Source organism: Hibiscus syriacus, unplaced genomic scaffold (genome assembly GCF_006381635.1).
Source record: "Hibiscus syriacus cultivar Baekdansim isolate YM2019G1 unplaced genomic scaffold, ASM638163v2 tig00111394_pilon, whole genome shotgun sequence".
NCBI classification, from domain to species: Eukaryota; Viridiplantae; Streptophyta; class Magnoliopsida; order Malvales; family Malvaceae; genus Hibiscus; species Hibiscus syriacus.
Genome location: NW_024063080.1, coordinates 609,313 through 667,515, shown reverse-complemented (window position 1 = coordinate 667,515; position 58,203 = coordinate 609,313). Strand labels below are relative to the sequence as shown.

The 58,203-nt window shown below is 34.8% G+C and overlaps 6 protein-coding genes and 3 pseudogenes across 9 annotated transcripts; 6 read left to right on the top strand and 3 right to left on the bottom strand.

The window, feature by feature from the left end:
- Window positions 1-6,534: 6,534 nt before the first annotated feature.
- On the top strand, window positions 6,535-8,961 carry LOC120160920 (EEF1A lysine methyltransferase 4-like). Its single transcript, XM_039171232.1, has 8 exons — window positions 6,535-6,801; window positions 7,090-7,203; window positions 7,284-7,352; window positions 7,469-7,488; window positions 7,571-7,623; window positions 7,760-7,790; window positions 7,892-7,973; window positions 8,540-8,961. Exons 1-8 carry the CDS (start codon window positions 6,615-6,617, stop codon window positions 8,740-8,742), a joined length of 759 nt encoding a protein of 252 aa, XP_039027163.1. The 5' UTR covers window positions 6,535-6,614; the 3' UTR covers window positions 8,743-8,961.
- A 623-nt stretch (window positions 8,962-9,584) lies between these two features.
- LOC120160963 lies at window positions 9,585-12,744 on the top strand (annotated as a pseudogene).
- A 341-nt stretch (window positions 12,745-13,085) lies between these two features.
- LOC120160905 (protein BPS1, chloroplastic-like) lies at window positions 13,086-14,018 on the bottom strand. The gene has a single exon (XM_039171221.1). It carries the CDS (start codon window positions 14,016-14,018, stop codon window positions 13,086-13,088), a length of 933 nt encoding a protein of 310 aa, XP_039027152.1.
- A 6,970-nt stretch (window positions 14,019-20,988) lies between these two features.
- LOC120160944 (serine carboxypeptidase-like 40) lies at window positions 20,989-33,934 on the top strand. Its single transcript, XM_039171251.1, has 8 exons — window positions 20,989-21,509; window positions 23,825-23,932; window positions 24,355-24,629; window positions 24,712-24,975; window positions 25,063-25,274; window positions 25,377-25,482; window positions 25,567-25,768; window positions 33,923-33,934. Exons 1-7 carry the CDS (start codon window positions 21,137-21,139, stop codon window positions 25,687-25,689), a joined length of 1,461 nt encoding a protein of 486 aa, XP_039027182.1. The 5' UTR covers window positions 20,989-21,136; the 3' UTR covers window positions 25,690-25,768; window positions 33,923-33,934.
- LOC120160948 lies at window positions 27,230-29,960 on the top strand (annotated as a pseudogene).
- LOC120160945 (putative disease resistance protein At3g14460) lies at window positions 30,286-32,995 on the top strand. Of its 2 annotated transcripts, XM_039171253.1 has the most exons (3): window positions 30,286-31,625; window positions 31,757-31,819; window positions 32,027-32,995. In XM_039171253.1, exon 1 carries the CDS (start codon window positions 30,318-30,320, stop codon window positions 31,446-31,448), a length of 1,131 nt encoding a protein of 376 aa, XP_039027184.1. In that variant the 5' UTR covers window positions 30,286-30,317; the 3' UTR covers window positions 31,449-31,625; window positions 31,757-31,819; window positions 32,027-32,995. The 2 variants fall into 2 exon arrangements, with proteins under 2 accessions (XP_039027184.1, XP_039027183.1); XM_039171252.1 differs by having other exon boundaries at window positions 31,757-32,995.
- Window positions 33,935-37,636: 3,702 nt separating the features above from the next.
- On the bottom strand, window positions 37,637-39,736 carry LOC120160943 (CTL-like protein DDB_G0274487). The gene is made up of 4 exons (XM_039171250.1): window positions 39,383-39,736; window positions 38,309-39,220; window positions 37,972-38,205; window positions 37,637-37,834 (listed from the first exon to the last, which is right to left on the bottom strand). Exons 1-4 carry the CDS (start codon window positions 39,719-39,721, stop codon window positions 37,658-37,660), a joined length of 1,662 nt encoding a protein of 553 aa, XP_039027181.1. The 5' UTR covers window positions 39,722-39,736; the 3' UTR covers window positions 37,637-37,657.
- An 8,157-nt stretch (window positions 39,737-47,893) lies between these two features.
- Window positions 47,894-52,229, top strand: LOC120160947 (50S ribosomal protein L1, chloroplastic-like). Of its 3 annotated transcripts, XR_005519461.1 has the most exons (8): window positions 47,995-48,342; window positions 48,626-48,805; window positions 48,909-48,963; window positions 51,110-51,237; window positions 51,359-51,442; window positions 51,577-51,702; window positions 51,829-52,086; window positions 52,130-52,229. XR_005519461.1 is itself a non-coding variant. In XM_039171254.1 (7 exons), the coding sequence occupies exons 1-7, from the start codon at window positions 47,995-47,997 to the stop codon at window positions 51,964-51,966; spliced, it is 1,059 nt and encodes a 352-aa protein (XP_039027185.1). In that variant the 5' UTR covers window positions 47,894-47,994; the 3' UTR covers window positions 51,967-51,970. The 3 variants fall into 3 exon arrangements, 2 of the variants coding, with proteins under 2 accessions (XP_039027185.1, XP_039027186.1); XM_039171254.1 differs by lacking the exon at window positions 52,130-52,229 and having other exon boundaries at window positions 47,894-48,342; window positions 51,829-51,970; XM_039171255.1 differs by lacking the exons at window positions 48,626-48,805; window positions 52,130-52,229 and having other exon boundaries at window positions 47,894-48,342; window positions 51,829-51,970.
- A 1,719-nt stretch (window positions 52,230-53,948) lies between these two features.
- LOC120160929 lies at window positions 53,949-57,986 on the bottom strand (annotated as a pseudogene).
- Between the last annotated feature and the right edge of the window lie 217 nt (window positions 57,987-58,203).

Below are 58,203 nucleotides of genomic sequence, written 5' to 3'. Positions count from 1 at the left end.
ATTAAACGCTCACATACTCATAGTATGATGAATATTCGAACTTTGAACGTTAAAAAATAACAACAATTCTTTTACCATTTGATATAATATATTTGACATGTTAATCTGTTGTGAAAGTAAAGAAAATAATAGAATTGCTGGAACTTGAATTGTATTTTTCATCTTACATTTACAAAGCATTGTGTGTTATTTATACAACAATAGTAACATAATAACTGAAGCTGTTAAGCCTAACAACCAGCTATGATGAGTTGGCACCTAAGATACTTCTAGAATATACTCAACATCCTCCGTGCTACTTCAACTCTCCAAGTTGTATACTCAACATTCTCCCAACTGCTTCAGTTCTTTAAATGACAATACTCCTAGCTTTTATCGAAAACCAGCAAAACGTTATTTTGTTAGAGCTTTAGTCAAGCCATCATCCACCTGATGTTCAGTGGCCACATAATGAACTCTCAACTTGTATGCTATAACTTTTTCTCTAACAAAATGCACATCAAGTTCAATATGCTTAGTCTTCGAATAATACACAGGATTTTCACTTATCGCGATTGCACTCGAATTATCGCACCAAATGACTGGCGAAGCATGCACTTGTGCTCCCATATATGTTATTAATGCATCCAGCCAGACAACATCTAACGTAACATCCGCTAAACTTCGATACTCGGCTTCAGTAGTGGACCTAGAAACAGTCTTATGTTTTCTTGAGCTCCATATAATCAAGTTTCCTCCTAGATACACGCAACACCCAAATATTGAGCGTCTATCATCTATATTGCCTCCCCAATCAGCATCTGCAAACGCTGTGAGTTGAAAATGGTTCATCACTCGGGGAAAACACCAGTCCATAGTCAAGAGTTATTCGAAGATAGCGTATAACCCGTTTTGTTGCAGCAAAGTGTTGTTCTCGTGGTGCATGCATGAATTGAGCCAGCTTATTTACACTAAACTCAATATCTGACCTTGTATGACAAGCATACAAAAGCGATTCTACTAGACTTCGATACTCGTTTGCATCATTCAACTCCTCACCTGACTCTTTGAAGAGCTTAAGAGAAGAAATCATAGGCGTTGGCGTTGAGCCAACTGTGTCCATTCGTTCCTTGGTTAACAACTCCATGATGTAATTATGTTAACTAAGAAAGATAGCATCTCCTACACGCTTAACCTCGATGCCAAGAAAAAAACTCAATTGACCAAGATCTTTTAAGTAAAATTTCTTACTTAGCAAGCCAACTACTTCCTCAATCTCATCATTCGAATAGCATGTGATGATTATGTCATCGACATAAACCAGCACATACAACACTCGCCCTTCTTCTTGCTTGATAAAGAGTGAGTTGTCCGCATTTGTACTTTTGAAACCAATGCTGATCACATAATTTCTCAACTTAGCAAACCAATTTCGTGGGGCTTGTCTAAGGCCATACAACGCCTTATGTAACTTGCAAACTAACCGAGAGCCATCTGGTGCTTCATTTTCAAAGCCCTGAGGTTGTTGCATGAAAAACATCCTCCTTAAGATCTCCATTTAAAAAGGCGTTATTCACATCTAATTGTCTCAGCTCCCACTTATTCTGAACAGCTAATGCACTTATGACATTGATGGTGGAGTATTTAACTATTGGACTGAACGTTTCTTGAAAATCATGTCCAGTTATTTGTGTAAACCCCTTGGTCACCAGCCTAGCCTTATACCGTTGCACAGACCCATCCGCATTCCTTTTAATTCGAAAAATCCACTTGCAACCGACTACTGAACGTCCTTTATGTAAGCTGACAAGGGACTAAGTATTATTTCTTTCTAATGCCTCATACTCTTCATTAACTGCTACATTCCACTAAGGTTATTGTAGAGCCTCATATATCGAACATGGCTCCTTTTCCACTTCTGCATGAACTATGGAATAAAGCTTTGGCTTGAATATTCCACACTTGCTCTTGGTCATCATTGGATGACCAGTAATAGGAGCAACCATTGATTGCTCTTCATCACAAACATTTTGCATCACTTCTTGTGACTCACTTTGAGTCAAGCTAGCACCATCAGATTGCTGATTTACAGTATATTCCTCAGCTGCATTTGAGTGCTCCTAAGAGGATTGGAAAAAGAACTGGAACTTGACATTTGTTGTTCCCTATGTTGAGACATAATGGCAGGTTCCACGTGCACATCATCTGATTCTTCTTGATTTTCGTGGGGCATTCCCACTTTTATGCATACTTTCCCTGCACTATCAACCACAGTCAGTTGCATGGATAACTTTGCAGCGTTTCGACCATCATTTTTAATAATAATAGCTTTCTTACCTGCAAAAGGAAAACATCGTTCATAAAAAATAACATGCCTCGATATAAAAATTCTTCCATCAGCTGCCACGCACTTATATCCCTTTTGTTGTGAACTATACCCAAGAAATGTGCATGGTTGTGATCGATATCTGAGTTTATGGTTTTGATATGGGCGAAGATGGGGAAAACACCTACACCTGAATACTTTCAATAACTAATAGTCTGATAACCTATCATACAACATCTAGAAGGGTGACTTTCCTTGCAAAACACGTGTGGGAAGCCGATTGATTAGATGAACTGCAGTGCTTACTGCATATGACCAGAATCTAAAAGGTAAGGAGGCTTGATCCATTAAGACAAACGTTGATTCAATAATATGGCGATGTTTCCTCTCAACTACCCCGTTCTGCTCGGATGTATGCGAGTAAGACAGCTGATGATGCACACCTAGCTTTGTTAACAAGGGAGATATGGAACGATACTCACCCCCAGTCTGTTTGTACTTCCTTAATTACTGCACTAAATTGAGTCTTGACTAGCTCATGAAACGACTGATAAACTTGTAAGGCCTGACTCTTTGTCTTTAATAAGTACACCCAACAATGCCTTGTGTAGGCATCGACAAAGGACACGTAATAATAAAAATTGTTTGAAACAATGTGAGAAGGAACCCATAAGTATGAAAAAATGAGCTGGAAGGGGCTGGTATAAACTGTAGAGGATTAATTGAAACGAATCTTATGGATCTTTCCCATTTTACATGCAACACACATATCACTACTGACTGTATTTTTATTAGTAGGAAAGACAATGCCAATGTTTTTACAAGCCTTTACAAGTGAAGCATGAGTTGGATGCCCAAGCCTCATGTGCCATAGGTTATAAGAATCTGTCATACCAACTGAAGTTTTATTGATTACATTTATTTCTAAACTAGCATCCGCATTATTTTGTTGATCCCCTATTGTAGCATCAAACTGATATAGTCCTCCATTCTCTTGTCCTTGTAGCATAACAACACCAGTCCCTTCATCTTTAACCAAGCATCTCTTCGCGTGAAACTCAAAATAGACATCATTGTCTCTAGCAAACTTTGAGACAAAGAGCAGGTTTTTAGTCACAGATGGAACATGAAGCAAATTATGAATGAACAAAGCTCGATTATTAGTATTGAGTATGCCAGTACCAGTTTTGCAAATATCTAACACTTGACCATTACCGACAACCAGCTTACCTGGGCCAGTATAATCCGAGCCATCTGCCACCTTGGAACCCTCAAGAGTTACATGATGCGTGGCTCCCGAGTCTACAACCCACCTATCTGAAGTTGGTGAGGCCATATGAACTTGCACATAAACATTCTTGTTGTTGCACGATAGACAACTATTAGCCACCTCACATGAATTAATATTCATAGCAGCAGATTCATCTTTGTGAGCCAATACTCCAGGAAAATTTTGGTCAAAGCGATGCCAGCACCTATCTACTGAGTGGCCAGTCTTTCCACATAACTGACATTGGAGCCTAGAGCGTCCATGACCACGGGCTCCTGATCGAGCACTAGACGTGCCACTCGAACTATGAGGTCGATTATACTGACTAGAACAATCGTGATATTATCTGTTGTTTTGCATGTGAACAACGTTTGCACTCATCGAGACTTGATTTTGAAGTTGAAAGCTCTTAAGCTGTGCCTTGGCATCAAATAGCACTGACTTCACTCCATCAAGAGAGAACGTCTCTTTGTTGGTCGTAATAACCGCCATAAACGGTTGATACTCAAACGACAAGCCATTCAATATGGTGGCTATTTGTTCAAGCTCAGAAACAGCACTGCCACACGCAGCTAATGAATCACAAACTTCTTTTATTTGAGTGAAATATGATCACATACTCTCCTCACCTTTATTAATCGACCTTAGCTTGCAATGAAGGCTCATCACAGTCGTTGTAGATCGATTGGCAAAGAACTTGAGCACAGTAGACCACACATCCGCAACTGTTTTTGCACCAACAAACTGAGACAGTATATGATCATTGATTGTAGAGAGCAGCCACGAGACTAAGGCGCTGTCCTGTGCCACAAAGACCTCGTACTCTTCATTGACACCAAGGCTGCCATCTCCAGATTGGATATGTGCTGGTGGAGGTTTAAGTTCCCCAGTGAGCAGTCGTTCCAATCGGTGACTCCTTACTGTTAAAAGAACTTGTTGTTTCCATAACAAAAAATTCATTTCATCGAGCATAATATTGACCTTATTGTTTGTAAACAATCGACTATTTCTCGATGGTTCTCCAAGATCAAAGCTGTGTGCAACATCATCAGCAGCCATGAAGGGTGCAAACTATGAAAGAAGGAAAGAAAAAGATTCTTCAGCAGCTACAAGAGAAGCAACGGAAACATGAAGCCTCCAAGATAAATGGCGAAAGATACCATGTTGTGAAAGTAAAGAAAATAACAAAATTGCTGGAACTTGAATTGTATTTTTCATCTTATATTTACAAAGCATTGTATGTTATTTATACAACAATAGTAACAGAATAACTGAAGCTGTTAAGCCTAACAACCATCTATGCTGAGTTGACACCTAAGATACTTTTAGAATATACTCAACATGATCTAAATAAAAATAATTAAATAATATTTTAAAATGAATATTAGTCAATTAATTTTTACGAGTTTATGAGTCCAGTAATGAGTCATAATATCCCACTTAGCTAATATCTAATAACTTGAATTTTTTATTTCTTTTTACTATTTTTTTAATTCCGAAACTTATTTTATTATAATATTCTAAATCTATGATGTCTCTAATTATTTTAATATAATCTTATAAATTAGTATTTTTTATTTTAATATTATAGATTTAATTGTATTTCTTTAATTCCATTTTTCTTTTTAGTTTTTCAAGTTTTATCTTTGATTATGTAATCTAATTTTCTAAATTTTATCTCGAATTATGTATTATGTATTTTTAAATTTTATGTTTTTATATTTTTATGTGATTATTATAAAAAATTAAATATGCATCGGAACATTGAACCCAAAACTATGAGTATCCAGTTTTTATTAGTACTCGAATAACATATATTTGATACTAACAGGTCGAGACATAATTTACAACTTTTATTACCCGAAAAATCGGATATATAAAATCTTCAGATACCAAAAAAATTGTAAGTATACGCTAATGAATACTACTCTTATCACAAAAAATTTATTTTCTCGTAAATCAATCTCATGGATCCAATCCATTATTTTTATTTTTTGGATTAAATCCTCTTATATGGTAATTCTTTTAGTTTTATATATATTTAGAATCATCGGATAAGTAAAAATATACGGTTAAAATTAACTTAATATTTTTCAGTGAATATTATCTCATTTACTACGGTTAATCTTACATATCTATTTTTACTATTCCAATAATTCTATATGTGTAAAATTAAAAAAGTTTTACAATGTATGATTGAATTTTATCTCAATAATGAGTGAAAATATATTAAACTAATTTATAATATTTTAAGGAAATTTTATAATTTTATTATGAGTTAATTGAATCATATGCCCCCAAATTATAATATTTATTTTAAATTGATCCTTAAACTTTTAAATATTTCAATTTTATTCTCAAACTATAACTCTCATTATAAATTAGCTCTTAATTTTTGAACATTCTAATTTCATCCCAAAACTATGATCATCTTTCTAAATTGGTCCCTAAAGTTTTGAATATTCCAATTTCATCTTCAAATTCACGCAAACGACAAATATATAATTAGTTTCAACCATATTTGACCTAAATTTTGTTTTTTTTTCAAACATATAATAATATAACTTAGTCTAACGATTTTATTAACAAGGAATGTAATGAGTATATATGTATAGTTTGGGATGAAATTTGAATGTTGAAAAAGTTAAGGACTAATTTAGAATGAATGACATGGTTTAGGGATGAAATTATAATATTTTAAAGTTTAGGGGTTAATTTGAAATAAGGTTCATACTTTGAGGATAAATGTTTGCAATTAACTCTTTTATTTATATATATATTTTTAAAAAGCAAATAAGATGATGCTGGGTTCGGATTTCAGACAGAAGAGAAGAGTGATTTGAAGCAAAAACAAAAGCGGTCCCTGTCCCCTTGTCCCCACCACCACACCCCCAAAACACGTCCACCCACACCTTCTCCTCTTATTTGCTTCCCAATCCCATCCCGTTTCCCTCACCAAACGCCAAAAAAAAAACCTGTTCTGAGAAAAGAAGAAGCCAAAATAAACAAAACAAAACCAAAATATAAGAAAGGAAAAAGATGTTCGGGGATGTCTCCAGCTGCAACACCTACAACTACGGCGATGCCTTGTATTGGGACTCCCGTTATATTCAGGAAGCCGGTGGTGCTTTTGACTGGTACCAGCGTTACTCTTCTCTTCGCCCCTTTGTTCGTCACTATGTCCCTACTTCCTCTCGTGTTCTCATGGTCGGCTGTGGAAATGCCCGTAATTTCTCTTCTCTCTTTTTAAATCGTTTCTTTTTAAAGCTTTTACCTTCTTGCTTTGGCGTTTTTGATTCACTTAACTGACTGCTTATCTTATGCTTGCTGAAAAAATTTGGGAAAAAGGGTAAAAAGATTTGAATTTGATGGTTTTGGTTGTTTTAGGGATAAGGGTTTGTAAGTTCAAATCTAGGGTTTTTGTCTCTTCGCATATTTGCTTTCAGACATGGAATGCTTATTGGTAAAGAATGTGTTTTGAGCAAATGGTTTTTTTCTTTTTTCTTTTTTGTAGTTATGTCGGAGGAGATGGTCAAGGATGGATATGAAGACATTATGAACATTGACATTTCCTCGGTGGCTATTGAAATGATGAGAAGGAAATATGAGTTTGTTCCTCAGCTCAAATGTATCCTTTTGGGTGATTCTTGCGTCATCTTCCGTTGGCTATACCTTTTTTTTGTGGTTTTCCTTGATGAACCTAAATAGACATGCAAATGGACGTTAGGGATATGAGTTTTTTCCCGGACGAATCTTTCGACAGTGTTGTCGATAAAGGTACGACACCCTGTTTCCATTACTTTGTCTGTCAAAGGTTGCTGACTTTCTGCTTTGAATGCTAATGAGACTTTCTTGCTGAACCCGTACTGATGAGCTGCCGAATTTTGATTTAGGAACTCTTGATTCTTTGATGGTACGATACATCTTCAAATGCTTTTGTTGTTTGCTCCTTCATTTGTGAAATCTAAAGGTTTGTTCTTTTTTATGAGTTTTAGTGTGGCACGGACGCTCCATTAAGTGCTACGCAGATGTTAGGCGAAGTGATCAGGTTCTGAACTTAATGGTCGTTATTTCATTATCTGGTTACAATCACTAGAGGCATAATCTTTTTGATAGGAGTTGCCTCGATTGTGCATACGCTAAATTTCAAAACTCTAGCTAATTTTTTTGTTTCTTCTTGGTAGACTTCTCAAACCTGGAGGGATCTATATGTTGGTAACCATTTAGCCAAATCAGAAAACTCTATTCTAGCAGTCTTCCGTTTTTCAGTCTTAACTTCAAAACGGATGATGTGTTTGTAAATTTGCCTTTGCCAGATAACTTATGGTGACCCAACAGCGAGGATGCCACATTTGAACCGGCCGGCATACGGTTGGAATATATTATTGTACAACCTACGTAAGTTCTATTTCTTCTTCTTGTCATGTTTAAACGTCTTTCTTTCTATGACATCATTTGATTTCAGATTACTTCTTGTTTTCTTCTGTAAATATTACTCAATTATGCCCATCTTTCAGTTGTGCCGAGTTACAAATGCTAGTTAGGTTAACTCGATGATACTCTCCATCAGGCAGATTCTAGACTTTTTGGTTGGCGACAAAGTAGAAAGGATTGTTGTTAAGAAACATCTGTATTTTCTGATCAAATCCAGTTTTCAGTCTTAACAAGCGAGTAGGACTAGTTAGGGTAGAACAGTTGGCTCATTGCCAAATGTTACTCGTTTATGCCCCAAGAACAGAAATACCTTTTGTCTCATAGTATCATTCTTGACATCCTATGTCGTATATCTTGGAAGAAAACATGTATTGATTATTGAATTCGATGAGCCTTTGCCCATTTTAAAGCAGATGTCCTTGTGAACTTGCACTTTCTGTTTCAAGTCCATTGGTCACACGCAGGACAGAACCTTGGTTTTTATCATGTTTTAAACTGTTTCCTCAACGTATGTCTCATTTTGTTTGCAGCCAGACCGGATTTTAAGAGGCCTGGAGGTGCTTCATTGACAAAGTCATACTTGGAGCCAATTCCCATCACTGAGAAGGGCACACTTCCTGCGGACTTTGTTTTGGAAGACCCGGATTCTCACTTCATATATGTATGCAAAAAGATGGATGACACAGGGCTAAGTAACATACCCACCTATCCATTAACATCCGAGATTTTATAGCGAATCGAGTAAAAATTGAAGTGCTAAGGCAGCATCTATACTGTTTTACAAGCTTCAAAAGTCACATTTCAATTTCAAAGTATTTGTATGATTATCATCCACCAATTAGGACATTTTACTAGGAAAATTATTGTTTGTAAACCTCCAGAAAGGAATTCTGTTTGTGTTTTACATATTATAAGTCCGCTGTTGAACAGAAACAAAAGACCTTGAATAATATCGTACAACTTACTTATAATTATGCTCAAGGTTCTTTAATCTCTCTCTTTTCTTAAATAGTCTAAGGATCCAAATGAATGGTCAGAGCAATTTGATTTCAATAAACTTGTGCAAGATGATAACTGAAATTTTTTATCGATTAGATTTGTCACAGGAACAATTCTTAGAAATTAGTATCTTTCTTCTAGACTGTGATAAATCTGATCTGTAAATTTTTATAGGTACCATCTTGCACAACTTTCAATGGGACCATTTATGTATTTTACCCTAAAAAATACAAATATAAAAATTTGATAATTTTACTCCTAAGTGGGGACCACAGAAAAAGAAGGTGGGGTCCAACACCAGAGCCTAAAACCTAAAAATGTAAAATCTCTCCAAATGTGGCAAAGGAGTGTATCATGCAAGCACACTCTAAATAGAATTGCAGAGAGCCATGCAAGAAACTTGTCGTTTCCAGTTTCAAAACGCTTTGCCTTTTTGATTTTGCTATCTTCTCCCTTCTCTAAATTTAACAATCCTTTCTTTTATTTTACTCCTTTCCCCCAAAATTAAGCTTCTCCTTCTCTAAGAGTTCGAGAAGTGGCTGGTCATTTCTAACTTATTCTAATAAAGATTCTCCTTCTCATTTTTCCCTGTTGTTTTTCTTTTTGAGAAGAAGCAGAAACAGAGCAGAGAGAGAGAGAAAATGGGTAGGGGGAAAATAGAGATAAAGAGAATAGAGAATGCTAATAGCAGGCAAGTCACATTCTCCAAGCGGCGTGCGGGTTTGCTTAAAAAGGCCAAGGAACTCGCCATTCTTTGTGATGCCGAGGTTGCTGTCATCATTTTCTCAAATACTGGCAAACTATTTGAGTATTCCAGCTCTGGGTATGCGTTGTACATGAAAAAGGAAAAAATTGTTCTTTTTAATGCTTTTTTTATCACTGCATGAGTTTTTTTTTTGGATTTTATTTACTTTTGATTATCAATTTATCAGAATGGTGTTTACCAGGGGTCGCCGATTAAGAAATTTGGAGGGTTTTGGGAACTTTAATTTGTTTAAATTCTTGCATGTTGTCTGGATTTGTTCCTTCTGATAGTTCTGACTCTCATCGTCTTCTGTCAATTTTGTTATGAACTTCAGTTCTCCTGCCATTTCTTCACCGTTTTCAGAATTTTTACATTTTATGATCGACAGTACGTTTATTATCATCTTAAGAAAAAAGGGTTAAACTCAGTCCACTAAGCTTGTTAGCTGGGAAAAACTGTTTTTTGAGGAAGAAATATATTTTTGTGAAATTGTGTGTTGCCTTTTTGTTTCTTAATTGTTGCAATTGCATGTGGTTTTTGGATTGTAAGTGTTCATGTAGATTTGAATTTTTCACTTTTGGGGGCTTTTTTTAAACAACATATTTTCTGCTGATACACAATAGAGGTTTTGTTTTGAATTGCAAGGACATAATTGTAATGAACTTTTCAATAACTCTTTGCTTGCTTGCTTGTTTTTATATTTCAGAAAGTGCTTTGCTTTCTTATGGATTGTTTGTTTCATTGTGTTGATTAAGTTCATAATCTAATTTTATGTAATGGGAAGGCTGAATGTTCTAATATAAAGAATATGTGCCTAATTTATTTCTAGAGAAAAAAAAAGTATTGGCTTATTCATTTGTTCATTTATGTAGCATGAAGAAAACATTTTCTAGGTACAACAAGTGTCTGCAAGGTTCTCCAGAAATCCCTCTTGTGGAACAAAAAGCAGAGGTGATCCGCATTATATGCTTACAAATGCAAATCTCGTTTCCTTTCGTCGCAAAACAACATATTTCAATTTCGTCATCTGTATGTTCATGTTGTATCTCAAGATGATAGTTGGAAGTTGGAATGGTTACTACCAGTTGAAATAAGTTGACTAAATTTTCTTTCTCGAATATGTTTCTGTTTCATTCATTTTCTTCCTTAGAATGTTTGTAGAAACTAAGGAGGCAGATAATCTGAAGGAGGAAGTTGCAAAGCTGCAAATGAAACAATTGTATGTCATCTTAATTATCTGTTTTGTGTCAAGTGTTATATTTTTCTTCTACAAAGAGATATTACTTTCCCTTAAACTAAGTACTTTTCTGATTTTATAGACAGCTGCAGGGCAAGAACTTGACCAGCATGAGCTTGACGTCCTGGAGCAGCAGCTTAGTGAAGGGTTGTTATCTGTGAAGGAGAAGAAGGTTGTATGACACATTCTCCAAATTCACCAGATCTATTAGGTTAATTACATCATTATTTCTAGAAACAATATGTTAACTTGAGAGGCCTTAACATGAATCCTTCCATGTCAGGAACAATTGTTCATTGAACAACTAGAACAATCGAGAATACAGGTATGTAGGATCCCACTCTGCATGTCCCTTTTTTGGGGTCTAAAAATCACATTTTTTAACAATACAGATGGATGATACAGTTATTCTCCATTTATAAGTTCATTCTGAAAAGAAAATTGAATCTTAATCTAGATAATGCTTGATTATACTTTATGGAAGGGGAAAGGTTTCATGGAACTTGCAACACATTGGCTATAAACACTTGAAGTTACTCTAAAGTGAGAATAATAAGGATATGAGTACGTAAATGGTGGAAACCAGGACGGGGGAAAGGAGATAGAAAGTAATCATATTTGTGAAGTGTCTCACAACGAGAATGGCCGAAAGTTACAGTTCCATGCATCTTTCCTATTGTGTATCTGTCAATGAAGTGGATTAATATCTGTTCACTTCTTAAAGTATATTTTAAAAAATGGAAAGAGAAACCCTTCAAGTTAATTAGTTCATTTGACTTTCTGTTTCCAGGAACAGCGGGCGTTGCTCGAGAATGAAACTTTACGCAGACAGGAAAGTTATATTTTTCTTGACGAAACTGAAAACCATCCATTATGGTTTGGGTCACACTTAACCTATTTTTTACTTCTGCCTACCAATTCAGGTCGAGGAGCTAAGAGGTTTCTTTCCATCAACTGATCACCTGGTCAGATCCTATCTCGAATACTATCCTGTCGAAAGGAAAAGTTCTCTCGTTAGCCATAGTATTCCCAGTCCAGATGGCACCTGTGCTTGCACTGTTGAAAAGGGAGATTCAGACACGACCTTGTATTTAGGGTATGCATTTCTTATACTTGGGTAGTTTGTTCTTAAGATTCCCCAACTTGTTAAAATTATCTGATCATGTCATTTAGTTTTAGCTCGAAGGATCAAGATTGTGTCATTGGTTTTGATAGGAATTCTACAAGCCTTTAAAAGGCATCCAACCACCCTTGATAACAGAGGTCTCTTATGTTATCTATGAATATTGATTTATATTCATGAAAGAATTGATTGATGAATTAATCTGGTTGCCATCACTATAGCTCTACCCATAAGTCTCAAAGCCTGCAATTAGAAATCGTATGACTCTAACAATGTATAACTCTAACAATGAAGTCGATACTTCATTCAATTCTTCATCTCTGATAACAGAATAACTCAGCTCATACTCTTACAATGAAGTTGTTTCCCTTATCATGGCTATTGCCAGTTCTCATAGATTAACCCTCTCCTATCTCTCTCTCTCTCTCTCTCTTTGCAATATCAGGTTGCCAAGTGATTATCCCAAAAGAAAGAAACCTGAAAGAGAAAGCCATTCCAATGACTCCGAGAGGTAATTGGTGGCGATATGATTCTTCCCTTAATGCTGTTCTCGTTGCCTCTAAATCGGGATGACAAAACTTAGTCATGGATATGGTGCAATCAAGTCTAGTTTGGTAGTTTTTTTTTTTAAGTCAACACAGTGCAGTTCTAGATGTTAATGGACATACTTTAGTACTGACAGTTATTGGAGAAAATAGGCTTTTCATTGCAACTTCCTTTACCAACATGAATTAGTGAAGTTGCATTTCATGTTTCATTTGGTGACTCAAGAAAATTTTGTTCTTTTCGGTTCTATTTCTAGAGTTCTCAATCTTCTCTGCAAGTAAAAGTTGCAAGTAAAACTATTTTATTTCCACTAATAACTTTGAAGATACAATATATATATATATATATATATATATATATATATATATATATATATATATATATATATCTGTTTTTCTATTTACACAAGAAATTATTAATTCGATGTCATTGCTTGCATTGTCTAACACCCTGAAGCAGTTCATTTCTGGTTGCCAATACCTTCGAAAACAAGGCATCCACTTGCTTCTCCAATACCTCCATCTGCTTCTCGAAAACACCCAATTTCCCTTCCAAATCCATGGCTGCATCACTAGTTTCCCCATAGACGATGGCTGATACTAGGCAATTGGCTGAATTGTTCAGCTCCTTCACCTCTTTCAATGTCTCACCTTTCTCCACTATAGAAACACATGAATCTATTACATCAATCAACAAAGAACTATTGAACCTGGCAATCACTTGTTTCATCTCCAAGTATGGTTTTGTCTCCCCAGACAAGGAAGCCAAAACAACCCCAAATACCCAAAACCCAATACTCTTCATCTCCACCATAGCTTCATTGACTACCCTTTCCTTGCAAGAACCGAATTTCCCCTCACAATCTTCCTTGTTCAACAATCCCTTGATGTCCTTGCTCGAACTTTGCGGATGGATTGGTTTGAGATGCTCAATAGCCGTGGAAGGTGAATTGCCGACGAGGGTGAGGCCATAAGCAAATGAAAGCTTAACCTGCGACAGGTGAGAAAGAGAGGAACTGACGGAATTGAGAAGATCCAGCAAATGCAAGCCGTAGTTGAGATACTCGTCGAGAGAAGCAGCTTCCCAGCTGGTCATGGGGTAGTCTATGTGCTTGAGTAGCTTTAGAAACGCCTTGTTGATTAGGAGGAGGAGGTGGAGACATTGTTGGATCCATGAAAAAGTCAAGATTTCTGATCTGGGTTCCGGATTGAAAGACAACAACTGGTTCAGACAATTCGAAACATCGGACCTAAAAGCCTGTAGAGAAGCCGACAAAACATCGACCTCTGCTGGATGGTGGTAGTGGTGATTTTCCAGGTTGTGGTATAATTTGCTAAGCTTTTGTACCAAAAGAAGCATTGACTACAAAAGAGAAGCTTTTGATTTTAGTTTGTTTATGGGTAAGATGAGTTGATCTCTGCGTTTTTATTGAGAAGGAAAGTCGGATTTTGGTGTTGCGAAACACTTTAAAATTCAAAAACCAGGTGACATTTTAGCTCTGGTCAAATGTTCTTATCGTGTTTTTTTTTTCTTCCATCAATCTTCTCGTGTTTCTTTATGACTTAATTTAAAGGGAAAATTACTTTGGATATCATCCAATTTTGGACCTTAATTTATTTATATTATTGAACTTTTAATTTTATAAATTTTAGCACTAGTATTATGTTTTACTTTCAATTATACTACTTTGTTATTAATAACTTAATGGGAAGATGACATGGCAACTACAATCCTATAAGAAATCTTTTTTGGCTGCAAAAACCATGAGAATTTGGTCCAGCCTACAAAATCCTTCCTTATATTAGTACTCCCAAGATCAAAGCATCGAAAATCAAGAGAAAACTCAGAAAATTATGAAGTTTTCCTTGTTGGTATTTATTTTGCTCGACTTTGTATTATGAGCATCAACTGCCAACTTTAACCAAGACACGTATGTTACTTGGGGAGAGATGGCATTGGCAAGATTCTCAAGAACGGGCAGCTTTTGACTCTCGGTATCGACAAGATTTTTGGTTCTAATTTTCAATCCATAAATAAATATCTCATTAGGATGATTGATATGAATGTCAAGCTCGTTGTAGGCAATTTTGTTGGCACTGTTATGACTAGGGATGGGAACTCAACCCGAACCTGACGGGTTCCGACCCGATCAGGTTGGATATTTTTTTTAAAAAAAATCGGGTTCGGGTCGAGCTTTTTAAATGTGATATTCGGGTCGGGGTCGGGTTTAAGGCGAAAAATATCCTACCCGACCTGGAAAAATATATAATTTTACCTTATATATTTAGAAATAATTACAATAATACCCCTCTATATATAATTTTTTTAATTAAGTCACTGTTTTTATTGAATACAAATATTTTTTTATTATTATTTTGGGTCGGTCAGGTTTCTAAGTTATATATTCGGGTCGGGTCGGGTCTAGTGAAACCTTATTTTGATCGGGTCGGGTCGAGTCTCGGGTGGAGGCTCCATTGTTCTCGGGTCGGGTCGGGTGGACCAAAAATCCGACCCAACCCACGCCCATCCTTAATTATGACATGCTGATGACATCTCATTATCTTATGATGACACATTAGTATCATCGTTAATTTTTTAACGATGAGTGATCAAAATGAAACTAAAACAAAACATTATGTATAATTTTAGAATTAAAAATAGTTGGATAACCAAAATGAAATAAAAATAATAGTTGGATACTAAACTTGTAGTTTACCCAATATGTTTTTAGTGCACTCAAAACACGGTTTTGTGTAATAACAAGGGGTAGTTTGCAAGCGAAGAATGGGTCCCTGATGTGTTTGTTTTTTTATTATGATTGGTACGGGATAAGTAACTTTTTTTCAAAGGATTTTAATTATTTAATATTAAATACTTTTATTTTTAATATACATGATGTTTACATTTAGAACATCAAAAAATAATAATAACTTATTAATTATTAAGATAACTTAATTCATGCAACCTCTAGTGATGGATTCTTAGACCGGAAGGATGAATATAAAACAAAGTCATCTATTTAGATGTCTTGTAAGTAATATTGATTGGACCATAGTAAAATTAATTACATCATCGGTTATCAGTCCAATCAGTTGATAAATAATCAATTATAAATTTCATAAAAAAATGAATAAATGTTAAAAATTCAAAATTCAGTTTAATTGGTTAAGTTTAAGATCAGTTTAATTGCTCATGATGGATCTCATTTTAAGAATCGTATTTATAAATAAAATTTTAAATTTAAATTATATAAATAAAAAAATATGTTTTATTCAAAGATTTAGTTTGATTTAATTTGAAATATAATTAAAATAAAAAAATATAAATATATATATATATATATATATATGAAATATATATATTATATTTTAATGAACATATATATATATATATATATATAATCAGAGCTGGCTATAGGGGAGCAAGCACCCTGAGCAACAGCTCAGCCCCCACTTTATACCTTAGTTAGGGTCATATTTTTTTAAGTTTATAAAACTCTCTACCTTAATTATGAAGCGCCTCTAATTTTTTTTCAATTTTATAAAATAATTTGTACTTTTTACTTTTATAATTGAGGGTATTAGTTTTTTTAATTTTATAAAATAGTCTCACTTTCTACATTTATAACCGAGGGTTCCTATTTTTTTCAATTCTATAAAATTCTTAATTTCTCTTCCCTTTCTCCATCTCTCTCATTAGTTCATTCAACTTTGAATTAAATCTAACTATATTTTTCTCTATTTCCAAAATCTTATTCTTCAATTTATTAAATTTTCCTTAACTCTTAATCTTCTTTAATCTTAATTTAACAGTAAAATAATATATTATTCTTCATTTTTTATTTATTATTCATAATCAATCTTCATATCATACTCACATAAGGAAGGGCATAAGTCGGGATTCGACTAACCCGACCAAAAAATTTTACATTCTTCACCCGACTCGAAAAATATATAACCTCCACCCGACCCAAATTTTTTGAGAGAAAATCCAAACTCGACCCGAAATAATAAAAAATATTATTTTTATTCAATAAAAACAGTGATTTAATTGAAAAATATATAGAGGGGTATTATTATAATTATTCCTAAATATATAAGGTAAAATTATTTTTTGGGTCGGGTCGGATATTTTCCACCCTAAACCCGAATTTGACCCAACCCAAACATCACCTTTTAAAAAAACGACCCGACCTGAACCCAATTCTTTTAAAAAAAATCCGAATCGATAAGGTCGAGTCGGGTTCGAGTCCCATACTTATCTCTATACTCTCTCTCACACACACATATATTATCACTTAGTTGTATTTAAGATGTTTTCTAACAAGACAACGAAAATAATATGTTTAATAAATTTTTCTTTTTATAATTTATAATATACTATTAAATTAATTGTTTAAAGTAATAAAATATATTTTAATTTTATAAGGTTTATATTTGAGTTTTTGCTCAAGACTTCAAAAATGTTCAAGATAATTCTATATATAATTGAAAATTTTTATAATTAAATAATTTTATGCGATTTAGGGTTTCTGAGACGTTAAATCATTAGAAGTAGTATGTGGAGTGGGTGGTGAATGCAAGCATGTGGCAACTAATGTGATTAAACAATCTCATGCACCATTGACCGTAGGCTTCGTGTCTTCGACACCAGAGTTTATTTATTTATCGACACACCTTGTGGTAATAAAGAATTTTATTAAATAATTATTTTAATTTTTATTATTTTCTTTTAAAATGAATTTTAATGTCTTATTTTATGGAAAAAGAAATATCCATTTTAAAGCGTTAATCATATATTAATTAATAATTTTCATCTACGAAAGATTTTGTACTCTAAAATAAAATATTAAGGGTTAAAATAATTTTAAAAAACAGAAACTAAAAATAAATAATTTGATAAATGTTACGAGCTAATTTGACATTATGATTATTTATTTTATGACATTCGAAGGGTTCATCAGACATAATGCATTCAGAATATTTTAATTTCACAATTTTCTAATTGATTTTCTAAAACTATCCCTTTCTCTAAGCTATTTTTATTTTCTTAAAATCTTATGCGTCTCTGTGAGAAATCTTAATTAATTTAATTATATATAATTTTATAAATTATTTAAAAATTAAATGATCAATAATATCGAGTAGAAGATGCAGTCTGAAGTGGCCCATTTTGACCCATTTGAAGTTTTAGAATAGAGAAAATAACCTCAGTGATTAAAAATGTCTTATAATATACGATTTTAATCAATTTTTTTTAGATTTGCCAAAATGACCAATTAAATTGCAATGCGATCGATAATTCGCAACGCGATCTCCGGTATCGCTAATCAGTTTCCAGATTCGCAACGCGAACTTCGACTATTGCATTGCGATTTACATATTCGCATTGCGATAGTCAAAGTTCGCGTTGCGATAGTCGAAGTTCGCGTTGCGATTTATTCTAAATTCATTGCGATTTATTCCAAATTCGTTGCGATAGTCCAAGTTCGCGTTGCGATTTATTCCAAGTTCGTTGCGATAGTCGAAGTTCGCGTTGCGATTTATTCCAAATTCGTTGCGATAGTCCAAGTTCGCGTTGCGATTTATTCCAAATTCGCTGCAATAGTCCAAGTTCGTTGCGATAGTCGAAGTTCGCATTGCGATTTATTCCAAATTCGTTGCGATAGTCCAAAATCGCAACGACGGTATTGCATTTGTTTCTTAAGAATTTTATCTAAAAAGATAGTATTCGCACGGACGTGTCGAAGACACGTATTACCACGACCACGACCACGAGACGGGACGGCGGCGGCGGCGGCGTGCAAGAGTCTCCCTTATTCTCTATCACTCAACAAGGAAGTGGGAAAGCCAAGCCTTAAATATCATTCCCAATAGTGTTTCCAATACTATGTGGGATTGAGCATTACCAACACTTGCTCCCAATACTATGTGGGATTGAGCCTTAAATAGTGATATTATTTTTTAATGTTTTGCTTAAAATTGTAATAATCGCGATTGATTGTAGATTGACTTTTAATTATGACATATTTAATCGTATAATACTAATGCAATTGGTTGCTAATTCAGTTGTTTTAAGGTGCATGATTGTTAATTGTTTCCTGAATAATCACATAGTATTGGAAACAAGTGTTGGTAATGTTCAATCCCACATAGTATTGGAAACACTATTGGGAATGGTATTTAAGACTTAGCTTTCCCACTTCCTTGTTGAGTGATAGAGAACAAGGGGGACTCTCACGCGCCGTCGCCGCCGCCGTCCGTCTCGTCTCGTCTCGTGGTCGTGGTAATACGTGTCTTCAACACGTCCGCGCTAATACTATCTTTTTAGAGAAAATTCTTAAGAAACAAATGCAATACCGTCGTTGCGATTTTGGACTATCGCAACGAATTTGGAATAAATCGCAGCGCGAACTTCGACTATCGCAATGCGAACTTGGACTATCGCAATGCGAATATGTAAATCGCAATGCGATTATCGAAGTTCGCGTTGCGATTGTCGAATTTGGAAAATCGCAACGCGAACTTGGACTACCGCAATGCGAACTTCGACTATCGCATTGCGATTTACATATTCGCATTGCGATATTCCAAGCTCGCATTGCGATAGTCCAAGTTCGCATTGCGAATCTGGAACCTGATTTGTGATACCGGAGATCGCGTTGCGAATTATCGATCGCATTGCGATTTAGTTGGTCATTTTGGCAAATCCAAAAAAAGTTGGTTAAAATCGTATATTATAAGGCATTTTTGGTCACTGAGGTTATTTTCTCTTTAGAATATGATTTATAGTTCAAATGAATATCAGGATAAACTAGTTGTATGACCATTTGACTATTTCTCCTTTTCACTTTGGCTACTAATCTTTCGATTTGGTCAATCGTCCACCTAACTATTTAAACGATTCAATCAAGCCTCTAATCGTTAACATCTAACGAAGAAGATCACGTGACAGTTAAAAATGTTGGTACAATTACGTATTTAGCCCTTAATACTTACATATTTTATCAAATTTTAATTATATTAAAGTTTTAAATTTCCACGTCATCTTCTTCGTTAAATGTTAACATTAGTGTTTTGATTGAATCGTTTAAATAATTAAATGGTCTGATTAATAAAATAAAAAATTGATAGTCAGAAATCATACTAATAGTTTAACCAAAATATTATCTGTGGGATCAATGTATATAGTATAGGCTACTCTGCAAAGATAAAATTGATCTAATTAGAGTGTTGCCTTATTAGGCCCATTTTTGAAAGATAAATAATGAGGATAATGATTGAAACAAGGTCCCTAACTTGCCTTTCTCGTCACAACTTCCATTACTTTAAAGGTCCAAATGTGATTTCACTTTATGCTCTAATATTATTAGAATCTTTAAATTAATACTATTATTAATTATTACTGTTAGAGTAATGAGACAAATTTTGATTAAAATAATTTGAATATTCAATTATTATATCAGTTTGTAACTAATTGAAAATATTTTTTTATTTGTCTATTTAGAACTTGATGTAGTCTTATCATCTTCAATTAAAAGAAAGTTAATACATGACTTTAAATTAAAATGCCGAGATTGCAAAAAGATCTGAATCCAACATCTTTAAACAATAATTACAATTTAAAATATTTATCATTCGAGTCCCCTATATTTTAATTTAAATTTTTATAAGCCCCCTATTTTTTTATTATATTTTTTTATTTTTATAATTGAGTCCTTTTATTTTCTTCAATTTTATTTTTATATGTATAATTGAGGTCCCCAATTTTTATAATCACACTTTCTATTTTTATAATTGAGACCATTAATTTTTTCAATCCCACTTTTTTATATTTATAATTGATGACCCTAATTTTTTTCAATCTCATTTTTTTACCTTTATAATTGAGCTCTTAATTTTTTCAATATCACTTTTTACCTTTATAATTGAGGTCCCTAATCTTTTAATTCACTTTTTACCTTTAAAATTGAGTCCTCAATTTTTTTTAATCTCATTTTTTACCTTTAAAATTGAGACCCCTAATTTTTCAATCATACTTTTTAATTTTATAATTTAAATCCCTAATTTAATTATTTTCTACGATTTATTAACGTAATTTTAAATTAATTATTCATAGTAATATAATATACTTTCAAATTAAACCCTTATTCTTATTATCATTTTAAATATGCCTACTTCGACTCCACTACTCGTTCAAGCTCTGGGGAAAAAAACTTCGCTTGTTTCAGTTCCATACGATTTCTTTACCTTTGCACATTCAATTCAATCAAAATTCTCATAGTATATTATACTACTATATCTATATGACATGTTCTTCGTGCATGCATTGTTGGCTTTGATTTACATCTTGTCTCCTTTTCATTCTTCTTCTGCATTAAATATTCTTCAAAATATGATATAAAAGAAACCCACTTTTGGATCTAAATACTATCTTCCTTCCCTCTCTCATTCCCACAGAAAGTAAGAGCAAATCCAATGGAGAGATACCCTTTTCTCCTTCTTACTTTCTTCTTCATCGTCTCATCCATGGTGGCTCCGATTCATTGCCGGAAGCAAACACAAGCTCTAGGCCATCTTTACAGGAACAAGATGAAGGGAGGTTCTGGCATTAACAAGGGCCATTTCAAGCCAATTCATCACATAAACAATAGCAGGGTTCATCTGCAGCAAGGGATGAGAGAAAAGGACATAATTCAAATGTTGCCCGGACAGCCTCGTGTCTCGTTTGAACAATACGGTGGGTATGTAACGGTGGATAAATCGGCAGGTCGTGCACTTTATTATTTTTTCGTCGAGGCTCAGCATTATTCCAAGGAGTCTTTGCCTCTTCTTCTTTGGCTCAATGGAGGTACTTTTCAATAAATTATTCTCTTTCCATTGATATGCATTCTGGGTTTTTGTTTTTGGTTATATGATGAAGATGAACTTTCAAGTCACAGGATTCTTATCCGAAATTTTTTAATATCTCCATTATTGCTCAAGTAGTTGCCTGGCTACTTCTGTTTCACTCACTCTCTTTCCTATAATGAGGCCACGTTTCTTGCGACATGCAAACAATTTTTTAATATCTGAAATGAAATATTTTTGGATAAAGTACATAAATAGTCCCCGACTATTAAAAGTTACAAAATGATTGTTCGACTATTTATATGTTCTAAACTCATCGTTTTTCGTTGAAAATTGATGGTTGTATGAGATAGACATCAACTTGTTGATTGAGATATGATAAAATATGATCTCATAATTATTTGAATTGTATTTTGTGGATCGAGTCTCCGGTTACATTATGTCATTGAGTCAGTGCTTGAAAGCAACGACGGTGCATGTAGACATCATTAAAATATAAACATATCATAACCTAGTCAATAGTTTAATGTACAACTCAGACGGTCGTCAATTTTTTAATTACAAATGGTAAATTTGGAATATATGAATAGTCACCCAACTATCCATATTCCAAAACTTGTCCTTTTCCGTAAATAAAATTAACAATTGTTTAAGTTGAACATTAACCTGTTGATTGAAATATGATAGAATATGATCCCAAAATTGTTTGAGTTGTATTTTGTGGATCAACTCTCCTTTTACATTATGTCGTCATGTCAATGCTTGAAACATTTTGTCATCAATCTAGTGCTTGAAATTAACAGCTATACCAGTAAACATCATTAAAATATAAACTTATCATATCCCAGTCAATATGTTAACGTTTAGCTCAGACGACCATTAATTTTTTAACGAAAAAGTATGAGTTTGAAGTCTTTTAATAGTCGAGGGACTCAATAAAATATCACCATATAGTCAAAGGATTATTTTATAATTTTAAATAGTTGAGAGTCCTAATAATGTAACATTCTATAATCAGGGACCTTTTGTATACTTTACCCTTTTTAAAACCAGGGAATATCAATCACATTCAATTATGGGTTGGCCTTTTAGGCTACCACATTTTGCGGGGATGGCATGGTTTGAAATCCAATAATTTACTCATGTGGAGGATTTCACGGCATGTTCCTCTACCAATTTAATCTTTTTAAAATCAGAGATGAAATCATCCCAACATGCCTATTGTCTTGTTGCACCCATTTTTTTTTTTAGAGAAAATAATCTCATTGACCAAAAATGTCTTATAATATACGATTTTAACTAATTTTTTTTGGATTTGTCAAAATGACCAACTAAATCGCAATACGATCGATAATTCGCAACGCGATCTCCGGTATCGCAAATCAGTTTCCAGATTTGCAACGCGAACTTCGACTATCGCAATGCGAACTTGGACTATCGCAATGCGAATATGTAAATCGCAATGCGAATATGTAAATCGCAATGCGAATATGTAAATCGTAATGCGATAGTCGACTATCGCAATGCGAATATGTAAATCGCAATGCGAATATGTAAATCGTAATGCGATAGTCGACTATCACAATGCGAATATGTAAATCGCAATGCGATAGTCGACTATCGCAATGCGAATATGTAAATCGCAATGCGATAGTCGAAGTTCGCGTTGCGATAGTCGAAGTTCGCGTTGCGATAGTCCAAGTTCGCATTGCGATAGTCGACTATCGCATTGCGATTTACATATTCGTATTGCGATAGTCCAAGTTCGCATTGTGATAGTCCATGTTCGCATTGCGATAGTCGACTATCGCATTGCGATTTACATATTCGCATTTCGATTTACATATTCGCATTGCGATAGTCGACTATCGCAACCAAGTTCGCATTGCGATAGTCGAAGTTCGTATTGCGATAGTCGAAGTTCGCGTTGCGAATCTGGAAACTGATTTGCGATACCGGAGATCGCGTTACGAATTATCGATCACATTGCGATTTAGTTGGTCATTTTGACAAATCCAAAAAAAGTTGATTAAAATCGTATATTATAAGACAATTTTAGTCAATGATTTTTTTTTTTTATTACAATCATTATGTTTTCCAGAACCTGAATGAGTGATTGTCCTTTTTTTATGGTTAAATCATTGGGGGTTTACTTTTCTACTGTCTCTTTTGTTCACATTTGCTATTAAAATATTCAGAAATACAAAGAAAAAAAACTGTCGTACTTTATCCTTATTCCCTACATCTAAGTCTAATTGGTGTTTGATGAAATGTCAGTGAAAAATACTAATTTGATGGTATGATATTTGCAATCAGGGCCTGGCTGTTCATCTCTAGCCTATGGAGCAATGGAAGAGCTTGGACCTTTCAGAGTTCACAGCAATGGGAAAACACTTTATAAAAATAGATACTCATGGAACTATGGTAACATTATAACATTATGATTAAACTATTCATCTAACATCCTAACTATCACTTTTATTTCATTTTAGTCTTTAACTATTATTTTTTTTAAAATCATACCTAATCTTATATTTTGATTTCTTTTTGGTCACCCGTTGTTAAAAATTAACAGAATTGCTAACGTGATATTTTTTTAAATTTTAATAATGACGTGGTATTACCTTATGGTGACACGTTAGTATTACTGTTAATTTTTTAACGGTAGGTGACCAAAAATGACACCAAAACGTAATGTAGGAATGATTTTGAAACAAAAAAAATTTAGATAACCAAAACGGAATAAAAGTGGTAATTGGGAGTACTAAACGTGTAGTTTACCCTAAAATTATTATCTTCTAAATCTTAACAATTTTTCGTTCTATGTTATTTTCTTAAAACTGCAGCCGCAAATGTTTTGTTTGTGGAGTCTCCTGCTGGGGTAGGATTCTCATACTCCAACACCACATCGGATTACGACAAGAGTGGTGATGGTAAAACAGCTGATGACAATTATGTCTTCCTGTTAAACTGGTTGGAGAGGTTTCCTGAATATAAGAAGAGGGAATTCTACATCGCCGGAGAAAGCTATGCGGGGCATTATGTCCCTCAACTTGCTCACACCATTCTCCTACACAACAAGAAAACTAACGAAACCATTGTGAATCTCAAAGGAATCCTAGTATGTCTCTGTCTCTCTCTCTTTCGATCAATAGTAAAGCTACTGGCATTGGTTAACCTTTTATTTTATGAAAATGTTGCAGATTGGGAATGCCGTGATCGATGATGAAACCGATACCAAAGGAATGTATGATTACTTAGAGAGCCATGCACTCATTTCGGATGAAACTGCATACGGGATTAAAAAATACTGTAGTTTTTCTTCGGATGAAAACTCGGAGATCAGTCGAGAGTGCGAAACAGCCATTGAAGATATAACCAAGGATACTTATTACCTTGATATTTACAATATCTATGCCCCTTTATGCCGCAATTCCAGTCTCACAGTCATTCCAAAGAAGCCTTCCGTAAGTTGTTTAATTGAATATTCATACTATGTTCATTCATATGTCTGTTAATCTGATTCTTTGATGTTCCATTACTATATGGTGTAGGTGGAGAATTTCGATCCGTGCAGCGACAATTACATATATGCTTATCTAAACAGAGCCGATGTCCAAGAGGCCATGCATGCCAATGTCACGAAACTCCACCATGATTGGGAAGCCTGCAGCGAACTCATTGGCAGATGGGGAGATAGCCCTTCAACCATCATTCCCATTTTACAGGAGTTAATGGCTAATGGACTCAGAGTGTGGATTTTCAGGTGTATAAGCGTTGCCGTTCTCGGTTTTTGTTTACACTTATCACCAATTCACCATTGTTTTGTTTATATATGCGTGATATATGTCTTTTTATGTAAATGCAGTGGCGACACAGATGGGAGAGTACCAGTTACTTCAACCAAGTATTCCATCAAGAAGATGAAGCTTCCGGTTAAAACCAAGTGGCACCCGTGGTACCTTGATGGGGAGGTAAAACTTCGGGGCTATTTCAGATACGAGTCAGTTTCCATTCAAGTCATTTTGAATATTGATAGAGATGTATTTGTATGGCAGGTTGGAGGGTTATACAGAAGTGTACAGGGGAGGTTTAACGTTTGCTACCGTAAGAGGGGCGGGGCACCAAGTGCCAAGCTTCCAACCAAAGAGGGCACTTTCATTGATCAAGCACTTTCTTGAAGGCACAACTCTCCCAGATACCTCACGTTATGAGTGATTTCCTCTACCACATTTCTTTCATTGTTTTCAGGAAAATTGTGTATCATATCATATTCTTCTCTCACCAAAATTATTGAACTCGAAAAATACATATACAAATAATGTCCTAAATTATTCAATGAAATGTATTTGGTTTTTTGGCTTCATCAATCAAATTGTGCAATCTGATATGGTACTATAGGAGTCATCCAATCTGATATAGTTTCCATTCAGTTTAATCCTAAAGTGCAAAAATAAAATAAAGTCTTTGACAAGCTACATTGCCAAATTCGTTGACATGTTACTTTATTAAAATTATCAACGTACTACTTTATTAAAGTTGATTTCCACTATCAACAAATTTGATAATCAGAATCTACCTTATTTTCTTAAAGTTAGGGTAAACTATATAAATGGTTCCTCGATTATAGGATATTATTTTGTTGAGTCCTTTAACTATTAAAAGTTATAAAATAGTCTTCCGACTATTAAAAGTTATAAAATGTTCTCCCGACTATAGAGAGCTGCTTTATTGAGTCCATCGACTATTAAAAATTACAAAACGGTCATTCAACTATTCATTATATGTTCCAAACTTTTTTTTTCGTTAAAAAATTAGCGTCCATCTGAGTTGGACGTTAACATGCTGATTGAGATGTGATAGTCGTTTGACATTATGAAAATCATATTTTATCATATCTCAATCAGCATATTAACGTCTAGCTCTGACTGTCGTTAATTTTTAATGGAAAAGGACTAGTTTGGAACATAGTGAATAGTCGGGTAATCATTTTGTAACTTTTAATAGTCGAATGACTTAACAAAATAATATCTTATAGTCAGGTGACAATTTCTATACGTTACCCAATTTTTTTTTGAAATCAATATTACTAAAAAAGAATTCAACCATAATATTTCATCAATTAAACCTAGTTTATGACAACACACAAGTTATTGGAGCTTTAATCAACTCCAAACTTGATTTTTGAATGCGAAACTGAGATTTCCATCTTGGGAAGTAACCATGGCTATTTTACTCGATGCTTAATTAATTTATACGATTACTTTCAAAAGACTGAAGTAGTCCCATTCCACGTCTGCTTCCTCCGTCCATTAAAATAACAAGGGTAAACTACAAGTCTAATACCAAAACTATTACATTTATTTTGTTTTGATATTTAAACTTTATTTTTTTCAAAACCGTACTTAATATTTAGTTTAAGTTTCATTTGGTACTCGGCGCTAAAAACTTAAAGATAATATTGGTGTGTTATCATAAGATAATTTCACGTCATCATTGAAAAATAATAAAATATAACGTTAATAGTTCTGTTAATTTTTTAACGACGGGTATTAAAATGAAAAATAAACTAAATGTTAAGCATGATTTTAAAAATAAATAAAATTTAGGTACCAAAAAAGAATAATGGTAATAGTTTAGATACAAAATGTATAGTTTACCCAAAAATAAAAACAAAAACAAAAACCGGAACCAAACACGCTTTTTACTCCATCTCGAACTTGAGCTCTGTCGTTTCCATCTGGTGGGTGATCTCTATTTACTTTCCGATCAAAGACTTCCGGTCCGTTCCATGGAGTGTGGACTCGCTGTGGTTGGCGAGAACTTCATCTCTTCCATCCTTGGGGATTTTGTCCGAGGAACTGGTCTCCCCTATGCTGCTGGAGTTTGCTCGCAAGGAGCAGCTCCATACCCATCTCACGAAATGGGAAACCGTCCTCTTGAAGATCCAGGCAGTGCTCGAAGATGCAGAGGAGAGGCAATTCACTGATCGCTTCGTTAAGTTATGGCTTGACGACCTCAAAGACTTGGCCTACGACATTGAGGATGTGCTCGATGACTTTTCCACGGTTGCTCTGCGCCAAAGGTACAAGAAAGAAAGTCAGACAATCACGGGCAAGATACGGAAATACTTTTATTCCTTTTTTTGATCAATTTACTTTTAAGTATAAAATGGGATCTAAGATAAAGGAGATAACCGCGAGATTGCAGGATATTGTAAAACAAAAGGATGACCTTGGTTTAATAGAAAGAATTGGGGGTAGCCGTAATAGGGTGCAACAAAGGATTGCCAGTACTTCTTTGGTGAATGAATCGCTTGTCTTTGGTAGGGACAATGATAAAGACTTCATTATTAATCAACATATTTTCGGGGAGGAAGAATCATTTGAGGGTGGGATTTCTGTGATTCCCATAGTTGGAATGGGGGGCTTGGGGAAGACTACTCTTGCTCAGCTCGTTTATAATGATGTTAGTGTTGAGGCTTACTTTAAATTGAGAGCTTGGGTTTGTGTTTCTGAGGAATTTGATGTTGTTAGAGTGATGAAAACACTGTTAGAATCCTTCACTTCAAGGGCTTCTGATGTGAATGACTTGAACGAGCTGCAAGTTAGAGTGAAGGAGATTCTGTCTAAGAAGAGATTTCTGATAGTTCTAGATGATGTTTGGAACGAGAATTACAACGATTGGATGGCTCTTCGCAGTCCTTTTGAAGTAGGTTCTTCAGAAAGTAAAATCATCGTTACAACCCGTAACCAAGGTGTTGCATCAATGATGGGAACTGTTCCTGCTTACCATTTGAAAGAAATGTCTTATGATCATTGCTTGTCTTTGTTCACGCAGCATGCTTTAGGGAGTACGAATTTTGATCATCACACGAATTTGAAAGTAATTGGTGAGGCAATCGTGAAAAGGTGTAAGGGCTTGCCATTGGTTGTGTGAAAACCCTTGCAGGCCTGTTGCGCTGCAAGAAGGATTATCGTGAATGGGAAGATATACTGAACAATAAGATATGGGATTTGCCAGAAGGGAATAGTGATATTCTACCAGCCCTGAGGTTGAGCTACTATTATCTTCCTTCTCATCTGAAAAAATGTTTTGCTTATTGTTCAATATTCCCCAAGGACTATGAATTTCAAAAGGATGAAGTAGTTCATTTGTGGATAGCTGAAGGTTTTATCCATCAACTAAAGGGAATGAAGCATGTGGAAGAATTGGGTTCTGAGTATTTTCATGATTTAGTTTCAAGGTCCTTTTTTCAACAATCAAGTGTTAGAAAATCTTGTTACATGATGCATGACCTCATCAATGATTTAGCTCAATATGTTGCTGGGGAAGTTTGCTTTAGGTTGGAGGACAAGATCAATAGCAACGGGCAGTACAACGTCTCTGTGAGGGCTCGCCATTCCTCATTCATTCGTCAGAAGTACGACATCCTCAGAAAATTTGAACCCTTCTACAAAACAAAATGCTTAAGAACATTCTTGGCTTTACCTGTTTTCATGCCAGATCTGCAAGTAGAATGCTATTTAACTAATAGTGTTTTCCAAGACCTGCTGCCAAAACTTGGATGCTTAAGAGTTCTATCTCTGAGTGGTTATTGCATCAGTGAGCTGCCAGATTGTATTGGTGATCTTAGTCACTTGCGATACCTGAATTTATCTCGCACTAAAATTAGATACTTACCTGAGTCACTTTGTGATCTCTGCAACCTACAGACATTAAACTTGAGAGACTGTAAGAAACTTACTAAATTGCCTCAAGGAATGGGGAATCTAATTAGTCTCCAGTATCTTAATATTGTAGATACTGATAATTTGACAGAGATGCCATTGCATATCGGTAACTTGATCAATCTCAAGAAGCTGTCAAAGTTTATTTTGGGAAAAGGCAATGGGCGAAGGATAACAGAGTTGAAAGGTTTGTCACATCTTCAAGGGAAACTTTCACTATATGGCCTGCAAAATGTGGCAGCGATTCGAGAAGTAAGGGTTGCCAATCTGAAGGAGAAATGTGGACTTGATGAGTTAGTAATGAAATGGAGTAACTGTCCGAATGATATTCAGAGTGAAGTAGATGAATTTGAAGTTCTTGACATGCTAGAACCCCATCAAAATCTGAAGAAGCTGAGCATATTGTGCTATGAAGGATCAAAGTTCCCATCTTGGATTGGTAATCCTTCATTTGTTAATACGGTGTACCTAAAACTCTGTGATTGTTCGAAAATCACATCATTACCTTCACTTGGGAGATTACCTTTCCTCAAGGACTTGCACATTGAGGGAATGAGTGGAGTAATTCTTGTGGATTCTGCATTTTATGGGGCTACTTATTCTGATAAGCTTTTTCCCCTCCCTGGAGACTCTAACATTTGGAGAAATGTCGAAGTGGGAGAAGTGGTCTCAACCTTTGGATTTTGAAGCTGCAGAAAGAAACTTCCCCCATCTTCAGGAACTTGTGTTGCAGAGTTGTCCAAAGTTGGTAGGGGATGTGCCCAACTTGCTTACATCCCTAGAAAAGCTTTCCATTTGTGAATGTCCACTCCTCACAGAATCTTTTCTGAGCCTCCCATCCCTTCACGAGTTGAACCTAGAAAAATGTGATGAGCTATTTCTTACAAGGTTCAAGGACCTCACTGCTCTTACTAGGTTGAAAATTGAGAACATTTCCAATCTTTCTTGTTTACCTGAAGACTTTACGTGCTTGGTATCACTAGAAGTTCTTGAGGTTGAAGATTGTGGTGGACTGAAAATCCCTGTGGCAAGTGGGTACCAGATTTGAAGAACTTTCATGTTTGAAGCGCTTAGCAGTCATGAAATGTCCTCAACTGTTGCAGTTGATAGATGAAGATGAAGCGCTGCCCTCCAGCCTAGAGTATATTGATATAGAAGATTGCAGTAACCTGATGAAGCTTCCAAATGGTATTCAAAATCTTAGATCATTGAAAGACTTGAGTATTAAATGGTGCCCTAAACTATCGTCTTTTCCAAGTGGAAGTTTTCCGTATATGCTAAAAAATCTGGTAATCTTGGGATGTGCCTCTTTACAGTCTTTACCTAGAGGACTGGTCCACAATGGTAGCAAAGTCATCACCAGATGTCATCTTGAAAACTTAGAGATTCTGGGGTGTCCATCTCTCAGATTGTTTCCAACTGATGAGTTACCAGCTGCTCTTAAGTACCTTGAGATCTGGGATTGCAATTCTATTCCAGAGAAGTTGCTGCAGAACAATAAATCACTTGAATTCATTCGTATTGGAAACTGCAAAATCTTGAAAACCTTACCTCGTTTCCTGTCCACCTTTGAACATCTCACTGAGATGCATGTAAATCAATGCTCTTCCTTGGAGTACTTCCCAGACAGTGGGTTGCCCATCCATAACCTCAAAACAATGTTAATTGCTAACTGTGATAATCTCAAATCCCTACCCAATCGGATGCATGACCTCACATCCCTACAATATCTTACAGTATTTGGTTGTTCACGTATAGAAACTTTTCCAGAGGAAGGTTTTCCCCCAAACCTGCTATCTCTTTCTATATGGGGCTGCAAGCGAGTAAAGCTACGCTTTGCAATGTGGCGCCTGCACAAGCTCACTTCTCTTAAAGACTTGAGTGTTGGCGATTTTGATAGAGATATGGTTTCCTTTCCAGAAGACTCTTCAATTCCTCCAAATCTAGTCCACCTTCGAGTCCAGAGTCTACCTGAGCTGAAATTTCTATCTGAGGGGCTCCTGGACCTAGTTTCTCTTGAAGCATTAGATGTTTGGAATTGCCCTAAGCTCCGGTACTTGCCAAAAAATGGCCTGCCTATCACTCTCGGTGTACTTCGAATTAGAAATTGTCCTCTACTAGAAAAAGAATGCCGAGGTGAGAAAGGTGCCTATTGGCCAATTATATCTCTCCTTCCTCACGTGAGGATAAATTATGCTGACATCTTGTGAACAAGCACAAGCAGATTGCATTCCTAGATCGACAGCAAAGAAAAGAGCATAGTGGCCAATTCTTCCCCACCTTCACTAGTGAGGATACATTATGTTGACACCTGTTGAACAAGCACAAGCAGATTGCATTCTAGATGGACAGCAAAAACCATCGGCTAATTCCTCTTGTTCAATTTGGTAAATCCTTGTTTTAACAACACTTTTGGCCCTCAACTTGTAACATATTTACTGATACATATTTATCTGTGCATTTTTTGGTAAAAGAAGACTTGGGTATAATTTATATTACCTCCCATCTATTTTTGCAGCTAACTCACAAGGAGCATATTGTATGACATTGTTGGCCTTTAGAAGACAAGGAAAGATAGAAGGTTTACTTAATGAACATACTCAAGAAAACGTTTTCATAATATTCTTTAATTTTATATTTTGGGATGTATCTAAAAATTGGGTTACCCTCTCCCTATCATAAGGTCACACTAAGCCTCTAGTATTGTCACACCATAACCTTCTTGTTATGTCTTTGTTTCTCTCAGTTTGTAATCAAGTGTAACAATTAGTAACATTTTACATTACAGGCTTTGGAAAATATCACATGCATGATCAAGCTGTTTGGTTATAAATTGCGGGTATGATCATCTTTGCTCCTTATGAAATGGCTGACTGTTATACTAGGAGAAAATATGCTAAGTGGTGTCGTATAATGTGCTGTTCTGATGCAAAGGTGTCATGTTCTTTGACTTATCATATTTATATCGATGCTTTTTCTACGGTTAGCATACTTTCAGTAAAGAGTTGAGGTTCCAATATTCTGAAAATTGGTGGTATGGTCATCCCGACCTACCCCAAACTAGTATAATATTTCCCCCACAGATGTTGTCTTTATTATTCAGTACAATGTGAAGTCAATTTTTATAACTTACTAACCACCTAGGTAACAATTTGAAGCATGATTTTGTGCTTTGTTATTGGATGCAGTTCAACTGTGTGATCCTTGACAAAGGAACAAGTGGCTTCCATTTGAAGAGCATAGGTTGAGGGGGATCATCTTCCAAAGCAATAATATTTGGAGGAATCTATAAATCATGAAACAAATTCCTGTGAAATTATTTCCTTATATAGCCCACTCTACTAGCATGCTGCCGAGTCGCAGATAATTTCAGTTCACATATAGTGATAATGCTTGAAGGTTCAAACTGCACTCTCTCTTGAGGAAAGCTAAGCTTCCCTTCTTGATGTCATTCAGGTGCACCAGTCGACAACAGAATCTTTAACTTGAAGCAAGTTTTAAGATAGCCTAAAAAAGGGTAAAGATTGAGCCCCAACACTTGCATAAGACACTAGTCACTAAGCATGCTTACAAGAAAACAAAATTCCGATCTTCAACCACCATGACAAATAAATGCGCATTTTGTATGTAAAATTCTAATGCAAATTATATTATGAAATCCGATCATCGAGTGTGGTCAACTGAAACACACCTTGTCTCTGACTTTAAATCTCTTTAGAATAAACTAAAAAACAAAGATAAAATCATCTCAGGAAACATAGTTATGGAAGGTATTTTTGAAGAATAATTAGTTGATATGAATGACATTTGTGATGTCTTATGTTTAGCATGCTTGAACTCCACTTTAAGTATTGTGGATAATCAGATTATCTACTTCTTTGAGTTGGTGAACTTTGCCCAAATTATGGCTACTTATGGTAGTTTTTATGCTCCTGGTATTTTCTACAACAGCTAATTTGAATTAAAACTTATCTGTTCTAATTATCCTCTCATATAAGTGATTTGCTTTCTGTGTTGTCTTGCAAACTGCATTTTTGTTTGCTTTGCAGCCTTTTTTGCATTATGGAGTTCATTGATCAGCTGTTGAGGCTGGCCAACGACTCGAATTCTTCCCCTCGAATAATCCACAAACTATCTGATCTACCAAGTGTTGCTGTTATTTCGGCGTTTGTACTCTATACTTCTTGAGAATAATGTTTTTAGCATTAGTACTCCTCAGGAATATGGAGCATTTTTCACACTTATAAATGATGAGTCACTATATTCTTACAAACAAAAATTTCTTATACAGTAGAGATTGCTCCCCTCATCTCAAAACATGATAGAGAAAAGAAATTGTCATCAAAACTACAGAAACAGAAGTTACATTTATCGAAGTTAATAGCTTATGTTTCTATATTTAGTTCTGTTTATTGCGTTTACATGCATGAAAGCACACCGAGTTTTTTCAACTTGTTTCAATTTAGTATTTCTTGCATATATATATATATATATATAATATATATGGATCCATTTATTACAAGTAGTGTAAAAGTTTTACATCTTTTTAGGATCTTTTGATGATCAAAAATCAAATGCTGAGATTAATTCTTTGTTTTTTTTTTCCAATGAATTTTTTCTTACCGTTAATTTCAATATTTGATTTTCCTAATCCAACGATCCTAAAAAAGTGTAAAACTAAAAGTTTTACGATAGGTGTAATTGGATATTTCCCCTATATATATAATTTAAAAACACCTGCAGAAATTTTTATGAAGAATCAGTGAAAATAAATAAGAAATTGTGTTTTCAATAAATCATGCATTTGCAGAGACTGGAACTTGTTTTCAGAATTTGAATACATCGATAATAATTGATCTCTCTCACCCACTTTTCATATATTTACATCATTATCTAAAAACAGAAAGTCTGGCGCTTAACCAACGTAATTAAAGTTCATATCAGATCCACGGTAAATATTCAATCAATTTCAAGGCTAGGGATGTCACACATGATAGACAAGTACTTTCCTTTCTCTTTTCTGCATTGTCTCGTAAAAGAGGACAGCCGGAGCCGTCCAAGTGAGACCGGTAGTCCCGACTTTGGTAGAAACTGGAGCTTACGATATCCTTTAATCTGCATTTCTTGGAGAGCTATGAGGTTCTCAAGTTCCCTGGACAGAGATTCCAAGTTGTCGATTCTTTCCAGGGAAAGACTGGTTAATGTCGAAGGAAGCATTACAAACGAAAAAATATCTGCAACAGGGCATGTACCAACAATTTTGATCTCTGTAAGACAATTGAGTTTGTCCGGACCCCACTTTGACATTGGCTGCTTCAGCTTTTCACAATTGTGAAACTCAATTGAAGTTATGTTGGGCAGCAAACCACCCTCCGGGATGGATGTCAGAGCCACGCAGTCTGATAAAGTCGATTCTTGAAGGGAGTTGAGGTTCTACATCAGGTTTGGCAGGGCACTGAGATTCCATTCAATTGGATAGTCTGAGAAGTTTGAGATTGGGCAATGGCAACACACTATCCATTCCATCAGTAAGACACTTCAAACTATTGCAGTTCTCGATTCTCAAGCTCTCGAGTGTCGAGGGCAGCTTGTCTTTGGGAAAGGATTTGAGAAAAGGACATCCTACAATCTCTAACGATTCAAGAAGTTAACAGCGAGTATTGCAGCCATTCATGCCCAGTAACGACTCCAGAGTCTTGCGGTCAAGGATTGAAAGGTGGTTTAGTGTACAAGGCAATCCTGTTGCTGGCATGGACACAAACCTTTCAATCCTGAGATCTTTAAGAGACAAGAGGCAGCATAGTCCTTGCATTTCTCTTCTCCAACCAAGGATACAAGCTTGGGACAATTCTTTACTACCAAACACTTACACCTTCAATCTCTAGAACTTCAAGTTTCATTAGGGTCTTCGAGAGCTCCTCAGTAATGCAGGTAAGGTCTGATATTCCCTTGATTTGCTGATGGTGTTTTGACCAACCATACTTGTAGGGATTACATAATACTGTCCTCCGGGCAGTGTTGTACATCTAGTTTTACCAGGGAACCTTGGCAACCTTGCAGCTAATTTAGGATAGTTTTGCAGTATAAGCTCACAAAGGCGAGGGAAACCTCCCAGGTTGCCAATAGATGATATCCATTCCTTGCATCTTGAATGTCCACCACGTTATGCAACCCAAGCTGACCTTGAAGACACAAATCCTTCAACTCCCTTGACTGGTCAAGTTTCCTGAGTCCTGGTGGCTGCTTGGGAGTATCGTTGATGTTCAAACAACTCAGTCCAAAAATTTCACCAGGAAAAGCAGTAAGCTCCTTTTACTGGTTTAATATTAACATTTGAAAGTGATGAATTGACTGAGGCAACAATCTTATTTCAGTTTTAGACCTTGATCGGAAAAGTGCTCTCCACCCGTGTCTTCTGCTCGCTTGTTTACTTTCGGTTGCACAAAACCCTCTGCTATCCATAAGAGAACTTTTTCATCTCTATCAAATTCATAGCCATTTGGAATCAAACAACAGTCATGGCTTCAAATGAGAAGAGGCCTGACAAAGCTTTCTCTTCTGCACATAATACCAAGTAACATGTATCACAAGAAGTTCAGAACTTACAAACTTTGACTGAAATGAAGAAAAAAAAATTAAGGGTAAAAAATACGAAAGAAAATAATACGAATTTTATTCAAAATGAATAAACACGCATAGTGCGTGTCGAAGACACGTAATTGCACGAGCATAAGTACGAGCCAGATCGGGCGACGACGGCTATGCACATTTATTAACCCATATTGTTTAAATATGTGATTTTTCCAGTGTTTAAATATAACATTTTAAGTTTGCATTTATTGAATGATTGAACAGAAGACTAGTACATACATTTCGTTGTTGTCACCTGACTCTTGCTTGTGCAATTACGTGTCTTTGATACGGATAATTTGCATATATTTTTTTTCATTTCAATCTCAATTTAAAGAGTTCTGATCATTTCACACCATATAAGCGGAAAGCGTTTCCGGCAGAGAGTGCCTTTGAAAAAAAACTTCCTGTCGAAATTGTTTTTCGTTTACGTAACACAAAAAAATGCTAAATAGATAAATGATATGCAAAGAATGTTAAAACAATAATTAATTATTCTTTATATGTAAGTTTAAAAACTGGAATTTGCATGATTCATTTAGATACGATGTATCTTAACAAAGAATATCATTTCTTTTAATCACATGCTATTCTAAGATTATAAAGTAGTTTTGGAAGAAGTATGTATATATGTCTCTTTAGTTTCTTCCCCCACGATGAAAGACATTTAAAAGGCTAACTAAATACACAACTAAGTTATGCTTCTTTAAATCTACAACACGTGGTTCTATCAAACATGCTCATCGGTTCAATCCAAAAGTGTTGAATAGGATTAGGATCCTGAGTATTTTTAATATAAGTTGCAGCATTAGAAAGAGGGGTAAACTATATATTTAGTACATAAACTATCAGTTTTAGTCTTCTTTAATACCTGAACTTTTATTTCTCTTAAAACCATGCCTAATGTTTAGTTTTTGTTTCATTTTAGTATCCAGCCGTTAAAAACTTAATGGACAAGCTCACCAACCGCCACGTTTACACTCGTCGGCCGTCGTATCTGTCGACCGATAAATCCTTAACTTTTCATTCTCTTCTGGTCTACCGTTCGGATTGGTCGTTCTTCAACTGGTGCTATGCCATATCAGCCCATCCGTTAAGTTTTTAACGACGGAATACTAAAATAAAACAAAATCTATAAGTATGATTTAAAAAAATAAAAATTTAGATAGTAAAATGAATAAAAATTGATAATTTAGATACTAAAGGCGTAATTTACCGTAAAAAAGAGAGAGCTTTCGTACAGTCCCTAGAAGTAGCAAGAGCAGGTGAGAGCTATGGATAAATAGGTCAGATGGAAACACTGGGAATCTTTCATTGCTATCCATCCTTTCAAAAGTTCAATCAAACTACATATTTTATAAGAAAACACATATTCACAATGCCAGCCATTGATGCTAACCACACCCAATAGCAAAAGAACTCAAAACTTTTCAACATTCCACAACCACAACAATCCCATTGTCTTGAATCATAAATGTTTTAAATAAAGGAAACACTTTCAACGTGGTATCCAAAGGAAAGAAGAATATAATTAAAAATACAAGGAAGAAAATGAAAAAAAGTGGGATTGTGATTGTTGATTGGAATCTGAGTGGCTGTCCACAATCCAATAATGGTTAAAAGCTTTAACATTCGAAATTCGTCTTCCGTCACCAGCCAGCCATCTCTGGATTACTTTTACATCATAAGGGTAGTTGGCTACATTTTGGAATTTTCCTACATCATTTCTCTATGTACATGTGTAGGGAAAACCCCGGCTTTTGTTTCCTTTTCAACTCACCGGCACCAGCTATCTCGTAAATCGACGGGGTACACGAGGCGTCGGCATCACCGCATCACGACCTGTCTTTATCATTTCCAGGCGCTCTTTTATCGTTTTGTCAAACAATCGGTTCTCGGGATTTTCAGCATAGCAAACGTAGTAACAGCTCACACATGCATGCGGCAATGCCATGGCGATCCTCGTCTGTCAATGCCAATTTTATAATGCATTTGAGTTCAATCATGGAGTTGAGTCATATAACAAACAAACATGCAGATATATATATATATAATCCAGGTTGATCACACAATCACATTTTCTTCATTAAAAAAAATACTCACCATGAGGTATCCAACGAAGAAGGCAAGGAGGGAGATGGTGGCAGTAAAGGGTTCGTGGACCGTAGCAGTCCAAGCAGCCACAACAATAACACAAATTGAGCCACTGCAAACGCCTGTGAGGAAGCAAATCGCGCTGGTCATGTCGGAATCCACGATCGGTACCATTTCTTCCCTCTCGAATAGTGCCCAAGTATCTTGCGATGCCTTAACGAATCCTTTTCCATAGGCAGCTATCTGCAGTAACAGGGGAGAAAGAAGCATAATACACAGTTATCGCATGCTCAAAAATTTATCTTAACAATCCAAGCACATTATGATCAATTATGAAGGGAAATACCTGTACATATGCCCACCCATTTCCATATCTGAAGATGGACTGCATAACATTGAGACAGCAATGAGCACAAGAGAACATAAATTCATCTTCTCCTTCGAGCAAATTCAAGCCTCTGGCAACGATCCTCAAGGCTTCGATTGCCGGCACAAATAAAGAACCGAGACAAGCACTCCCGAGATTCCGGGTCAAGGCTCTCTGGAAGCAGAACTGAGTGTTGGACTGCATTCCTCTTAGATAATATAGAGCAATCACCCTGCTAACTGTCAAATTAACTACATTCCTCATCACTTCAGTTGTCCAAGCCAAGCTTAACACCAATGCAATTATGACCAGTGGTGGGTAGTAGAAATTCAAGGCTCCAACCACAGCCAAGATCCATAGGGACATCCACAAGAACCCAGACCCAAGCATCCAATATGCAGGTTGGTTTAAGTCGGGGAATTTGTCGACCGGTTCCAGTGCTTTGAGCAACACCTTGAAACAAAAACCGACTCGCTGAGAGACCCAACAAGCATACAAGCCATTACCGATGGCAAACGCAATGAAGCAGACTCCAACACCATCGGTGGAAGGCTTTTGGAAGCAGATCAGAAGGATCCCGGCAGATAAAGACATGAAGAAAGTGCACCAGAGGATGAAGTAAACCATGATCCGAGGCCATTCCCGCACAGCCTTTTGCCAAGCAAATGCGAGAGTGATGCTCAAAAGAGATGCTGCTTCAACTTGTGGCAATAAATATTTAAGAACCCTTTCCTCCTTCCGTTTCGCAGGGTTTGATGCATCGATTAGCCCTTGAATTCCCTTGAAGATAAGAAAACCCACTAGAGCAATAGCCGCAACCTTATGCACCAAGTATAATAATAGGCTTATTTTGTTGGTGAATCTTCTTGAATTCAGTGTTGTCACTGATTGCTGGCACAAGGGGAAGAAAATTCAAGTTAATCACTCACATTCTTTCTGCAGAAATTCTTACTACATAAGAGGAATTTTTCAGAACTTCCAAACATAACATAAATCCGATATAAAAAACAGCTGAAAATTCCAAAAAAAAAACAGAAGCTTGATAGAGCTCACTTGTGGAGTCGGTGTAGAACGAGGCTGAGAACGAGGAGGAGGAGGTGTCTGAAAGCGAGAAGACTGGGAAGGGGAAGGAGTAGCCACTCTTGTACCACCATTGATTACAATCCTTAGAGGGTTTGTCGGGTTCAATGTCTGCAACATTGACACATGAAAATGGTCTCTTTCTTCTTCATTCATCCCTAATCTATTTTCTTCAACAAAAGCTCCCACTTTTCCTTTCTCCAAATCCTCTTCCTCTCTCTCCTTCTCTTCCACCACCACTCCTCCTTTTCCATCTTCTTTCTCCTCTTCTCTTCTTTCTTCTTCACTCTCCCTTTCCACCACCACCTGCATCAAAAGAAAACTCCAAACTTCAAAATAAAATTAAGGAAAACTTGGGGGGAGGGGGTTTCAACAGTTTTACATGCTCAGCAGCACCCATGGAGGCTCTGATGACGTCAAATTCAGGAGACGGCGGAGTCGGAGAAGTATCCGGAAACGTGAAATGATTGTGTATGTGGTTGGATTTTTTTTGTTGGTATGATATACAGGTAATGTTTCTCTGGTAGGTTGGTGATGTAGTTTGACTGTTCTTTTTCTTTCTCTGCTGCCGCCTGAACGTTACTTTACTGCCATTACTGCCTTGTTGTTACTGCCACATGCTTCAATTTAGGCGTGCCCACTGTCCCTCTTGGCTCTCGTGTAATAACCGCCAACGCTCTCTTCTTAGAGCGTGGGTAGCACCCGATGACCGTTGTGGTTTTGTAATCCTACATTTTTATAATTATTCTCTGAAACTGAATATTAGAAAGTAACCGATATATATAGGGATACAATCTATTTATATATTTTTTTTAATTTTACGTAAATTTAAGATGATTAAATAAGTAAAAATAGATAGTTAAAATTAATGTTAATAAATAAAAATAAAAAATTAATTTTAATTATATATTTTCATCCGTTCAACAATCATAAATCTATATAAAACTAAAAAAAATTTACGTAATATAAATCTATATATATATATTTGGCAAAAGCAAATTGGTTTGGAGATCGAAAAGCAAGACGAAGGGTATTCATATATTTAGCTAATCATCACACCTTTATAAGGAGAAGGGGGAAAAACAATAGCATTAATAGTAATAGTAACAATGATAAGTGGCAAAAAAGTGGGTGATTTGAAATGAAACGGTATGTTGTCGTTGTTAAGTTCACACGCCGTGCAAGGAACAACCACCTCATACCATAGCTGAATCGGATAAGGGTCAAAGCAGGGATTCAAGGTTGGATAACGGTTTCATTTTTGAAAATTAAAAAAAAAATTTAGCACGAACCAAATTGTTTTAGTGGTTAAATGAATTGTTGTTATTCCTAGAGATTATGAGTTTGAATACCCGCGGCGGCTGCAAGGGTGATTGAGAGTTTATTGTTAAATGATTGAGAGTATTTAGAAGAAATATTGTTTCGTAATCACCTTTAGCTTTATACAAAAATAAATTTTGATATAATTTAAATATTTTACATTTTTCAATAATTTAAATTATATTTTTAAAAAATTATAATTTTTTATTCTTAATTTTTGAACATATGTTTAAAAAATTTATATGTTTACTATAAAATTATGTATATATAATGTATCTATCCTTAAATAAAACGATAACAACTTATTAATTCGTTGTACAATAAAAATGAAGTTAATTACATTATACGTCTTCAAATTATGATCATCTTTTTAAATTAGATCATAAACTTTTAAATATTTTAATTTCATCCTTAAATTATGATTATCATTCTAAATGTGTACTTAAACTTTTGAATATTTTATTTTCATCCACAAACTATATCCTTCATTCTAAATTAGTCCTCAAACTTTTTCAACATTTCAATTTCATCCCAGATTATATGTATATACTAATCGCATTTCATTTTAGTAAAATCGTTAGGCTAACTTATATTATTATATGTTTGAAAAATTTATGTTTAGGTTAAACTATGGTTAAAACTAATTACATATTTAGATGAATTTGGGGATAAAATTGAAAGATTAAAAGTTTAGGGGCTAATTTGGAATGAGGATCATAGTTTGAGGATGAAATTAGAATATTTAAAAGTTTAAAGACTAATTTAAAAATGAATATCATAGTTTGAGGATAAAATTAAAATATCTAAAAAAATAGACACCAATTTAAAATATAAATCGGTAGTTTGAGGATATACGCTGCAAACTCATAAAAATGTAAAAGAAATAAATGTTAATATTTATGCACGATGGTTGGGGGCCATCCATCCATCCATCACGAGGAGGTATGTTAACTCGCATTAAATTTAATATTCTGCAAAAGGAATCATAAAAGTAATTTGAAGGGGCAACTTATTGAATATTGAGCGGTATCAATTATTAAAGGATTTTTTTTTCAGATCTTGGTTTGAGCAATCGTTTAGAGAATATCGGTTGATCAAAAAATATTTTTCAGGATATATATATATTAATAATAAAAATATATTGTATAAGATAAACACTAATAAAATTTTAAGTTGAATATCATTGGTAAAATTAACAAATATAAAAAAAATAGATTTCAGGTGGGCACGTATCCACTTTAAATCGTACATATATCCGCCATTGCTATAGAATATATGTTGTTGATGTCTAAAAAAATTATGAATAAATATTATATAATCACTAAAATTATTTAAAAAATAATAATTTGAAGGGAAAAATTTGTTAAGGGAAAGAGACGGCTCCAATATAAAAACGTGAAGAATGAATACAAACTTTGTTTTAAGTTTTATGTTGGTTAGTATTTAAATTATGAAATTAATGAAATATTTCAAGTACATGGAGATGGAAGCATTCAAATTGGGAAGGTCCATGGCGTGCTCCAAACAGTCTGACATCGTTGGAGTTCGAGTCACAATTTTATAAGTTATAAAATAGATAAAACTAAAACTTTTAATAATTTCATTCTGTTTTCTTGTTCACGTAGATTCTTTTCCTAAATAATTTCATTATATACGCTTATTATTTTTTAAAATGTTTTTAAACTTTTTATAAAAGAACAAAATAGTTAACATTATTTTTTTATGAAACAATAGGTTTAATATAAAAATAAGTGTTCAAACTATATCATTTTGTATTTAGTTGTCTAAATTATTTTTATGTTAATTCAAGTATCTAACATTTCAAACGTTATCATTTTAAGTGTTTCAACCGTAACAGTCGTTAAAATTTATGTTAAGTGACACGTGTCATGTTTATAACAATTTTAAAAATATATTTAAAATAAAAAAAAACTCTAAAATATATAATTTTTAAAAATCCCAAAAAAAATTAAAATCATAATAAAATCTCAAAACTTTAAAATTATAATCTCTATATCCACGTCGGCCACCTCCGTTTATCGTTGTTTCTGTCAATGGGAGAGGGTTGGGGAGGTTGAGAGGTCGGGAGAGAGGGGAGGGACGGTGGGATGGAGGGGGTTGAGGGGACGGCAGGAGGGGGAGGGAGGAAGGTTGGGGGTACTGGGGGAAGGAGCGACAGGAGGGGACTGAAGAATTCTTAATAGTTTTTAAATAAAACAATTTGTTTTTAATTTTTTCAAATAAAATCTTTAAAATTATCAAAATACGACATGTGTCACTTAATGAAACTTTTTAACGGTCATTATGGTCGAGGTACTTAAAATGATACAATTTGTAACATTAAACACTTTGATTGACTGAAAAATAATTTAAGCACCTAAATGAGAAAAATAATATAGTTTAAACACTTATTTTTATATTAAGCCAAAATGATATCATTATTATTTTTCATCAATTAATTTATTTGACAAAAATAATAAAAATTTAAATGTTGAGAAGACAAAAAAAAAATTAAAGATTAGATTTAAAAATTTTTGAAGAATAAAACATCATCAGGCCTAAAAAATAAATATATAAATAAAATATATTTATTTCAAATTATTAATTATCTACACAAATTAAAAAGGGTAAACTACATAATAGTCACCGGATATTAAAGTTTTTATCTTTTATCCACTTGACTATCAAAACTCATGAAACGATCATTCGATTTATCTTCTTTTTTTTCTTCATTTTCTCTGTTGTCATTCTTTAAATTAGTAAAATATTATACCTAGTCCTCAAAATTTACACTACGTCGGTTTGGTACAAATTTTAAATTTTTGAACCTCAATATCTACGCATTACGTTAGTTTCATCTAAATTTCGAAAGATCATAGATATAATGTTTGAAACACAGTTCCAAAAAAAACTCATATTTTTTTGTCTTGAGTCGGATCTAGATAGTTTATTGGTTGTTACCAGATTACTTGAATTGAATTTATGCAGCAACGAAACTAGGAAGTAATTAGGAAGCCAATTTTTGCAGTGAAACTTGATCATACAAATACTTCAATTAATTGGCCTATAAGAATAAAGAAAAATCAAATACGTTCAGTGATCAATAATAAAAAAAATATTATTTTTTTTTAAAGATTTTAGATTCAAACAACTTATATATAAGCGTGTACGTATTCCTCAATAAAAAAACGTGTTTAACTGCCTATTTTCTTATAATAAAATTATTATAATAATTATATTATAAAAAATTCTTACATTTATATAAATCTGAACCATGGTAAGATTTAATAGGTATAAAATTTATTGGGAAAAAAATAACAATTTTATGTCTATATGGATTTGAACCAAGATTTTTTTTGTCTTTCAATCCAATTTTCTCCCTTCACAATGTTAAGATTTAAACCTTCGACTTTAATTAAAGAACCTAAAACCTTATCTTACTAGACCAACTAGCAATTCATAATATTTTATCTTTTTCTCTCTTGCGTTGTTTATCTCTAATTTCTTTTGTATATTTTTCACTGTCGATACCAACACAAGCCTTAGATTGGTCACCAACCGCTAGAGTTTTTTTTTCTTTTTTTTTCTTCTCTCTTTCCGCCACTCCCCCATAATCTAACTATGTTAATTTTTTGTTTAATTAATCTTCATATGAAAATAGTGAATAACTTTGTCTACTTCTATAGCATGTTCTTCGTATGTTCTTAAAGAAAGTTTTATTTTCTGGTGGTTGGATTTAATATCGTATCTTTAGATCTAGATGAAACTTATTTATTTATTATGTTGACCTATCATTACTTTTTACACTTTGGTTGGACATTGATAGAGGTTTAGAATCACCAAATATAGGCTGCGATTGAGTAGTGATAACGTCAATTTGTTAACAAGTAATCATTATTGTATGATTTTTTATATTAGTGTTGATGATATTTATCTTTTACGGCTGACAAATTATGCTTATTAGTATCTATAATTTGTTTAAGTTGTTTGGTTAGATTTCTAACTCTTTCCTTCTATGTTTCTTATTATTTTTATTTTTAAGTGATTAATTTGCATGAATTATGCGACCTTAGTTGTTAAACAGATATTTGTTATCCTTAGAGGTTTCATGTTCGAGTATGTCGTCTGTAAGGGTATTTGAGTGTTCATTGTCAAATGATTAATAATATTTATAACAAATATTACATTATAATCATCTTAAACTAATTAATAAAAAAATAACTAATTTATGCACTCAGATGATTTTTAAAAAATATATGACTTAAGTGATCAATATACTTTTATTTTTATAGACTCTTAACGTAATTTTAGAATATTTTTATTTTATTTAATAAAGACGATGATTATTATTAGTTCATTTTTTTCTAACTTTTTTTAATTTTCCAAACATTTTTAGTGAGAACAATGAAAACAAATTTTCTATTATTTTTATATGTTACATATATTTTCATTTATATTTTTTAAAATTAACTTTTATTTTTTAAAACAGCCAGTCTAATATTATATTTTCCTTTATTTTCTCTCTTCTCTTTACCTTTTCCTAATGTCTCTTTCACCATTTCTTCTCTCTTCCCCCCCTGTCCCTTTCCTTCTTGTCTCACACATTCTCTCCTTTTAGTAGTATTTTTCTTTATAACTTTTTAATATGTTTTTTTAAAAAAATTTTGAAATATTAAGAAATAGTATTTGTTCATTATATTTTTAATAATTAATAACATAGATTATACCTATTTGAATTCAAGATCTAAGAGAAAACAACATTCCCTTTGATTTTTGAATTTATTCAATGAGTTCAATTTTTTTAACAATAACAACTGAATTTTATTAAAAAAACGAATGAATGAATTAAAATTACAACTCACCCAAACTTAGAGAAAAAAATCACCAAAAAACTCATACATAAAATATAAAAATATTAAACACAAAGATACAAAAAAAAGAAACTTTCTATTAAAAATAACATTCAATATTAAAAAAACTTAATAACTTTTATAAAACTCATTATCTCCATCCAATGGAACGCTTTAAGGTTTCAACTTTTCTATAGAAGTTAATGTTATATGTTATAAATATAGATTATGGAGGTAAGAAAAGTTTGTCACGTGAGAGAAAATTGGTGCGTGCATCAAGTGATGTTGGATTTAGGGGATGTTGACAAGAGTGAATTAGGTCAAGATTGGATGACTTGGATCCACCTCAATTTGTCTTACGTGTCATCTCAATTATTACTATCTGTTCAGGGAAAAAGATAGAAAGGAGCTGAGGGCATCCTAATGGGGCCACAGGAAAGGGTACCCTGTGGCTGCTATTCCAGATCAAATAGGACAATATGGTCTATAGAAAACCTCAACTTTGCTTCTAATTTTTTATTGCCAAATATAAGCCTCCTATAAATTTACCTAAATATTCTTTAAAATAAAGACATTAAAAATATAAAAAAACATAAATTTATATCATAATCGAATTCATAATTATTTTAATGACATAATATGTTTACTTAGCACTAAAAATATACAGGTAAATTATACAAGTTGAACCTTATGTTTTGTATCCATTAACAAAAGTTTAAGTTAATAATTAAAAATATAGTATAAAAAAATTCACAATCTTCTTATTATTCTTCTTTATACGAGTGATCCCTTATGTTTTTATCCATTAACATAAGTCTTAGTTGGTAATTAAAATATAATATAAAAAAAATCACATTCTCCTTCTTCTTCGTCTTGATACGACTTATTGGGAGAGTGTTGCTCGAATGATTGCCGATGTATAGAAATCTAACAAGATTGTGGTCGAGAAATCGACTGTTGCTGTTAAAACAGCTGAGGAAGAGGATGCATTGCCTGCGACCCCCTCCTTATGTGATTTTACTGGCTTCTCTTTAAGTTCTTTGCATACCTTATCCAAAATTATCATGTACGATCACAAAAATATTGGTGTAATCCCTCATCCTTGTTATTGGCACTATGGAAATAACTGCATGTGTTCTTCACTAACTCCTTATCTGATTCAACGCCATTGCATGGTCAGGCTTAGCTGCAACTTTATCCCTGAAAAATGGCTTCAGTTTGACTTTAGAAGCATTGGCTTTATTCCCTAATCCTTCGCAGATGTAGCATTTGGTGTATGTTGTGGTCCATTTGGAACTTGGAGGCATTGATGGAGGTGGGTGGAAGAGGACCAACTCCAAGAGGTTTAGGTGACGGTGCAGGAGGATTAGCCTTGATCGGTGAAGAAGGTATACCTTATGGAAGAAGCAACAATCAATGAAGATAAACTTAGCCCATAGATTTGTTGCATAGTAGTTATTTATCTCTGGTCCAAAAACGACACGAATGTTTCACACTAGATTTGACTAGGAGTGTTTATGTCCGAGAACCCGTATTTTTTGGTACTCAAAATGTTAGTATCCGAGATTTTCAGGTACTAAAAACTTAGCCCATGTCTCGGCCTGTAAGAGTCGGGTACCTGCAAGTCTGGTAGTTGTACAATCTGGTTACCCACTAATTCGAGTAATATAAGTATCCGGTTTAAATTTAATAAAATTACTAGACAAATTCAAATTATGTTAAATAGAAATGCAGGGACTAAATCCATAAATTTAAGCATAGTACACACTGAAATCAGAATTGGACCAATAATTAATGAATGCTGTTTGAATTTCAAATCAACTGCAAACCGAGTAACTGTTCCTCTTGGTGCCCGAAATACACAATTGTTCTTCTGCAAATCGATTAGTTAAATTTGTAATGGAAAAGCTAAGCAACCGCTCTTTAGATTCCTGAAATGCGCAAACAGGGGTCCATTTGTTATCTTTGAAGTCATTATTCTTGGTGCCTCAAATATACAATTGTTCTTCTGCATTTTTTCTTCTTTCGAACGGCTTTTCAGGTAATTACAATTGGGGCTTGAGTGTTTTGTTGAAATAAAATAAAAAGGATCCGGATAATCGGATAGTCGGGCACCTGATTAAGTGAAATTTTATGATCTGGACTCGACCCATAAACACGTCAAAAATAATGGGTTGGGTACCCGACCAGTAAATTTGGGTATTTTCCTTTAATATACCTGATAATTTTCAACCTGGTCAACGACCTCTTATATTACGGGCTCATAAATTTTAATATGATAAATTTTTAAATTTTTAAATAACAGACATCTCTCATCCTCTTGATTTCGGTTATGGATGGATGGATAAGATAGCCCAAAACAAACAGCACTGAAAAGGAAGCTCTAACTTACAGACACAGCACGAACTCGAAACAATGGCTACTTGCACCACACCTTCATCCTCGCTCATGGTAACGCACGCCGCCTCCACCGTACATCCCCAAGACCTCACCCTTTCGGTTCTATCCTTCAAGTCCAACAAGCCCTCCTTTTCTCTCAAGACTTCTTCCATAGACAGAAAACCCGGCATAGGATGGGCTAATCTGTGTGCCCGGAGAGGCTCCAATCATTTCGTTGTGGCTGCCGTGGCTACGGAGGCCGAGGTGACTGAGGCTGCGGAGGAAGAGGACGGAGCGGCTGACGGTGGCTCTGCTACCGCTACTATTACTGCCCCATTGAAACCCAAGAAAGGAAAGGCGGCGTTGCCTCTTAAGAGAGACAGAGTATGTGGATGTTAAAGTTTTAACTGTTCTGGTTTTGTTTATTTTGTTTTTGTTTTATGTTGGTTCATTTCATGTCTGGATTTTTTTGCTTAGCTTAGAGAAAGCAGTGTTTGTTGTGTTGAATGAAAGTTTTGGCTTTTGAGGGTTAGGTTTAACCTACGTTGGAAAAATTAGTAAAAAAAAAAAAAAAATTAACAATTTTGGATCGGTTAAATGATTATGGTGTATTGTTTACTTAGGTTCAGTAATTTAATTCAATTCCCTTTTCCTGCACAAACTGCAGACGAGATCCAAGAGATTCTTGGAAATTCAAAAATTAAGGGAAAACAAAAGGGAACATGATCTAAAGACATCAATATCTTTGCTAAAGGAAATGTCAAGTACAAAGTTTGTAGAGACAGCTGAAGCCCATTTCCGCCTTAACATTGATCCCAAGTACAATGATCAACAGCTGCGAGCAACCGTAAGTTTCCCGTGCTTTGCATGATGATCTCATCGACTCATGGTAGCCATGATCTCATTACTCTAATATCATACTTTGCTTTTGAACCTTCTTCATCTTACAGGTGAATTTGCCTAAGGGAACAGGACAAAAGGTTAAGGTTGCCGTTCTTACTCAAGGTAGTTGCTTCCCTTTGATGCATGCTAATCTTCTTATCGTAACTTGTTTTTGTTTTCATCTGTATTGGAACTTGTTTTTATTTCTAGATATTCTTGCATATAATTTAGAGGATAAAGGTGTTGGGTTATTTTGGACCAAATTGAACAAAACCGAAATCTGAACTAAAACTTGAGGCGTATAGGACACTTTCCTGATGGATACTTTATTGTAGAATGTATGTATCTTAGGATTTAACCAGCTCATCTATTTGAAGAACAGGGGTGGGAACAACAAAGAACTCTAAGAAAAATACGCAGTAGAATGGAAGAGCTAATGAGAGGAGATATGCGTATTTTGGTGTATAAAACAATGTTATCAAGCTTGGTATCTATGGGCTTGTAGTCAAAACTTGGCTAGAAAAATAAGAGATAATGAGTGGAGATATACATTTTTAGTGTAGGCTTGGTATTTATAGGCTTGGGAGCGAATGTTGTTGTTAGGCTTTGTTTTTATAGGTTTGTGAGCAAAGATTGGGCTAGAAAAATAAGAGAGAATGAGAACAGTCGTGCGCTTTTTGGTGTATAGAACAATGTTGCCAGACTTGTTATTTATAGGCTTGTGAGCGTAGGTTGGTAGAGTAAAATGAGATAAGCCAAAGGCTGAAAAAGTTGGGCTGGAAAAATAAGATAATGAAAGGAGATATGCGTTTTTGGTGTGTAAAACAATGTTGTCAAGCTTGGTATGTATGGGCGGTTAGGCGTGTGAGCAAAGGTTGGTTGAGAAAAATTAGGTAAGTCAAAGGCTAACAATAGGTAGACTTGAGAAATAAAAAAGATCAAGCTCTGTGATGTGCACTTAGGGGTGTGCTTGGTAATCTTACATTGAGGAATTATATTCCTTTGTTTGGTTAGAGAAGATTACATTGAGGAAATATAACCACATAACTAAAATGTGTTTTTAGTTAATCTTAACACTCCACCAAATAATAAAATCTTACATTTCTGCTAAATGAGCCAAACATGGTAATTTAACATTCCTAATAACGTGTCAAGTAATCTTACATTATGTGAACCAAACATTTCCTTAGTGAACTTTGTCTCATCTAGATTTGAAATCCAGTTAGCATCATTTTATCAGCTTCATATTATCCACAAAATAGAGTACCATAATTCATAATACCTTTCAAAAATCTTATTGATACAACTGTAACAGTGTAATGCTCATGATTTGTGTTGTGTGTATAATTGTTCAATTTACATACACCATATGTCATGTGTCTTGTGGAAAAAAAAACTAAATGCATCAGACTTACAATAATCTATGCATTCTCAGATTGAGCTACAATATCACATCTATTTTTATTCGAGTGTTAATATCATAAGGAGTATTCATAGGTTTTGACATCAAACAATAAAATCTTACATTTCAACATCCAATATAACACTTCTCCCATATTTTTCACGTCAATTTGAGAAGAGAACTTTTTGTTTCAAGTACAATCTCATAATTGTACTAAAAATAGTTATATCAAATTCATACAAGCAAACTTTTCAACTGAGAAACCTATATGCAATATCATGTACAACATAACCAATGAAGATGTAATTAGGGGAATTTTGAACTCATATTTTCTTCCGTTAGGATTATAAAGCATAAATAGTTAAACACCCTTTCCACTAATATTGTAAGTAAGAAGATGATCTTTCCTTATATCCGTAGGGTGTCTTACTAGTTTATAAGAAATTCAATTTTCATGCAAGTAAAATAGTTCACTCATACTCACTAGTAATAGGTTTTGATCTTTGGATATTTTCAAAATCCAGATTTTAATCGTCACAGAACAACAGTTCTTGTGCGTACAAGCTCATCCTTTTCAACTGATTCTTTAAGTGTTTTGATTTGCTTACAATTGGGTATGTGTTTTTTGTTTTTTTGAAATATTCCAACAAAGAAACATAACTGAATGATGTTCAGTTCATGTAACAGATCGAGTTGGTTCTGAACTCTAAATATAGAATTATGTTAACTGCAGGTCATTATTCTAAACTAATGTACTTTAGGTGAGTGAGAGTAGTTAAAGATATCAAATGGAATAATATTTGGATAAAGCTTTTTTCCTGAGGCTTATCAACACACATCAATTGCTTTTATGTAATATCTTTGCAGGTGAAAAGTTCGATGAAGCAAAAAATGCTGGAGCAGATATTGTCGGTGGTGAGGACTTGATTGAACAAATAAAAGGAGGATTCATGGACTTTGACAAACTGATTGCTTCACCAGATATGATGGTTAAGGTGCTGCTTTTCTGCTCTTATTTCAATTAATGAGATATCATGGATTTGGCTTTGTTTGATGGTTATGACAATAATTTATCACTAGGGGTTTTATTTTAACGTCTTCCTACTTCTAAATTAGGTTGCAAGTCTTGGAAAGATTCTAGGACCACGTGGGCTGATGCCAAATCCGAAAGCTGGTACCGTTACACCAAATATACCTCAGGTATGATCTGATTGTTATGTTTGGATGATTTCTCATTTCTCATTTTAGTTTTAATGAATTCGCAACTGAATGATGCATGGTAGCTACTGATGGTGATTTGGATATAATGTATAGTGAATCGTTTTCTTTTTCAGGCTATCGAAGAATTCAAAAAGGGTAAAGTTGAATACAGGGCTGATAAAACTGGGATCGTTCACATACCTTTTGGCAAAGTAGACTTCTCTGAAGAAGACCTCCTTATCAACTTTCTTGCAGCAGTAGTATGTCAAACCCCATTCCTTTACGCTTCTCTTGCCTTCTTGCTCTCCGTTTCTTTCTTTTGAACGCAATTTGTTTCTAAACCAGAATTGAACTCTGATATTTATTTGGTTTTGTTAATTTGACAGAAATCGATTGAAACAAACAAACCAAAAGGTGCCAAAGGAGTATACTGGAAAAGTGCGCATATATGCACTTCGATGGGTCCTTCGATCAAGTTAAATATAAGGGAGATGCTTGATTACAAGCCTCCATCGAACATTTGAAGAATGGCGACTACTAACAGTTGATAATGTCTTTGACCCTTCAATCAGCTATGTGGGCATTCTATGCAGAACATGCAGTGCTCAATGGAATTGGCCGGGGGTGTTAGATAAAGATCGAATGTTTGAACCCTAGTGAAATTGTGTATGTGCATTAATGGATTAGCATTCTGTATACAGACTGGGACTTGTATCATCATATGACTAATAGCATCAATTTTATTTATTGCTATTTTCTCTCTCAGTCGAAGGTGTTTTGAGTAGAATCCTGGGTTTATTATCAGGGGTGATAAATAAGCAAAATTTACTTAGAAAACATGTGCATCTGAACTTGTAGGCTAATTACAGTAAAATTTACTGATAAAATATTCTCTCATTTTCTTCTCTGGGAATACTTTGTGTGTGATTACATGAGAAAGGGATTCTGGTTAAATAGATCTATCACAAGACTTTGGTCATCTTATGTGTACGGTGAAGGGTCCACAATTCAATGAGATGAAATAATGTTTGAGAAAGGATGAAGACAACAGTGTTGAACTGATAAATTCTACTTAGACAAAACAATAATCGTTGTTGAAAGCCACTAACGAAGTCAAGGTGTTTGTTGAATGCTTGTACGGATGGATGAAGTAATAGATGGTGAAAATATTAGTGATCGTGTGGAGGACATGGATGAAAATATCTGCAACTACCATTAATATCTCTAAAGTCTCATGTTCATCACCTTTGTCAAAACCCATCTTTGAGCTTGTACCAACAGGTTTCTCTGAAAATCATAGAGCTTTATCTCAGCTTCATAGACAAGGTGGTGCTGGTATAATAAAGATGGGTGACGATAGTTTTCAATTAATTACCATTGTTTTGGTTGATGGGTGTAAGTTTGGGTGGTGCTGGTATAATAATGATGGGTGACGATAGTTTTCAATTAATTACCATTGTTTTGGTTGATGGATGTAAGTTTGGGTGGTGCACAGGGAAAACACAACTGTCTTTTTTCTTTCAAGTACTGATGCTGGTGGAAAGCTTGAACGAGCTTATTTGACAATGTTTACTAAAGCCAATGAGTTTGTTGAAGGTGATGGAGCCATACGGGTTTAGACTACTGGTAATGAGAAAATGGACGACTCAAATTGCTAAGAGTTTGGGCGGCAATGATGCCACATTAAGCCTTGGAAACACTGATCTAAGAGTGTTGAGATTCAATGAAGTATTTAAACTAGCCATTGTTTGGAACTTTCAGCAAGTTTGGGACATATACGAGGATTTGAAGATCATATTATGGAGAGAACTTCGAGCACTCAAGGAGCTTCTTGGTCCAAGAACAAGAATTATCAAATATATCGGTGATGCCAAAGATTAAATGCACGCACTCATTATGGCGTTCTTGATTAGGATCTGTTTTCCATCAGACGGGGAACCTATATTGCAGGTTTTGACTGGAAGCAAAGTTGCTAACAATATGATTTTAGCATTTACTAATGTGGTTTTGGATTTTTTTGGTTTCCTTGCATTGAAGATAAACTTGCATGTCGTGGTAGGTTACACATTCTGGTTTCTTCTGTTAAAATTTTGTATATCGAGGAGATTCATTGATGATAGGAGATGGTAGCAAATTGTTGAACGTTGCTCGCGGGTTGGGTTGATCGTCGTTGTTTCAGATGTGCTCTAAGTATATTGATAAAAGTTGAGAGGAAGGGAACTTACCGAGCATCTGATGTCACATTGTCATGTTCTTCACACAGGTTTGTGCACTTTCATGGGGCAAGGCACCAAAATTGGGAATGAAATAAAAATCTCTAATTCTGTTGTTAGAGAAAGGTGCATATTGAATCAAATGTCACAGTAGAAGGCTCTTATATATGGAATGACGGTACACCATGAATATTATTCAAACTTGTCTCTGTTACGTACTAAATGCAACCTGGGTTTGTCTTGACCCAAAATAAAGGCAACTTTGTTCGACCGTTGCCTCGACTCTATTTATATATAAATAAATAATTTGCATTACACTTCAAAGAAGATATTACATCGGTTGCAATGTCTCGCATGGCTAGAATATAATATACAGCAAACAATCCTGAAAACAATGATCAATGGCAGCGTATATGCAATGTCACACAATGAAGTTTGTACCAATCAATCTGAGCTGATTCTGTAGTTTCTGGTTCATTGCTGCTGCACGCATCTTTGTTCTTATAAGATAATTGATATTTCAACCATGTGGCTCCCCATTGATTTGTAGCCTTCTAGCCCATCCACAACTTCAACACCCTATCCTTACCCCCAGAGGCAACTTTCTCACCATCTGGACTCCAATCAACGGCAAAAACCTGTCCGAATGAAGATGAAGATCAGTCACCAGTACATCAGCAAACCAGTATTGATGATTCTTTGGCTTTGCTATTGCTAGTAGCATCGAGAGCTTACCTCATCTGCATGGCCTGGAAGGTCTTGCTTCAACTTTTTTGTTCGAATATCCCAAACCTTGTAACAAGAATAGCAAGCTTGTTAAAAAACATTAGCATTCAACTAAAGAATCAGGACTTTTAGGGGAGTACCAAAGATTAGGGTTGGCAGCACTCGCCGGGGGGAATCTAAGGGAGAGTAAAGCAAGAAGGACAGATATGTAGCAGAGGCTGAACAAGAGAACGATAATGGTACTAACAATGAGGCCATGGCATAAGAATAACATTTAACTCAACTGAGTCAGAAAGTAGAAATAAAATCTAACTTCAATTTGGTTCATTTCTACACCACATCGAAAGTAGAGCATGTGAGTATGTTTATAAAAGAATGCCCAATGATTAATCTCAACAATTTCTCAGAATCTTCGAATACCAAAAAAGGGGGAAGAAGATAAAAAGTTCCTATTGACTTACCTTCAAGGTGGAGTCTTTGCTTCCACTTAAAAGAAGCCTACTATCTGCAGACCAACTGAAGGGCAAAATGCAAGATGATTATTAATCCTAAGAAATAACAGAAAAGAGACATGGAAATAAACTACAGAAACAGCTCAAACCTTATTTGATATACAGGCCCAACATGACCTCGGAATGCAGCAACAAATTCTCCGGTAGCTCCATTCCATAGCTTGACTGACTTATCAAACGATGCACTAGCCACCCATTGCCCATCAGGTGAGAAATAAACATGGTTTACAAGCTGCAAACAACCAACAAAACATGCAACAAACTTAATTTTAAGAATGAGGAAATCATACAGAGTTGCAGCAGTATACGTTGTACCTGTTGATGACCAGTCATGCGAACTTTGTGGTGTTTGCTTACAGCTGGTTCCCATAGGAACATGGTAAATCATCAGATCCCGATACCAATCTCTCAGGGGCATTGCCTTTCATTTTGTTGTACCTTTCTAGGGCAACCTAAATTATATAAGTAAATTTAATTACTTTTCTACAGAAGAGAGGGAGAGTAGGAAGCTTAAATATATCCATAGAAGAAATAATACTTGTTGTAAAGAGAGAGCAGCAGCAGCAGACTTAAAATGATGTGTTTGATTGATAGAAGAAATTATAACACTACCTTCTTCATTTCTTCTGGAGACGAATATTGTTTACCGTTATGATCAAAAGCTCCAGTGCGAAGAACATATTCTGTGCTCAGTGCAAGTGAGTTAACCCAATGCCCATGACCCTAAAACAAGTAGCACAAACAAATGAATGTCTATATTATAAAAATTCAGAGCATATACACTAAAAATGGATGCATAAACATGCAAAAGGGAAGTTTAATGTGTACACATGATGACAAAGAGATGTTCTAGAAAATGCAAGAAATCACCTTCAATTCACGAATCAGCTTCCCTTGTGAAGTTTCCCATACTTTGATAGTACAATCCTGGGATCTTCAGCCAGTTCGACAAAAGGAGATGATTAGTACTAAGCAGTTAGTTTAAAAACAGGCTGTTAATAGAAGATATGATGAGTACAAAGTGATTATTTCTATGTCATTTCTAAGGAAAACAGAGCTTCCACTTCCATGGAACAAAGTGATGATATGCCAATAAAAAATCTAATCACAATCAGAGAAACAAAACAAAATTGTACCCTGTATATATGACTCCATCTCCACCCCATTTCACACAAGTTACAGCAAGTGTGTGGCCACTGAGGCAAATAACACATTTCTTTAAGGAAATATCCCATATGCGGGCATCACCATCTTTGCTAGCACTTACAAAGCGACGGCATGGAGCATTTAGATGGACAGGTTCCCAAGAGATACCGGTGATCCATTTCTTGTGGCCCTATAACAGAATCCACGTATATGAAGAAGGCAATTGACTAAACAGAAAGTATACCATTGTTTTTTACCAATTGATGAGACAGTTTCAGTTTAAAGAGGTCAAGAAACTATGCTGAATTATTAAAAATAATTATTTAAGAATAAAGGCTTTACAGTCAGCCGGTTGCCGGTAGGCTTTCCTGTTTGCGGGTCCCAACATAGTAGTTCTCCAGACTTGCTTCCACTGACAAGATGTTTACCATCAGGTGACCATGCGATACAAAGAACCCAATTTTTGTGTCCTGTAAAAAAATCAGAAGACAAATGATTAACATAGAAAAAAGAAAAGCAATGGGTGCAAAGAATTACAATAACATGAATTAAATGTTACATGGCATCTCTTTTTTTCGCTCCATTTGTATGCTTAAATACTTGTATGTTGCTCAAACAGTTTTTCAGTCAAACTGATCAAGAAAACAGCAAGTGCAAGTATACAAATTTTCAAACCTGTGCACGTAAACATTGGAGTCTGAGTATTTAGGTCCCATAGTCGAACAGTGGTATCCCCTGAGCCACTTGCCAACTGTCGTCCATCAGGACTAAAGGCAACAGAAAGTACTGCTTCAGTATGACCTATTGTGACAAAACAACAACAAAGATTTAGGATAAACAATCCAATTGTGCTAAAGGGATGCCAGTAAACATTTTACACCTAATTGATCCATATAAAGAAAAAATATGAATATGTTAATATAAGTTTTATTACAATAAAATTAGTTGAGCGTGAACCTGAAAAAAATTAATTCCTTTAAAAAGTCTAATAATATCATCATATCAAGAGACCATGCAAGATGCAACAGGCAATTTGTTTCTTTCATGAAGAATAGCCAATGAAGTAATGATTTCAACATTAATGCAGTTAAGTTTTTGATAACAAAAATAAATCAATCCCATACCAGCAATTGTAGCTGAACACCGATTAATTGGACGAATCCTGAAAACTGCCTGAGGTTGATAAACTATGGATAGTGTTTTCTCCATGGAAACTGAAAATTTGTTGATCCAAATTAATCAGCCAATAATAGGTATAGCATATTGAGAAATGTAAAAGAGTCAAGTAATAAAAGTCGAACTGTCACATAATTCACTATCATCAGTTCCCCAACTGACCTTTATTTTTCTCCAAGTAATTTCCAAGTGGCACAAGAAGCTCTTGATTAGATATATAAAATGCATATGGTAGTTTCTCCTCCTGAAGGAACCCATATAGCAAAGTTTCTCAATTCTCACTTTTATCAGTTCTAAAAGCATTTTATTATCATGAAATACTAAATCACATTTGGAAGTAAAATGATCATAAAGGTTTTCAACAATTCAACCAAAAATAAGCAAGCAACTTGCACAAAACTCCAAATAAAAATTCATCTAAACCAAACGAAAAACAAAATGAAAAGTAACAAGTTGGAACAAGTAAGAAGAAAATATAATGCAATGAAACAGAAGTAGAAAAATAAAATGTTACATTTTTTAGAAGCGTATTGACGATCTGTTGAAGTTGAAGAGGACCGACGTTCTGGGGAAGGTACATGGTGCCTCCCAGAGTGGTCCCTTCCTGGTCTGTTAATAGGCACATCACGCTTTTCCCCGTCTCTGCTTCTTCTCTTTCAACCTCCATTTTCTCTTTGTGATAAAATTGGAGACTTCGGAAGTGGGTTATTTGGCTTTAATAGGTTTAGGGTTTTTGGTTGCTGCCGAATCGAAAATGGAGATTGGAAAATTTTAAGGGTTTAGGGTTGTTCGGTCGGGGGGTTAAAGGGCAGTGTTGGGCTGTGGAGAGATCCACTGGAAATGGCTGCGGCTGACCTATGTGGCCACGTTATCAGCCCCAGATTAAGCTCTACAAAAGATGCTTTTTTCATCGTTGAATTCGTAATTTAATTTACTAGGCTAAACTACACGTTTAGTATCTAACTATTACTTTTATGCCGTTTTAGTC

Excerpts from the sequence above, each read along its gene's own strand:
- LOC120160920 (XM_039171232.1), top strand. The coding sequence starts at position 6,615 with ATGTTCGGGGATGTCTCCAGCTGCAACACCTACAACTACGGCGATGCC. Across the intron at positions 7,489-7,570 it reads GAACTCTTGATTCTTTGATG|TGTGGCACGGACGCTCCATT; the intron begins GTACGATACATC and ends TATGAGTTTTAG. Across the intron at positions 7,791-7,891 it reads CTGGAGGGATCTATATGTTG|ATAACTTATGGTGACCCAAC; the intron begins GTAACCATTTAG and ends TGCCTTTGCCAG.
- LOC120160905 (XM_039171221.1), bottom strand. The coding sequence starts at position 14,018 with ATGCTTCTTTTGGTACAAAAGCTTAGCAAATTATACCACAACCTGGAA.
- LOC120160944 (XM_039171251.1), top strand. The coding sequence starts at position 21,137 with ATGGAGAGATACCCTTTTCTCCTTCTTACTTTCTTCTTCATCGTCTCA. Across the intron at positions 23,933-24,354 it reads TAGATACTCATGGAACTATG|CCGCAAATGTTTTGTTTGTG; the intron begins GTAACATTATAA and ends TTAAAACTGCAG. Across the intron at positions 25,483-25,566 it reads CGTGGTACCTTGATGGGGAG|GTTGGAGGGTTATACAGAAG; the intron begins GTAAAACTTCGG and ends TTTGTATGGCAG.
- LOC120160945 (XM_039171253.1), top strand. The coding sequence starts at position 30,318 with ATGAAATGTCCTCAACTGTTGCAGTTGATAGATGAAGATGAAGCGCTG.
- LOC120160943 (XM_039171250.1), bottom strand. The coding sequence starts at position 39,721 with ATGCAGGTGGTGGTGGAAAGGGAGAGTGAAGAAGAAAGAAGAGAAGAG. Across the intron at positions 39,221-39,382 it reads GTTCTACACCGACTCCACAA|CAATCAGTGACAACACTGAA; the intron begins GTGAGCTCTATC and ends CCCTTGTGCCAG. Across the intron at positions 37,835-37,971 it reads TCTTCGTTGGATACCTCATG|ACGAGGATCGCCATGGCATT; the intron begins GTGAGTATTTTT and ends TGGCATTGACAG.
- LOC120160947 (XM_039171254.1), top strand. The coding sequence starts at position 47,995 with ATGGCTACTTGCACCACACCTTCATCCTCGCTCATGGTAACGCACGCC. Across the intron at positions 48,343-48,625 it reads TGCCTCTTAAGAGAGACAGA|ACGAGATCCAAGAGATTCTT; the intron begins GTATGTGGATGT and ends CACAAACTGCAG. Across the intron at positions 51,238-51,358 it reads CACCAGATATGATGGTTAAG|GTTGCAAGTCTTGGAAAGAT; the intron begins GTGCTGCTTTTC and ends CTTCTAAATTAG.